The sequence below is a fragment of the Henckelia pumila genome, chromosome 4 (genome assembly GCF_033568475.1).
Source record: "Henckelia pumila isolate YLH828 chromosome 4, ASM3356847v2, whole genome shotgun sequence".
Taxonomy (NCBI): domain Eukaryota; kingdom Viridiplantae; phylum Streptophyta; class Magnoliopsida; order Lamiales; family Gesneriaceae; genus Henckelia; species Henckelia pumila.
The window spans coordinates 27,052,397-27,123,100 of record NC_133123.1 but is presented as its reverse complement, the minus strand read 5'-3'; the positions used below and the strand labels follow the sequence as shown (position 1 = coordinate 27,123,100).

Here is a 70,704-nt window from a genome sequence, read left to right as displayed (position 1 = left end):
TAGCTATTCGATGCCATCTTCTAGTGTTAAGTTGTTCATTTTTGGTTTACAAAGGCTAGGCTTGCACTTGCAAAAGAAAAATATGGACGAGACATCCGTGTGTTTGAAACATCAACAGCTTCTGAGACCCCTGCAAATGCTTCCAACATTGGTAGGGCCCATAACAACATATCCAAATTCTCTTAATTTGGTTTGGTGGCTATTTGATGGTTTGCTGCTTTCTTCAGAGGCAGAGGACTTTTATGAGTTTACACCTGAGGACTACTACCGGATTTTGGCAACAAAGAAGGAAGGTAGTATGCAAGATAATCATCTATTACTTGCTTGATTAATCCCTAAATTAACAGATATTCTGAATAGTGTACTGAACATTCTAGTTATTTTTGTTGTGGAAACTTGAATCTGTTGCAGATAAATATTTGAAGACGAAAAAATTACGCGATGCAGAAGAGGCTGCGCGTAGGTCAAGGATAACAAAGGTGGAGTAGTTTCTTTTATGGCAATGCCGATCTTTTGGATTTAAGATTATTCGCATTTTACGTATATCTTTTTTGATACATAAGTACTTGTCCAGCGTCCCAACTACTTGTTTATTTTCTGCAGGCAGTAATGAGGATACGGTTTCCTGATAATCATACGTTAGAGGTCACATTTCATCCATCTGAGATGATTCAAAACTTAATCGATCTTCTTAGAAAAGTCCTTGTGGATCCCGAATTGCCATTTTATCTATGTATGAATAAATTACTTCATATATTATATCCCTTTGGTTTATCTCCTCTTTTTATGAAGAAGCATTCACACCTGGTAATCTGAAGAAACTAATTGTAAGATGTGGTTTTATCTACAGATACAACACCTCCGAAAAAGCAAATAACAGACATGTCCCAGGATTTTTATTCTGCTGGTTTTGTACCTGGTGCAATTGTGTATTTTGCGTGTGATGCATTAGAAGGTGTGTTTTCTGTTAGTGTACCCTTGTCACTGCCACAATCCGAAATAGTCTCTTTTGTTGTTACACTGACAACAATGATTAATCAACATCATGGGAGCATATATTTGGCCAACTTGGAACAAATAATTCAATGAGGATATTGTAAAAGAAACCCAATATCTCTACGATATTGTAAAAGAACCCGATGTCTCTTCGCCAAATGCTAAAACGGTTTGCTGGTTACCCGGGGTAACCAGACTTTTGGTGTTTAATCTAAAAACGACATACATAATTGTATTGCACTTGAGCTCTATATTTTCTCAATTTCAAATCTCGTATGCCCCTAATTGTCATTGCCTTGAGCTAATAGTTACAAGCAGTATCTTCCTTTATGCCACATTCGATCACGCACCAGAACTTCGTTTTCATTCTTATTTTCTCGCAGGTGATGATGTTTCAGCGCCCGGAGCCTTCCTTCAAGAGGACGTCATGTCCCTGCTAGGTTTGGAATCGATCTTGGAGCAAGCAGAATCTACCCAGCCTACACCCGAACCTGTTGTCTCCACGAGCCTCTCAGTTGTTTTGGAGCCAAAACCGGTTGACAAAAAGAAGATCAAGCCAAAGTGGTTGAAAATGTGAAATCTGTTATTTCTTGTTTTACCAGATTTGTTTATAATATCCTTTGCTATGTGCTGTTCGTGGATAAACTTCTTGTTTCATTTATTGTAATATCTTTGCTACTGCCAGTTCTTGGCCTTTATACTTGCAAATGACTGACTGCTGCAATCTCATATATGTAAATTATGAAAAGTATGATAATATTGCTGTTATCATCCATTAACTTCGCGATGTTTCAAGTATGGTAAGTGAATAATCGAAAGAAGTTTTAAATAATATAAGTAAAAAAATTATATAGTGTGGTTCTTTTATAGATTACAAGTACAATGTTACATCAACACAATTATAACAATGTAATGAAAGTGTCTGCAAAATCGACGATACTTGAATATGGATTCGAGACTTGTTTATTTCGAGTATAAGAACTACTAAATATATTTCAATAAATTAAAAAACCTACCCACATTCAACGTGAATCGAATATTAGATCAATTGATCTCAGGGTTTCACCCTTATCATTGGGCTAAAGCTCATTGGCAATTATATAGTTTTATTTAAAGGAGAGGAGAGCAACAATTTGAGGAAAAGAATGGGTACAAGAGATTGCTTTTATTTAATAATCATAATAGTTAACACTGGCTAATAACATGTGGGATTAAAGAATGATTACCAGCCTAATCCAGATCTGGCCTTTTTCCAACTACTCGGGACAGATACATGTTATCCCTCGTGTAAGAAAAATATAATATATGGGATTTTTTCGTGTAACAACTTAGTTAAAATATTATCGAAAAATCCTAATATTGGATTTATTAAATTATAAGTTTCGTTTTTTGGGTAGCCCACAATTTCTCGTGCCTAAACCTGTTGTAATAAAATCTCTCTTATTTCAAAAATAAAAAATAAAATCTCTCTCTTTAATAAATGAAATGAAATAAATAAAATTGTATTTAAAAGAAGAAACAGTCACGTTGACAGTGGAAGTTCACAGTTCACACACAGCCACCGTTCTTGAGTCAAATTTCGGTAGCAACGGACAACGTTGTACAGTTTGGTTCATACTGAGAATCCCTCTCACTTAATATCTACGAATTTGGTCACCTACCCACATTCGATCTCCTCATTTCTGCCAAAAGATCGTATCAAGAAAGGTGCTTTTTGCTGTCTCTTTTACTTCTCAGTATGGCCCTTCGTCGTAGAATCAAATTGTTGCTTTTAATTTGCACTTCCTTGTTTCATTTTCTGTCACCTAATTATTTGTTGTAAAAAGAAAAAAGGTATCCTAATTGCTGTTTATTTTGTTTGGTGTACTTTCCTTTTTCTCGATTTCGTTGATCATCTTTTTCTTTCCTTTTCGGTTTTGTTTCTGTAATTTTTGCTTTGATCTGTTGTTCCTATTGGATGTAAATAATGGTCGAATTTTTGGATTTGACTACTTGTGATCATGATCTGAACTTCCTTTGTTAATGGATTTGAGGCTTATAATTGCTTGAGTATACCATTGTTTTTGGTGGGTTTTTTCTTTAAATCATGGACATCCATCAAGATGGTGTGATAGTGAAACTTATTTTTATTTTTATTTAATGTTTTTTAGGATAATGATCTGAACAGTTATCAGTTCCCAAAACTTGCAATCTTGATTCTCTTCTAGGGCAGTGAATTGTTATTTTGATCAATTGAATGATCAACTTTCTAAATGTGCCGGTGCAGGTTAAAAGCTCTAATTCAGCATCATTTTAGCTCGAGTAAATTGGGAAAATGGCCGGTGAGTGGCACTGTGAAAAAAGAACTCTTTCTAAATATGAATCTTTTCCAAGAGAGAATGAGAATGTGCCCGAGACTGGGTGCCTCTCAATCATTGTTCTGGGTGCTTCTGGTGATCTTGCTAAAAAGAAAACATTTCCTGCACTCTTTAACCTTTACCGGCAGGTAACTGGGATCTTGGTTATGCTTTTTCCTTGCATGGTTTGGTATTTGCTTTTTTGAACAGAAGTTTGCTTGAATGAGTGAGATATATATTTCTTTTATCTTCACTTCAGATAGTGAAATAAAAAATGAGCTGGTGCTTGGTTAAATTTTTTTTCCCACTCAAGGTGATTTTGGACTTTAACTGGAATATACAGGGATTTTTGCAATCGAATGAAGTTCACATTTTTGGCTATGCAAGGACTAAGATCTCTGATGAAGAATTAAGAGATCGTATTCAAGGGTATGATGTCTGCATTAATTACTGAAGGAGATACTTTCTCTTGGAACGTTTGGTTGCTCCGTTTTGTTGGCATGCATGCTTGGCAAGTCTGAAGCTGAAGATTGAAAATCTTGCAATTTTTCGGCTGATTGAAGTTATTGATAATTCTACTATAAACATTTATTTGTCTTGTTCCTATTTGTAAAAATACGCCTTTTTCTAGGTATCTTCCTGGAGGAAAAGAAAGAACAGAAGATGTTTCGAACTTTCTGCAGCTGGTAAGTGGTTTCTGATTGCTACATATTTGTGTGCATATCCTTGAAGTGTGTATTCTTAGCACATCCGAATCTTTGTTTGACATTGTAGATTAAATACGTGAGTGGCTCTTATGATGCTCCAGAAGGCTTTCAAGCATTAGATAAAGCTATATCTGAGCACGAAATATCAAAAAACAGTACGGATGGATCATCTAGGAGGCTTTTCTATTTTGCACTTCCTCCATCTGTATACCCACCAGTCTGTAAAATGATCAAGAACTATGCCATGAATAAGTGTAAGCATTTTTTTTGGGTAAAGTAGTTTGATTTGGAGTGTTGCTATGAATGACGTGGCTACCTATGTGATTTGTGCTAACATCAGTGCAAGTTTAGGCGACTTCTTAATATTTTGATTCATTTACAATATCAAATACAAATTCGTGTGACTCCTCGATATATATTTATTTTCAGCTGATCTTGGCGGATGGACTCGTATAGTTGTTGAGAAGCCATTTGGAAAGGATTTGGCGTCAGCCGAGGAACTGAGCTCCCAGATTGGAGAATTATTTGAGGAACCACAAATTTATCGTATTGATCACTATTTGGGAAAGGAACTGGTGCAAAATTTGGTAATATATTACCTAAAGTATCTGATGTTATTATCACCCAGTTATTCAGTGGACATAGTACTGTACGACACCAAAAAGGAAAGATTTACATCCACCTATCTTCTATATCTTTGCAGCTGGTGCTTCGTTTCGCGAATCGTTTATTTTTACCACTTTGGAATCGCGATAACATTGCTAATGTTCAGGTTGTTGTTTTGACAAGATATTTGGAAGTTTTTGTACTCATTCCTGATTTACGCAGATCACAATTTTACTTTTTTTTTATTTTTTTTTATTTTCTGCAGATAGTGTTTAGGGAAGATTTCGGAACTGAGGGTCGTGGTGGATATTTTGATCAGTACGGGTATGCTTTGCGATTCGGAGTGCTTTAATTGTGAAATTAAATCTTGATAACTGTATCTTTTGTTATTAGTTTGCAATATGGTTGTATATTTTTAATTTTATGCATTATTCTTTCAGTTTGTGCCCGCATCCAAAAAATGACTAACTTGTGTTTGTTACTTCTTTTGCTCATTTGAACTTGGCAGCATTATCCGTGATATTATTCAGAACCACCTATTGCAGGTGAGCCTTGTCAATACAGATCGACTCCTTCTTAGTGCTAATTCTTTGTAACATTCCGATTTTCTTTTCTAAATTGTCGATCTCAAATGTGCCATTATGATTTTCTCATGTAATAACGTCTGCCATTTTATGAAATCTCACTTGATTTTATTTACAATCATAAGATGGGAAGATTTTGCTGGTGTGGCTGATTTCTAATTATTTTTAAGGTTCTTTGCCTTGTTGCCATGGAGAAACCTGTTTCTATTAAGCCCGAGCATATCCGAGATGAGAAAGTGAAGGTATGTATGATTGTTTGCTCATGCAAGATGCCTTGTATTCGATTATTATTTTGCTTGACTCCCTTAAACTTTCTACACAAAGAAGAATCCTCAAGACACTAAATAGTTTTTTGTTCTTGAACCTGAAATTGGTGAGTCCTTTCAGTATCACTTATGTTATAGTTGGAATTCAGGTTCTTCAATCTGTTCTTCCGATCAAAGATGAAGAGGTGGTGCTTGGACAATATCAAGGCTATAAGGATGATCCAACGGTTCCGGACAACTCAAATACTCCTACTTTTGCTTCAGTCATTCTACATATTCACAATGAAAGATGGGAAGGTGAGACAGAGAGTTATTGTTTGACATCATTTCACATCTATGATTAGAAATTTGCAACAGTTAATTGGATCTGTTGTGAAATGACTCGCTGTAGGCGTTCCCTTCATTCTAAAGGCTGGGAAAGCTTTAAATTCAAGAAAAGCAGAGATACGCGTTCAATTCAAGGACGTTCCAGGGGACATATTTAAGTGTAAGTACTTGAACTCATATTCCCAACCAAACACCATCTTCTGCTTGCATAAGCCTGATGGAAAACTTTAATTGTTATAGGTCAAAAGCAAGGAAGGAATGAATTTGTAATTCGCCTACAACCTTCTGAAGCCATATACATGAAACTAACAGTAAGTGTAACTTGTAATTCGCCTACAACCTTCTGAGGCCATATACATGAAACTAACAGTAAGTGTAACTTGATATTGAGTTTCATGGAACCCTCGCTGAATCTTGCTTTTTTGTTTTTTCTTGTCTAGGTGAAGCAGCCAGGGTTGGAAATGTCTACTGCTCAGAGCGAATTAGACTTGTCCTATAACCAGCGGTACCAAGGGGTTGTCATTCCTGAAGCTTATGAACGTCTGATACTTGACACGTACGGTTAAATAAGAATGAACACTATGAACATCTGAGAGAAATTGACCACCTTGGGTTTGGTTTTTTTATTATTATTATTTTAATTTGGTTAAATGATAACGAGGCATATGTTCTATGTTTTACAGAATCAAAGGTGATCAACAGCATTTTGTCCGCAGAGATGAGCTAAAGGTAACGATAAACTAGAACTCCTAACTTTAAGCACACCCATATTGAGAATTCTTGTCCGTCTTCAGGCTGCTTGGGAGATTTTTACGCCCCTTCTGCATCGAGTAGATGATGGAAAGATCAAGTCCCTTCCATATAAGCCCGGGAGCAGAGGCCCTGCAGAAGCAGACGAGCTGCTAGAAAAGGCAGGCTACGTGCAAACACATGGTTATATATGGATTCCGCCAACCTTGTAACCAAGTTTCCAAGCACAACCGGTGAGCATCACCTTTTGGGGTCCCTATCGTTTCACCGTGGAATGTACTGTAATGTATTGTTACGTGTGATTTTGGCACTTTTTACTGGTTGAATGGAGTAACATACAAAGCTCGGCGTATCTGTACTCAAATGTAATAAAGGTTTTCCTGAAATGCAATATAATGTATGCGAATTTTGAATTTTGCATGAGTTTCACATTCATTCCTTGTCAGGGATATGACTCGTTCATGTCAAAACTCGGAATGAGGTTGATAAACTTGAAAGTTGTGTAACGTAGTATCTGCAAATATCTCTCTCCTTCCGTGGGCATATTTTTAACCATTTTTGGGGAATGATCCACGTTGTTGATTCATCATCTTCGATATTTATATATACGGAAACTGGCAAAGCTAGACTGGTTGTTCCACCACGGAGAGTGAATAATAAATGATAAACTGTTGATATATTCGTAATAATCGTGCCCACAAGCAACTCTCATCTGTCCGAGAAATGCCAAGCAAAGTCCGTCGGTTGGAGGAAATCCCTTGTATGTAACATCTAATATAATTCAAAAAATTGTGAAATAATGGGCTTCGATACGATGTTATTAGTATCCTTCAAATAGTGAATTGATAAGTGATAGATAAGAGACTAATTTTCGCATTTAATTGTTATTTTTTATTTAAAAAAACTTCAACAAATGTACATGTACTTATGAACTAGTGTATAAATTACTCCCACACATCCCAGATGCTACAAATATTGACGCAAAAGTTGGAATCAAATAGTATGAAAAAAACCCTGTTTCCGTGCCCAAGATATCTCTGAAGCACCAACTTCAGGCACATATGTCATCTATCAGCTTTCTTCATCATCAATCCAACCAACGGCCAATGATTCCAACACTTTAACATCTTCATCGGCAACGGATTCGAAATAGCTCTGACTTTATTATACACTTTGCTTCTCTTGCTTCATAAGATGTATGAATTCACCAAATACTGAACAAGAATAAGTTAATTAGGAAAAGATACACGCAAAAGTAAAAATTCACGGAAAAGCATTGCTACAGCGGAATGTATATGGCTATCAACAAATGATCAAAAGATTTGATTCAAACAATACATTGTCATTGATCGATATTTTAACTCATTCAAGCATCCAGGTCCAAGAAAAGGGGGTGACGACAGAGCTAATGCGATTTGTGTGGTCATGTATAACATTATGGAAAATGTAACAAATAGTGTTCGTAAAGCTTAGAAAGGATGTAAAATCTGCAGTCAGGTGTGGGATGGGGTATATCAGCGTGGCATATCCATTACAAAACAATTGACAAATGATTGCTTGTAGAATTTACACAGCCATCAAAGCAAGCATGCATAATTTAGAATTAGTTTAAATGATGTAATGAAATACCAAGATCTGAATCATGGGGCCCAGGAGAAGCTTCGGGGTGGTATTGAAGTGACATGAGCTTTTGCTGAGAAAATGCAAGCCCAGCACAGCTTCCATCGTTGAGATTGACATGAGTTACCTCCACGCCCTCAGGAAGTGACTCAGGGTCCACAGCATAGTTGTGATTCTACAGAACACAAATACAAGTGAGATATACGAAGCATAAATTGGTCATGGATGTGTTTGAGTCCCCCAAAAGGAAAGAGAAGAATGAGGAAGAAAAGGAGTTCAAGGTCCAATATCACTCATAATATTTTAGTAAAGAGAACATTGATTTGGAAAAGTATCTCATAAGTGAACTAACCTGGGCACTAATCTCAACACGGCCATTTCGAAGATTCCGGACAGGATGATTTCCTCCATGGTGACCAAACTTCATCTTGAAGGTTTTGCCCCCCAATGCTTGACCAAGTAACTGGTGACCCATGCAAATGCCAAAAACAGGAACTTTTCCAATTATTTCCTTGACGATTTCAACAGCATACGGAACTGCAGATGGGTCGCCTGGACCGTTACTAAAAAGGACACCATCTGGTTTCATCTTCAGGGTTTCAGATGCAGGCCATGCTGAAGGAACCACGGTGATTTGACAGCCATAGGACGCCAGGCGCCTAAGTATATTATGCTTGATGCCAAAATCATATGCAACCACCTTCATTAAAAATGAACATAATTGGTGAATGTCATTAGCACACTTTTCATTTAAACAAATATGCAGTCAAAATGGAGTACTAACTCGAAAAATTTCTTGATTTCTTTGGTTGAAATCCCACTCTAGATCTGTTTTATCAACCCATTCATAAGGCTCCTTACAGGAGACACCGCTAATCAAATCCACACCTGTATATTGTATAATAAACCTCAACATAATATATAATGTCATAATTATTTAAAATAATCCAATAATTCGCAAGTCAACTAAATTACCAACTATATCCCAAGTTCGAGACATTTCTAGGAGTTTTTCGTCTGTATGAGACTTTTCTGTACTCAATACACCAATAAGGCTGCCATCTTGCCTCAATCTACGGGTAATTGCACGAGTGTCAACATCATCTGCAGAACAAAACAATAAAATCATAATAAAAAATGATGCCATGCATGGCCTATCACCAGCAACTCAACTTTGCGAAAATATTAACTAACATATTCCCATAATGTTCCTGGATGCCAAATAATCTCCAAGTGCTTCAGTGCATCTCCAGTTTGAGGTGCTGAAGTTTGTTATGCATCAAATACAACAGAACAAAAAATGCCAGGTTAGAGGAGCAATGAAGTAAAAACCCAAAGTATGATAAATGCGCATTGAAGATCAAAGTTTAGTATACAAAAAATGTCATGCATTCATGCTTAATCAAAAGAAGTATTAACTGTGCCAATGAGATCTTGGCCTAGTAGTCAAGATTGAGGCCCTTAGACCAAGAGGTCTCATGTTCGATTCCCGCTTATTGCGGGTTTGTTTCCTAATTTATTTAGGTTGATTTAGTTACTTTCTCTGCTCGAGACAAGCACGTCTCGAGTCCATGCTCAAGTCCCGTCGGTTGTACTGGTAATTTCATTTTTTAGTGTTACAATTTGATGTAATTTGATATCCGATGTACTTGTACTAAAAAAAAAATATTAATTGTACAAGGAACAACCTGATACTCAAACTTCTGATAATCAGTCCTCCTAGAAAGCATTGTTTTGATTCTTCATCATCTGCAATAAAGGCCCAACTATTCAGAACAAAGTATTTCAAAGCATAGTTTGTCAAGTTTTAAAACAAGACATCCACCAACCAAAATTGACACCGGTGTTGCCAATATGTGGATTAGTCATCAGAACAAATTGACCAGCATAACTGGGATCCGTAAGGATTTCTTGATACCTGCAATGTGTGAAAAGTTATATTGCTGCAAAAATATATCACAAATGATCATTATTAATCTGTTCAAACAAAATCTCATGTCAGTTACAGAATGGAAAAAGGACGAGAAGAGGGCCAGAGCTGACAAATTTCCGAAGCAAGAACAACTATACATAGAAACAGCGGGGGAAAAAGAACACTCCAAGCCAGACAGGTTAAGTCAACTTTACACGATAATGGCAGCGAATAAGAGAACCGAACTACTGAAATTTCTAAGATCCTACAACTACCCAAAAGTAAAGGAAGGAACAGCACTAACCAGATAAGATTTTAGTTACAAAATATTAGAACTGATAATAGAAACAAATATCAGTATAAAACAAATCCAGAAATGATAATCGCCGGATACGAGGCCTGTCGTCGACCCTCCACGTGGTAAATAAAAACTCAAATAATAATGTATAGCAACAGCAGCAGCAACACTTATAGCACCGATATATTTACCCCGTTAATGATGTATTGAAGACAACTTCACCAACTTGGGTTCCAGAAGCACCAAATGACTTCGCCCGCCATATCGAACCATCCTGCAGCACCAGCCTTGCATCTGCCACCTTCCACGGCCTTTCTGCAGAGCCTAAATACAATTCAATGATAAATCATACTCGCATAGTCAATATGCAGGATATTTACAAGCCATCCATAGCAAAGAAGATAATTTCACCACTCAGAAAACTTTCAAACGACAATTATATGGATTTCGCCCGAAACACACACGCACGCACGCATAAAAAATTCACATACCGGTAGGTGAAATGTCGGGGTTAGATAAGTTAACGGAATGGTAACTGACGGTAAAGGTTCGAACTTTTGGCGACTGCAGGAGATGAGGTTTATAGCACAACATAAACTGAGCCGCCGCCATTTCCCGTACAAAATGCCCCTGTCAAAAAAGCAAAAATGGCGAGTTTGATACATACATATACACTTGGATCACGCAATAGAAGCATAATTCACACTAGAACTTCCACTATCAAAACCAAAAGATCAAATAACAATCAGAAGATTACCACGTGAGAGCGGTGTTCGACGACGCAGAGGACTCCGGCGGCGAGAAGGCTGAGCTACAGGTCGGTGGAAGACAAAACCTACGAGCAGGGAAACTAGAAATCTAAATGGGCTGGACTCTCACTCCACCCTTGGATTCAAGTTTATTTTGAACAATTATATGATCCAAGAATAATTGTATCCAACACATAATATTACATTACATAAATTAATATTTATATTTAGGTACTGTTTGGTTTGAGTGATGATGTAAGTAATATAAAGATAAATAATATAGTATAATAAAAAATAAATAAAAAATAATAGTTAAAATAGTATTTACTTTATGGTGATTTAAATTCAATAATTTGATTGATGTATTATGAATAAATAATATGATGAGAAGAACGTGAGATGATATGAGATGAGTTATACATATATTAGTAATATGACAAAACATTGTTTTAATAAAGGATTAATATTATTCAAATTTCATTAATTTAAAAAAAAACAAAATTGTAATATATTATCTTATTTAAAATTTATTCAATCAAATCAAATAAACTGTTATTTATCAATTAACCAAATAATAATTAACAATCATTATTTTACAATGTTATATTATTTATATCTATATTATTTTTATTTTTGAATTCAAATGGTACCTTGATGTATAATTAAATTTTATATAAAATTATGAATAATTATATCTAAAATATTTGTGATTGTTTTTTTAATACTTTGTAATCATTATATAAAAAGCTTATCGTTGTATTTGACATATTTGTAGAATTGTAGTTTGTACATATAATAAGATGATTTTTAGTATTCTGAAAAGTAGATGCAATATAATTGTTTGTTAAATTATATATTTATTGACCATAAACTATATTTTTTTTATCCAACCAACCTCAACTCTTTCGAACTCTTTCTTGGCGGTTCTAAAAGTTGATCGACGATCAGATAATCTTGCTCCGATGAAAACGATGGCTATGAAATCCGATCGTTACTTGCATCCACCAAGTTTATTTCCATAAAACATACGTGTCGATCACGGAATTCTTAGTTCGTCACTATCTTTTGAATGACTTAATGGTTGCATATCATCTTGGTTTTATGATGTTGTAAAGCTTGACCCGTTATATTAGTATCTATTGGAAGTTATTTTATTTTTCTTTTTTAAAAAAAATAGGGTACATGAATTTATATGATAACTCATAAGAATTTAGTCTTTTGAGGTTTTTTTTTTTTTTAGGGAAAGATAGCTTATGAGTTAATCAATATTAAAATTGGCAAATTTTAACTGAAGGAAGTCAAACTTAATAAATGAATGGGGAATTATACTAAAATAATAATAATAGTAAATGGGGAATTAAAAATTAAATTCGCCCTCGTTGTTATTTTCTAGAGCAATTACTTGAAATAAGATAGATCACAATCATTATCGATTAATGTCAGTAGACATTAGAAGATCAAAATATTATATTTTTTAAAAATAAAAAAAAAACAATATTTGTTAAATTACTACTCTGTTATGATTTATAACCTTTTATTGCAAGAAAAATGGGGGAAAAAAGGGTTTCCACTATTGATCTTAACTTTCCTTGGAAGGGTCATTATTCCTTATTAAGCACGAGAAGTTACCCTACATGCTACTCTATTTTCAGTTTCTTAGCCATCTCCAATCCATTACGCTAAGTGTAACACTAACTTCAAAAAGTGTAATTCCTACACCAAATACAACACTCATCTCCAACCCATTAACTCTAAACTCTACACTAAAAGAAATATTATCGGAATATTTTTTATTATTTGATTCACAACAATTAATTTATTTCACAAAATATTTTTAAACACAATAATTAAAATATCAGTATTATCTAAAATAATAATTTATATATAAAAATATTAATGAATTAAAATTTTTAATTACATATATTTTAAGAATTATGTTAAAAATTTTAAGATATTTTATTTTATTTATTAAAATATTTAAAATTATTATTTAATTTACGAATTTAATTTTATTTATTTAAATACTTAAAAAATTAATTACAAAACATTAAAAAAAAATAGCGTAGAGAAATATGGTGCAACACTGTTCCCTCTACTCCAACCTAACTCTGAAAATAGCGCTGTGTTGGAGTAGATATTGCAACACCAATTTGGTGTAATGGTGTTGCATCGGAGATGACCTCACCATGCACAACATTAATGGCAAGAAAATCTTTTGATACATGTTAAAGGAACAAAAATAACATTTTGTTTGAAATTATGTAAGAAATATGAACCGATATTACATTCAATGAAATGTGTATTTGATTGCCCATTTTATTACCATCTTTAACTATACACGAAGCTATAAAATGGTTTTGGTTCACTTTTAATTTTTATAATTAAGAATGCTTTTGTCAAAAATGGGGATTGAAGCTCAACTAGTGGTCAAAATATGGATAGTAAATTGAAATCAGTCACTTCATTGAATAAATTACAGTCCAAAATTCAATCAAATCTCAAGAGAGTGGAGTAGAAGCAAATCTCCTTTCAAAAACTTCATGCAGGATAAAAAGAATGACATTATAAATAATTTTATATATCGAGCAAAATATTTATCGAAAATACTCTTAAAAAACCTGATAAATAAAATATGAACAAAAAAAGAAGCAAAATGACGTGAGAATCACCCATCAAATTAAAATCTTGACTCATTTTCCTAGGGATCATAATAATGTAGATTAAGTTTTGTTTTGTTTTGTTTTTTTGGGTCCCTTTACTCTTGAATTCACTCACGTGTGATTTAAACAAATTATTATTATTTTGTCCGAAGTTTCATAATTTTAGAGCAATTTTATTTTAAAAAATCTCTGATATATTTAACGAAAATAAAAAATTTAATTATTGTACTCATTTAACATCGAAGTCCTAAGTTTAATGCTAACTATTGATTTGAATATCTAATTAATATAAAAATATAAAAAAAATAAAAGTTTAATTGTCCTACTTCCACAAGCTATTTACCCGTTTGATGACTTTTAGTGATTGGTATAATAATGTAACTCTAATATTAATCACTTCCACGAGAACTCAAAATTTAGTAAAAGATAATAATTAATAGATCTTTATATGATAATGATCTGATTGTTTATTTCAAATTATCAAGAGTAATCTTTTTTTTCTAATAAATAAATCTGTTTTTTTTTAAAAAAATCTATATTTTAAAAATAAATTTTATACGAAAAACGAGAGCTCGAAGAATTAGGATATTGATGAGGTTGTAGTTTATTAATTATTAGGAGCGAAAAAAGATAAAATATATTTCACTAAAAAAATATCCCCTCTTATTTCTCCCACCAAGCGTCTCTCTCTCTCTGGAAATCTTGGAGTTTTACTTGATCCCGTTCCTATATTTGGTTTGGTCTCTCTGTTACAATCCCGATATATGCAGGACACTTGATGCTTATACACACGTTTCTGAATAATAATTCTTCAAATTATTTCCTCAAACCTGCGTTTTTTCCGTGATCTGGAGGAGCCATTCGTTTGCTGTTATTGTAGGGATTAGGCGCAGGTTCCAATCATTGTCGCCGCCTCTATATCCGATTTAGATTTCCTTTTTAAATCGCCTTTTCTTTATCAAGGCTCGGCGCTGTTCTTTTCTCCGTGAGCTGTGTTTTCTATCCGCATAAGCTCTGCTTTGGGCGCATGTTTGTTATTCATCGAACCCTTGTTTTATTTGCTTGAATTTTTTCAATCCTTGCGCACATATGTTTATATTGTTAGCATAGGGAAGCTGGGTTATTGAAAGTTTTGATTTTTCTGAAGGTGGGTGAATTCTTGGTTTGGGGGGAAACTGCAGACCTCGTGCTTTTGGGGATCTTGGTGTTTTTGTTTGTGAGGATCTCGTGCTTCTTTTGGATATTTTGTCGTTGAAGCAACAATGTTGTTGAATCAAGAAGATAATACGGTTCCTGGTGTGAAGTTTGATATGGGGTGTTCTAAGGAGGAATGTTCAGTGATGATTGGACAAAATTCTAAATCTGAGAGAGGTTCTGAAGATATTGTTCATGTGTTGCCTAATGATCCCTTTGGTATGGAATTTGGCAAAGGCTTAACTGGTGATGCCATCAGCATGGATTTTAATTTTAGTTTGCCTATCGATCCCTTTGGTATGAATTTTGGCATAGAAACCAGAGTTTCCACTATTAATGATTGGATAGAGGATTTTGGTTTAAAAGCTTGTGCTCTTGAGATCCATGAAGAGGGTAAAAATGATGATGATGAAAAATTGATTGGGGAGCTTAATTTGTTGTGGGCAAGCTCTATGCAGTTTGAACTAGAGAAGGGAGAGAATGAGAATGTCGATGGGAATGAAGCTGATTTGGTGATCCACGCCATGGATGAGTCGACATTTGACGAATGCCATCTGATGGTTGGCAATGCAGAGGAATTGATGTGTTTTGGTTTTGAAAAGTATCAGAAAGAGCATGTGATAGATTCTTGTAGTGAAGCTGAGGCAGGTGCTCCATCAGATGCTTTGTTTTTTGCCCTTGGTTATCTTGGTATTTGGGACCTTCTCTCTGTGGAAAGGGTTTGCAAATCTTTGCGGGATGCAGTCCAGAATGACCCTCTTCTTTGGAGGGAAATTCAAATAGATTATCCATTGAGTTTTAATATCGTCGATGATGTTCTTCTTCGTTTAACAAATAGAGCACAAGGTTCTCTTCACAGCTTGAGCCTTATCAATTGCAAAAAGATCACCAATAGAGGTCTTAAGCATGCACTTGAAAGCAATTTGAGATTGACAAAGGTCAGTTTTATTGCACCTTACATCACGAAGTACTTGACAGCCATGATATGCTTTGTTTGAAATATTATTGGTACAAACCATGTGACCTATTGTTGAGAAGACAGTGAGTCGGCTATTTATATTGATTATTTAGCCCATTTTTCTTTCAAACTATTATTGGGGATCACAATAAGTTCCATCCTCGCTTTTTAACAAAACGAGTTTTAATAATATCACGACGGCACATGTATATTTTTGGCTAATAATTGGTGTCTTGATACTCATTGTGTCTTGAATTTATTATAGTTTTCTTCCCAAAATATCCTGTATCACTGGGAGCTTGTACAATATGTTACTGCCACCAATCACTTTTCTGATCTGAGAGTAGTAGCCAGTTGGAGTTTTTCTGTGACATCTTGTTTCATTTTATCGTCCTTGTTTTATTGTCAGTGTGATCTGAGAGTAATAGCCATTTGGAGTTTTTCTGTGACATCTTGTTTCATTTTATGGTCCTTGTTTTATTGTCAGTGTAATAAGGTTACCTCACACATCTTTTCTTGGTGCTTTTGCAGTTAAGTGTGCGAGGATGCAGCAATCTCAATGTTGACTTGATGTTGCAAGATTTAAGGATCTTCAATTCTCATGGCATGCCGGGTATTAAGCATCTCAGAATCAGTGACAATACTGGAATAATGAATCATCACTTAAATGAATTCAAGCTTTTGTTAGGGATGGAAAATGAAAAAATGGCCGGAAGCTATAAACCAAGATTTTACCGTGAAGGACAGAGATATCTCTCATTAGATGATGAACGTGCAATTGACATAGAATTGTGCCCAAGATGCCATCGAGTGAAACAAGTCTATGATTGCCCATTAAAGAGTTGCCAAGTTAAGCCCAACTTCATGCAAGCTTGCAAAGCTTGCATAGCATGTGTTGATCGTTGTATTAAATGTGGATGCTGCTTGGATAATACGGATTATGAAGAGACGTTCTGCCTTGAATTAATTTGTTTGAACTGTTTGACCCAACTTTTTGATTGCCCGAGTAGAATGAGGCTCTTGACGAAACACAGTTACTTCGATCGTAAGAAAGGTTACCACATTGTCTTCTGTGGCTGAATAAACTCTCTCAGGGTTATTGTCGCAGCTTGTTGAGTTCTAATTCAGCCCAGGCTATGCATCCACTGATGATACAGTCACTCAATGAATCAATAAAACTTTGTGTAATCAATTTGCCTTGTGTTCCAACACTTGCATGGAAGTTTTCACATTGAATTGGAATCATAGGTTTGTTGAGATAGGATGGCTTACATGCCACATTAAGGTGGTGTTGGATTGGGTATTTGGACAACTTCAGCTTAAGCGCATGCTTTCTGCATGGTTACTTTGAGTCTCTTGAACTGAAAAGTGAGTGGCCAAGGATGGCGGGAATGGAATGGCTATTGTTTTGAGGATGTGTGGATGTCTGTTTGAAGGCGTTTGGGCTTTTGCTTATGCTGCAAAGAAGTTACTGGTACCGGAAGTGTACCACCCGTTCTATGTTGTGTACTTGATGCAGTAACACAATCTTGTCATGTGGTAGTGGCTCTCAACTAGTTTGAGATAAAAAGACTTGGATGGCGTCGACAAGTGTCGCCGTCAAGGTGATCAGACAGAGCAAATAAGGCAGCAGCACGCCGAAACGGGGACCTACATTGTTGCTTACCACTGGCAATAAATAAGAAGGCTATGTTTCTGAAAATGCATCTTATTTATTCAGAAGTCCGAAGTAATCCATCTGCCATGAAAGCATATTATTGCTGTGTTTCTGCATTTGTTGGGGATGGATTGCAGGTTTTCTTGGTCCTGAAATGACCAATGCCATTCTATTAGTATGTACGCTTTCTCTTTTGGGAACGTGTTTGAAATCAGAATTTTTAAAGTTTTTAGTACTTGTTGAACTGTGATCATTATTCTTTTTGGTTTTGTTAGAGTTGATGATACAGATGAACAAATTTCAACATGAATGAATAAAAGCCGATTAGAAAGAGTTATTTAATTGCAAAAGTTAACTATCAAAGCATACAAATGTATAACTAAAGACGAAATCATTGGATTGAAGCTTAATGCATGTCAACCAATTTCGACAAAATAGTTTTCAGCACTGGGGACGGTTAATGAGATTTTATCATATGAGTAATATCCAAATCATTGATCTGATGGTTTATATCTCAACACATATGTATAATTAATATTATAAGGTTGATGTGACAAATCATGGGTTGTTAGATCTATTACTACTCTTAAGGTAGGTTGAACTAAACTCAATTACACTAGATAAATACTCGATTTACGGCATATCTTCAGCTTGATCTTCAGCTTGTTTGTTGTATTGAATTTCGAATTTTGAGACATTATTCTAAACTTGGGACATTGGTATTATTAATATGAGGTATAAGCCAACTGAATTTAAATTTGTATTTCAGGTTTTGTTTTCCTTGGCATTTTATTAAATTGATTGATTTTGAATAAGAAAGTCAGGTTCGTGAAGTTTTTGAATAAATTAGCTAAAATTGGTTTGCATATATTACATTTTAGTTTTATTAGGACTTTGTGGTTTTCTTTTTCTTTTTCCTATCATTTTATATATTTTTTAAGTATGTATGTTTTGGTAAAATAATTTTTCTTTTTTGATTTAAAATTTAAAATGATGATGAGATTGGTAAAATAATATCTTTTGAAGCGGAACTTAAAAGGTTGGGCCTATTATTATTTGGGCATTGGAACTGAGGGGCTTATTTAAGGCCCAGTCCAATAAGAGCAAACACCGACTTTGCAATGTCAAATATTGCGACCGGTTGTTTTCCCTGATTCTTCCAGTTTTGCTGCTGCTCCCACGCTATTTCTTTCTAGGGTTTAAAGGGCTTGATTTTTCAAAGTAGTCTTGGGAGGAAGCTCGGAGAAGAGTTCGAGAGATGGAAAACGGAGGCGGCGAAATACCTGAAAACGCGAATGAACGTATGTGAATCTTCTTAACTGTTTTCACATAATCTTTTCCCTAATTGATTCGAGTTTAATTTGAGATTTTGGCTGTGTTTTTTTTTAGATTGCTTATTTTTAATTCATTTTCTGGTGAAATTTCAGATTGCCCGGGGCCACAATCTGAATCGGCTGGAAAGTCTGATTCTTGTGAAGGATGCCCCAACCAGGAGGCTTGCGCTACTGCTCCGAAAGGACCCGACCCAGGTCTTTTTTTTTTAAAGGATTCTAAACAATTGCTTCGAGTTTCTGTCTTTCTGTATAAGTTATAATATCTAATTTGTTCTATAGGATTGTTGGTACTAGTTCTCTTTTAATAGTGGGTGCCATCAAAATCAATGTCTGAATTCTATCCGTAATCGTAGTGATACTAAAATATGAAAAAGTCAATGCTTTTTGTATTGGTTCTTACCGGTAAGTTATATATGCCTGGAGTTATCGACCCTGTGCTTGTAATTTACCCTTGACATTTATCTGCAGACTTGGTTTCAATAGCTGAAAGAATGGCAACAGTAAAGCACAAAATTTTGGTGTTGTCCGGCAAGGGTGGAGTTGGGAAGAGTACATTCTCAGCTCAACTTTCTTTTGCCTTAGCAGCTAAGGATTATCAGGTAGGTCTTCTTGATATTGATATTTGCGGTCCAAGCACCCCGAAGATGCTTGGTCTTGAAGGGCAACAGATTCATCAGAGTAACCTTGGTTGGTCTCCTGTTTATGTTGAGTCTAACCTTGGGGTCATGTCTATCGGTTTCATGCTCAATGATCCCGATGAGGCTGTAGTATGGAGAGGGCCACGAAAGAATGGACTCATAAAAAATTTCCTGAAGGATGTGTACTGGGGTGAGCTTGATTTTCTTGTGGTGGATGCGCCACCTGGGACCTCAGATGAGCATATTTCTGTTGTCCAATTCCTTAAGGCAACTGGAATAGATGGTGCTATTATAGTGACCACTCCACAACAGGTATCTCTTATAGATGTGAGGAAAGAAATCAGCTTCTGCAGAAAAGTCGAGTTACCAATTCTTGGAGTTGTGGAGAATATGAGCGGGTTGTGTCAACCATTGGCGGATTTCAGATTCTTGAGCTTGACAGATGCTGGCGAGCAAAGAGACATGACTGAGTGGGCTATTACGTACTTGAGGGAGAAGGCACCAGAAATGCTGAACTTGTTCGCATTTTGTGAAGTTTTTGACAGCAGTGGCGGTGGTGGTGCAAAAATGTGTCGAGATATGGGGGTTCCCTTTCTTGGAAAGGTTCCTTTGGACCCTCAGCTGTGTAAAGCTGCAGAGGAAGGAAGATCTTGCTTCGAAGATGGTAAATGTCAAGTAAGTGCTCCCGCCCTGAATGCGATTGTGGAGAAGGTGTTGTCGGAATTGGAGGTACCGAGAATGGAGGATGTGGCGTAGATGTGTGTTGTGCGATGATGTATATTAATAAATTTATTATTTTTTCCATATTTAATAATATTCAGTAAAGGTCCTGTTCAAGAATTATGTTTCATTTGCGTCCCTTAGTTGACAAATTACATAGAAATGATCTAGTACTATGAAATGACTTTTTTGGACAATGGTTGATGGAATAAACACATGGAAATATGTTATTTTTAGTGAAGAGCTGCCTCCACGGTGCCAACTCCCATCTATAACTTTGATTGAGCCTGAAGGTGTGCTTGCCGGAGGCTTGCCAAATGCCATGTACAATTTTTCTATGCCTCGTACATTGCCATGTACCTTTTTCCATGCCTCGTACATTGCATGGAACGGACATTTCGAAATGACAAACTGTTGATTTTGTTTCATGGTTTTACATTAGTGAAGTCTGTTTGTTTGTTTTTTTGTTGTGGGTTTTGAAAAATTATTTAGTGAAGATTTAGCTATGAAATGAAATTTAACATGACAAGTTGGTCATCTCGTGAGCATATAACTGGGATTAATGGAGCACAAAAAATATTTATTTGAACTGTATGTAGAAAGTGTTTATAAATGCTAACTGGAGAGTACTTGTGTTTGATCTTAAATCTGAATGAATGAAAAAAATCTGAATCGAGAGACTAAGAGGATGCTCTTACTTTTAGCTGATTGTGTGGTACATAGTTTTTAAGAGGATACCACATTTTAGTTTGTATGCATCATTTATTTAGTTTCATTTCATCCCTACAAAGTAAAAACTATAAAAGCTGTTTTTTCACGTGCCCTTATGCTTCAGTATCGCAGCTAAAATGACAGAATCATATGCGACAAACTTTACAGGAGGTAACTTGTGAATTCTGAGACTTAAATATTATTAGCTTTGCAATATTGTCTTCAAACTTAAAATCCAAGCTGAACACTGTGAACATACCTTTCTCTTCAACCAATGGGCGTGCATTTTTTTATGCATGCAAAACATACATCTCTGTTTTTTTACTTGGCATCACAAAATTCTGTGGCTATCAAAACAGTGGAGCACCATTTCAAGTATCGAATATATATGTATATATATGTGAGTGTGTGTGTGTGTTTTTTTTTAAAAATAAATTAGATAATAACACTTAACAGGAATTCGTGGTGGTTGAAGGAGTCGACAAAATTAGTAATTAATTATTTAATTGGAAGATGAATATTAGGTGAGGCGGTTAGCTATTGAGACTGGTCACCGCCCTATTCTTTGCAACATACCCCTTTTACCATAATTTATTGGTGATTAACTAATAGGTCTAAAGCATCTTATTCATTGTCTTGTCTTCAACCATACCCATTTTTTATATACTAGTAATATGCACGTGCAATAGTGAGAACATATATAAATTAAAATAAATTAGAATGATAAATTAAATAAAATTAATTATAATAAGATTCTTGAATTTAATTTAAACATTTGAACATCACATCGTAAGAAACAACGTAAGAATTTTATTTTTTCACTGTAACGTCTTTCACATTCGATTCATTCTTTTGTTTAATCAAACGTCTTCTTCTTTGAGTAAACACGAACAATTTCTCATCATCAGCAATGTCGATGTTTTCAGTCTTTGCTTCGACTTTTGGTGGTTGCACATTTTTTGTCTGGTTTGTAGATTTGGGTGAGTCCTTTTTTTCTTCCTCTTTGGTGTCCTTTGTTGTGGCGGTATTCCAGCTTCGGAGTTTTTTTGCAATGGTTTTTGGAACGCTTCCACCACAATAGAAAGAGGCTTGTTCTTCTTAAGAAGTTCTTTATCCATCTTAAAAATAAATGTTTGTTCTTCATTGATCGTTTTGTCAAGATTAGTTGTGATTTTGGTTCCCCTTCATCCTATTATCATATATTAAAAAATGTGTTTTATAGCATGTAATTCGTAAACATGGAAAATCGAAAATTGTAATTTGCAATCATGTACACTTTTCTGAGCAACTCAATATATTTGTTCATTGAGCAACCTATATACTCTGAAGCCGCGCCGCATCTTCAAATAATGTAATCTTTGTCGTTGTGTCGTTGTTTTTCACCGTCATCGTTAAACGAAATCTATAGAGTTTCAATTGACATCAAAGTGTAAGTAGAATTTTTAATATAAATATAATAATTGAAAAATACGTCAAAATAAAAATTTCTCATCAATTCCACAACCGAGAAAATGATTACCTTTGCATGATTTGAGCATCATGCATTTTGCAATTGATACAGTTGACGACATTCGTTGTTTTTACGATCGCTTTGAATTTCAGTTGTGTCATGTAGAGTTCGATCAACTGCTTCAGTTGTTGTTCTTTTTGCCATTGGAGCTTCATCCCATACAATTAGAATGGTTTTAATTAATTAATGACTAATATATATTTACTGATATATCCCTATGTTATAGATGAAGTGTGTATACATATTTACTTTTATATCCTTGTACATATGTTGTTGGAGAATATATAAGAGTGAATAAAAGGGCAAAGTTGTAAATTCACAATAGTAAAACTTTGCCTTTTATTCACTCTTTTATATAGGTAATAGATTTTATTCACTCTTTTATATAGGTAATAGATATATAATATAATCTTTGGTTGATCTAATTTATTGAGGTAATGTTTGAGATTACTTGAAAAAAAAAAATTTATGAACTTTTCGTTCGAATTTTGTGAAAAAAAACTCAATTTTTTTAGCATTAAATATCATATCCGAGTCTCACGTGTAAACGCGACTAAACAAAACAGTTTAATGACAATCATCTCGTATATTCATTCGTTTTAGGAAAATTGTAAATTTAAGTTTATATAGAATATACATAGTATTATAAACTATTAAAATCTTGTTTTAACCCGTGAGAAGACGTTACATTTTGACCGTAAAATCCAAATCAATAATCTAGTAGGTAATCCTATAGAAGACATTATTATTATTAATTAATCATACCAAGAAGCATACGCGAGTCTGCAATGAAGATATTGCGCATGGACCATACCATCATTGAAAATTTTTCCACTATATAAAAACCTTTATTAATTAAAAAAAATCGAGTCCATCAAGGAATCTTTCTCCTTATACACTGCATACTCGTATTATTTTGCCCTTTGTTTCTTTTTGAACTATTATTTTGCAGTTTGCTGCTTCAAGATTCTGTGACTCACTCCATTCCACTCGTTTTCTTTGAACAATTCACTTTTCAATTTTAATTTTAATTTTTCACCTTTGGCGAAATGTTCTTATGTGGGACAGGCTTCAATAATCACAACAAAATTAATTAATGTTTCAGTCTTTATTGTCTCCCAGCTCCAAAGTAAATCACCCAGATGATTATTGCTTACACCTCGCATTACTAACAATGTAGCATGTGCTTATCTATCCTCTAATTCCATTCCTACGCACCTTTTCTACATTTGTAACAATTTCAACAGCTGGTAGTTTAACTATATGTAATCATGCTTTAAAATGGTTGTTCGCGGGTCGAACTCGAAATGAACCCATTTGTTTTAAAAATCGTCCGAGTCTAGGTCCAATTTTTGTCGAACAAATCTTGAATCGACCAAACTCGTATCTATCAATTGCCATCGACATATGCAGTCATACGATTACAAACTAAAAAGCAGTCATTTCTTTTTAATGTTAAATTAAAATGTAGTTTTTTCTTTCTTTCTTGCAACTTTTTCTCCTTACCCCTGTTCTTGTCATGAACCCAAGTTTTATCATCTCGATATAAAGTTGGTAGCAACTCGTGACGTCCATTCTGTGGTTCCTCTCAGTTTTCTCATCCAAAGTCACTTCAAAAATATAAAAGAATCTGGTTTTCATTACTCTTGGGGTCGAGTTCTAAATTCTAATATTTAATGCCAATAATTGAAAAAAAAAGGAAGAAAAGAAAAAAGCTGAATTCTCCGATTTGACCGAGGAATCTTGGCATATCCTAGGTGTTGAATTCTGCAAAGGGTGGGGAGGGTCTTGCATTATATATTGTTCTTTGTTGTTGAAAACTTGAATTTTCATTTTCATTTGTTTCCCTCTAAAATGCCTCCTCCTTCTTACTTCCCTCTACGGTGGGAAAGCACCGGAGATCACTGGTGGTACGCCTCTCCAATTGATTGGGCCGCCGCCAATGGACACTACGACTTGGTCAGCGAACTTCTCCGCCTCGACGGCAACCACCTCATCAAACTCACCTCCCTTCGTAGGATCCGCCGCCTTGAGACGGTGTGGGACGATGAAGAGCAGTTTCACGATGTGGCAAAGTGCCGGTCCGAGGTTGCAAGAAAGCTTCTTTCCGAGTGTGAAATCAAGAAAGGGAAAAACTCTCTGATAGGAGCTGGTTATGGCGGGTGGCTTTTGTACACCGCCGCCTCCGCGGGAGACTTGGTGTTTGTTCAAGAATTGCTTCAAAGGGACCCCCTTTTGGTGTTCGGAGAGGGCGAATATGGCGTCACGGATATCTTATACGCTGCTGCAAGAAGCAAGGATTCTGAAGTTTTTCAGGTGGTTTATGATTTTGCTGCGTGCCCGAGGTTTTCCGGCGCGGCGGAGGAACAAACTGGGGAGATCCCTTCTGCTTATAAGATGGAAATCATGAACAGAGCTCTTCATGCTGCAGCCAGAGGAGGGAATTTGAAGCTGATGCAGGAGATTCTTTGCAATTCCTCGGATGACCCATTGGCTTTTCGAGATATTCATGGAGCCACTATCTTACATGCTGCCGCAGCCAGAGGTCAAGTTGAGGTAAGAAATTCGATTTTCATCCACTCCTTTCTTTCAGTTTTTGTGATTTGGGTACATTTTTTCTTGAATGCTTGGAGTCAAGTTCCTGTCTTGTGCTATAAAACCGACTCTAAACATGAATTCAGGTGGTTAAGAATCTTACATCCTCGTACCCGGATGTCACCAACTCCACAGACAACCAAGGCAACACAGCGTTGCACATGGCGGCACACACAGGTCATTTAGCTGTGGTCGAAGCTCTAATTCTTGCATCACCCTCACTAATCGAAGCCAGAAACAATGCCGGGGAAACATTTCTTCACTCGGTTGTCACGGGTTTTCAAACTCCCGGTTTTCGGAGATTAGATCGCCAGATTGAACTCATGAAACACTTGTTAAGTGGGAAAATTTTCAAGATCGAACAGATAATCAACGCCATTAGTAATGATGGTAGTACCTCTCTTCATCTGGCCATTGCAGGGAACATTGATTCTGATCTCGTGGAGGTGTTGATGAATGTGAGCTGCATTGATGTAAATATTCGTGATACAAATGACATGACTCCGCTTGATATTCTGAGGCAACGGCCTTATTCTCCGTCTTCTGAACTGATAACCAGGCAATTGGTATCAGTTGGTGGGATTTTTAGTTCTCAAGATTACTCTGCAAGAAAAGCAATTGCATCCCACATAAAAAGGCAAAGTATTGGCAACAGTCCAGGCACTTCCTTCACCATTAGCGACACTGAAATATTCTTGTACACGGGCATGGACAGTGCAACATCAGATGGTGGTAGCCGCAGCATACGTCGGAGCACGAATTCGTCTGAAGTTAGTCAAGTAAGCTCAAAAGCTGTGAACCACGCAGCTGAAAAGGTCAAGTGTTTCCTCTATTGGCCCAAGATTATGAAAAGAAAGAAAACATCAGACAGGCTTAAGAAATTGGTGGATGCTACCCACACAAGTGCTTCAGAAGGAGTTCCAACCCCGTTGAGGCAAAGATTTTCTAAGCCATCATCACTTCCTAACAACAAAAGAGCACTTTCTGTGAGGAGCGGCGCACCGAGCCCAACGGTGAAGAAGAAACTAGCTTCAGGGATGGTGCACGGTGAAATGCAGGCTGTTCCTCGCAGATCACGTTCGAGTTCGTTCTCTAAATTATCGTTATCTTCACAAAGTTCGGTTGATGAAGCAAAAGAAGGCCAGATTGATATTGATATCGCAAGACCGTCCGTCTCGAATCAAGAAAATGACACCGCAGGAGGGAAAAAATCGATCCACAAACATGATACGGTCAACAAGAGGTTGATGAATCAGTACTTGTGCTTCGGTGCTCCAAGACGTTCCTTAGAACCTCGTGTGACCGTCTCACAAAGGCCATATGAAGTTTATGAAAGAACAGTCACTACAGCATCTTGATCAAGGATATGCAAAGCTGCCAAATTTTAACAAACATATGTACAGAATTTGGAGATGAAAATGGGAATTGTGAGCTTGTTGATGATTAGATGTGTTGTATGTTTGATGAAGTTAACCAGTTTTTGCGACCTTTATGGTGAGTAAATTGCGCCTTTTGAAATTTGAATGGTACATTCAGACTTCAGCCTCTTTATCCTATAAAATAAAATGATACTATTATTTTCTTTTTTTGACATCAAAATAAAATACTATAATTTATTACTATTTCAAAAATTACGGTAAGTGGTGAAATGGAATGCCACTTTAGGTGACAGTAATGGGCTGAGGATGTGAGATATTTTAAGTGGGCCGAATATCGGGCGGCTCTCTTTTATAAAGTATGGGCTTTCGATCCGGGCCAACTGTTTTCTCAAAACGTTTCTCTGGCCCATTTTTGAAAAGGGTTTAAAACGTATCAATCAATAATAAGGAAAATGATTTTTTTAGTCTGTCACACAGGGTTTGCTTACTATAGTTTATTTGGCTAACATAGTTTGCAGGCTATTGTGTTAATTCGAGGGTTTATCCAGTGCGCATCAAAGGTAACGGCTGCAGATTTACACGTCACGAAAAAAAAAAAAAATTTCTCCAAAAATAAAAATAAAAATAAATAATAGATATAACTTTCTTTATAGTATATATATAGGAATACGAATTGACTATTTATTTGAGATTTCCAAGATATACGCTCAAATAGATTATTAGATTATCATAATTAATTTATGGTAGCATCATATTTACATTGTCGCGGCATCACCTTTTTGACTCGGCAAATTATTTTAATTTTTTAAAAACCATTTTCATACAAATGATGTCATAATTGAGACAACGATGCCGTACCATAAAGTAAGTAGGAATTTCCAAAATAATCGTCACCCTTATTCTTTTTTGAATAAGTTCAACTAAATTCCAATCTCAGCAATCAATTCCATCTTTATATAAACATCACCTGGTAAAGTCCAACCACACTTTATTCCATTTGGTGTGAATTTGGTTTCGATTATATTGACCAAGGTTGATACTAATTGCTACTCTTGGTTCGACATATTTTTTTCCCCATAAATTTTTACACCATATCAATTTAGTATCATAATTCATATTCGTTGCATTTGGATTGGTTGATTTGATTGGGGAGAAAAAAATTGATATGGAAGGATTTGAGGAATTGGGTGTCTCTGCAATCTGCCGCAAATTACTTTTGAAAATATTCAACTTGATCATACCTAGTAGATTTAAAAGTCACTTGCATTTTGTTCATATAAACATGCCAAATAAATTGAATGTGTTATAATATGGATTCAGCCTATTTTCAAGTATGCAATTTCGATGTACAAATCTTGGTTAACATATACATCCATTTAATCTGGAGATCAAATATCAAAGCTAAGTTTTATGTTAAAAATTACAAATAGCTTGGAGTTTTAGAAAAGATTTTATGTAAATTCAGAATGCTTTGAATAAGTATATGACAGATGTACAACCATTAATATTTTTACAAGTTTCCATTAGGATGCAACACCTGAAAATAAAAAAATCAACCACGAACTCAACCCAATATTAAATCATTTGCAGCTTGATGATAACTATTATCTATTCGGCAAGATTTGATCATATAAAATAATTATTTGCTTGCAAAATGCATCAACCAGTTGACTCCTAAATGTCAAGTCTTTGCCTGCAATTATATGTATTAGTAATTCCCGTAGGCGAGAAACCCGCGTGATAAATCTAAAAATAAAGTTCCTTAAAAAAAATCTAAAAATAAAGTAATATTTTTATATTTTAAAATTGAAAAAATATAATTGAAATATGATATTATAAGTAGTAAATTTGAATTTATTGAGATATAAAAGAAGAGCATTTCTTATTAAAGTGGTCATTCTAATAGATTTTGTATTATTAGGTACCGCTTGGTAGACCTTATGGGATGAAGGAGGATGTGTAATATGAATGATAAAAAAATGATATACAAATGTGTAGTATTTGGTATGATTTTAACAAGATGGATTAAATTTGTATATTATAATATAATGTCCAAATTACCCTTACCATATATACTTAATTACATTTGCTTTTTAATATCTAAACCAAGTTAATGTTCAAATTTTTTGGTAACTTAAATTGTCATTTTTTAAAAGCTAAAATTGTTATTTTAAATATCTAGACGCACGTAAATTATATTGATCGGTTGGTTTAATGGAATAAAAAAATGATAAAATAATTTTTTTTTAAAAAATGAAGTAACGAAGAAAATAAGTATGCATTCAAAAACTACACTTTACCTCACACTTCGATTACTTCAGAATTGAAGAGAATTTCATTCTCCCATCTCTGAGGCAAATACCAGGGCAACAATGTAATTTTTCATTGGATTGCTGTGGTTTTAAAATTATCACACTGAGAATGAGGGATATTTTGTACACAGATTATAATAATTATAACGAGCTTATGATATGAGCCTGATTTAGTTGTAAATGAACCAAACATGAGATATTGCTGGTTTATTAATTCATATTGAGCCTAATCCTATGCATCAAGCCGTACCTTACATTATTATAATTATACAAATTGTATCTATCTATATATAGTTGACTAACTTAAATTCCCGTGAAACAACGCCAACTATGAGTATAACTCCCACTATACAATTGAAGCCGAATCACGAGTTGATCCGATAGCCGATAACTTGGAACAATCGACCCATTCTAATTATTAAATCTATATATATGCGATACATGTGTATTATATATATGTAAATTGAATTTACCCTCTATAATATTTTCCCCGTTTCTTGTTGTTTTTGGTCAAATTTGTTTAGTACGGTACTACGATCATATTAAAGAGGTGATTCGTACTCGTATATCGTCTAAGGCACAAAATCGTGGAAGATTCAGTCTAAACCCAAATTTTACGTGTAATATAATCCTTCAAATAATCAAATAGCGGACATGTTTGGGGTTTAATATATTGGGGTTATTTAAAAAATATAATATATATCTTTATTATTTTATAAAAGAAGAGCATGTTAAAATAACTCTGGAGAACACCAAAATTTCTTTCCTGAATTGTCCTCCAAAGCTTTGGACGGATAGAATTTAATATGAACAAAATAGTAATTTATGTTTCTCTCACTTTTTTCTCTTAAACTACTCCACACGTTTAATTGTTCTATTTCCACATATTTCAAAAACTAAACCCCTCGACTTCTTACAATCTTATCAACTGTTCACATGACCCTTTTTATCCTCTCTCTTCTTGTCAGTTTCTTTCCCGTCAATTTCTTTTACAAACGTAACGCATGTACCATGTTTGATAGTATATATATATATATATATATATATATATATATATAAAATTTAATCCGATAATCAAATGATTTTTTTTAAAAAAAGAGGACAAGTTCAAATTAGTAGAAGAGGTGGAGTGCAGATCCTAAGGAAGACTTTGCAAATGATCGAGTCAACCTTGTCATACTCAACTTGTGATATGGAGAGATATATTAACATTAATTAAATTTTAGCAAATCACATGTCCACGCCAAATTAAATAAATTCCAACCTAAATCTTAAGTTATGGTAATTGCAGACTATTTTAATGTAGAGCTAGCTCAAATATGGATGACACATATGGGTGGATATACATACATGTATTCTTTAGCTAATTAGTAGTAATTAATACACTCCATAAACGGTTAAATATAACAAGACACTCTCTCTTAATTTGGTGTCATTTAGGAAAAAAAATTTCATTCATTATAATTTTAAATTTTGTAATAAAACATACACTTTAAACATTATTAGTTATTAGAAATTTGGGAGAATGATATTGGTCCAAATTCATTTTTAAAAATAAAATTCTCCTATTTTTTTTTTAACTTCGGTGATCATCCGTTGTCTGCATGTATAATTTTATAACCTTGAGGAATTTATTCGATCATTGTGAAGAAATTTAATTTGAGGGGACATCCCAGAGAAATCCAATTATCAGTAGCAAAACCATGCAAAGAATTAAACCCCAAAAGAGTTAAAATATGAGATGAATTATTAATCGGTGTACCATGGATTTAAATTCCTGGTACTGGTAGACCATATGTCCCTACCCATACAATATCACAGTAATAGAGAAACAAAAATCTTTCTCATCACGCGGTATTAGCGATAACAAGAGAGTGTTCGAAAAAAAGGTATGTTTTTAAAAAATAATTATAGATCACGAAGAAATGAAAAAAAAAATCAAAAGTGAGTAATATTTGATATTTAAAAAAAAATGAAAAACTGATCAATAAGAGGTCATTTCCTAAATGTGTAACAAACCACCCACGAGTTTTTGTTCTTGGACCTCACATGTGTAGAAACCTAAATCCAATAATTAGGGTATGGGCGGAGTCAACCAAATAATAATAATAATAATAATAATAATAATAATAATCTATACTTACTGTATATATATAAAACGTGAGAGACACCTATAATCAATTTGATTCGTCAAGATGATACCAAAATTAAATTACATATTCATCTTTAAAAAATACTCAGTCAAATTAAATTACATATTCATCTTTAAAAAATACTCAGTCATTTTTATTAACTAGAAAATTACACGTGCAACGTACGTGACACGTTATAATAATTTTATTAGTTGATTGCTTAAATTTTTTAATTAAGTGTTATATATTTTACTATCAATTTCAAACTTTGGTTATAATGATTTGATCTCTAATTATTATTAAAATGAGAACATTATGTCTTTAATTTTTTCTCTTTACGATCGATTTGTGGTATCTAATCGATGCTTTTATGTTTTATACCTTGGATTTAATTTATTTTTTTAATTAATGACTTTAAAACAATAACATATGTTACATATTTGCCGAGAAATGTAAAAAAATACATTGATTTTTTATAAATCGTAAGACTGAGCGTTTGAATTTTATTAAAAGCTATATATAGTTGATATATAATTGTGCAATTCAAATATTTTAATATGCGTAACAGTTCAAACACTACATTTTGATTGTTTTACATAGAAAAGAGATAATTATTGTACCCAATAATCTCCTCCCAATAATTATGCTTGCAATCAATGTGAATCGAAGTCATGACCTTCACTTTGATACATATTGTATGACCGAATGCTTATTGCATTTTCAATAATTATAGTCATTGGTAACAATACTAATCCAATATTTTAAACTATGTTGTATCTCAAACATCATGTTTCGATTGTTCTTCTCAGTATGAATAGTTATTGCACTTCAACAAAAGTAATATCTGTTAAAAAATAATTTTACTTCTATTGATTTGTAAGTTAAAACAGTAATTTATTTGAAAGTTAAAACAATAATTTATTTGAAAGAAAATAATTTTTTTAGTTCCATTAATACATCACATTTTGATTTTTAGTTAATTGATTTGTCAAATTTAAGTTTTAATACACTAACTTTTAATTTTGACTGTTTTTAATCCAATTGTTGACGTGACATCTAATAAGTCAAAAAATTTTTAAGTTGCATCATTATTATAATGCCCATGTCAGTATTTTTCGATGCAAAATAAAGCATTTTCAAGTGTCACCACAACAATTAGGTATAAATAGATTAAAATAAAATTTAGTATACAAAAAACAAATTTTGAAAACTTAGTGACCAAAACCTAAAATTTAAATAGTTAGTGAAAAATAATAATAATTTTTTAATTTAAAAGTTTTAGTTGTAGATAAAATTTGATCTTCAATGAATAAAGTGCATCTAAATCATATATATTTTTTACGTTTGATAAAACATGATGTCTATATGACTTGCTTTGATTTTCAAGTTTTTTGCTCATGCATAATACATTTGCAATTTTGTGTATATTTTTTAGCGTATTGAATAACTTTGTTTCGTTAGCTTTGAAAATCAAATTTAATATACATTGAATAATATTTAGCATATAAAATAATTAATGTCCTAACAAAAATACAATACAAAATAAATTTTTCTAACATAAACTCTTATGTTAAAGTATTAACAAATTTATGCCAAAAAAATAATTTAGTCATACAATTATTTATTTAATTAATGATAAACATAATTGTTTCATAATTTTGTCATAATCTTATTTTAAAATAAAAAAATATTAATATGTAAATATCTCTTTTTTTTCTTTTTTTTGAAAAATCATATACATATAATATGCAATAATCAAGGAAAACTTTTTTTATTTCTTCAAATCTTGTAATATTTTTTTTCAGTAAACTATCATAGTTAGATTACATAGTCATCACCATTAGTTTTATAATATTATTCCTACAATCTAGAATACCAAAAATTTTAGTTAGATTACTAAATTAAAAAAAAATAAACAAATTAAAACGTATTGATTGGATAAAATATGAGAATATCTTTCATTTATATGTGAAATATAGTCTCAATTATTTATGATCTGATTTACTTGTCTTGAACCAGATAACTAAATTAATGATTCAATTTATTTTTTTTCGCGAAACTATAATGACCGAAATATTATGTTAAAAATTTTAGAAGACTAAAACATAGGGATGGTGATAAAGATTGAAAGTAAGTTGTAAAATTAATATATAATTTTTAGATTAAAATAAATTTCAATTAATAAAACTTTAACTTTAGAACATGAATTAAATATTTATAATTAATTCACATAAATAAATAAATAGACATAAAATTAAATAATCATTGAAAAAGCTACAAAATGACATAAAATAACCTTGAAAATGACAAAAAGTTAGTCATTGAATGAAATAAAATAAATACAAAACTGTAAATTCATAACTAAATAATCACTTTTATATAAGTAAATATTATATTATAATGTAGTTCAAACATCAACATGAAAGTTGGTTATAATTATATATTTTTTAATTTGGACAAAAAAATATCAGTGTTGATTACACTTTTAGTTCAACACTAAAATATTTTTAATCCCAATTATTTTTTAAAGGATTACATAGTTAGTTATCACCATTATTTTTGTAGTCCCCCCTCTTAAAAAATGGAATTCCAAATATTTTTGTTAGCTTACCAAATGCAAAAAATAAACTAATTGATTGAATAAAAAAAGATAATACATTTCTAATACAAGTGAAATAAAATCTCGATTTATGATATGATTTTATTTATTTTGAACAAGTCGATAAAAGTTAATAACTTGATTGAAATTTTTTGTTTTCTAAAAGTTTAATACTAAATTATGTTAAAAATTTAAAAAACTAAAAACATAGCGATGAAGATAAAACTTGAAAGTAAGGTAAAAAAAAGTAATAATTTTTTTAGATTTATAGACAAATAAAAAATATAGCTTTCAATTGATAAAACTTTCGTTTCAAACATGAATTAAATATTAGCAGCGGGCAGGTTTGAAGATGTCTTTCCTGGTCTATCTCCAGACTTGGCCAGAGAGTAAAATATGCGTTTTCGCACTTTTATTTCTGCTAAATCTTCAAGAGAAAATTTCTTTGCCTCAGCTTCACATATGGCTTTACCATCCTCTTCTAGTCTTGTGTTGCTGGCTCGAACAGCTAATTGCGTAGTTTATAGTGAGAACAAGCCTTTCGGATGACAGCTTTGGTAAGAGGGGGCACGTGCTTTGAGATAGCTAATCCCTCTGAAGCGTGAGCTTGCAAAATGCTAACACTTCGATTGCGTGATTAGGTTTGTGTGAAGTCATGAAAGTGACTCAAAAAGAATCGAAATTTAGAAGATTGGATCTTTCCGTCAAGAACTGCTTGCTGTTCAGGTTTAGGAAGAAGAATGTATGTCTCTATTTCATTTGAGTTAGCCGATATTGCAAGCAACCTCTACCGGGCTGCTGATCTTCTGGAGTAGCCTGACCTGGGAAAGAGACTGTAATCGCCGCTTAATTTTATCTACAATAAATACATAGATATATACAAATTAAATACTCGTTGAACAAAACTATACAATGAATAAAAAACTTCAAAAACCTTAAAAATGACAAAATTAATTATTAAATTCATAAATAAAGTGCTACTTTTATATAGATATAGATATATAGATATAAATATAGATATAGATAAATTTTCAGTTATATATATATATATATATATATATATAATAAGTATTATACTATAGTTCAAACATCAACATGAATATTTGTTTACCTTCGATTCGATAAAAAACATAAATGTTGTTGATTACACTTTTAGTTTATCACTGAAATATTTTTGGTCCCTAAAGTTTTCTAAGATATTACTTAGTTAGGAATCATTGTTAATTTTATAGTTATTCTTCGTAAAAATAGGAATACAAGAAATTTTAGTTAAATTACCAAATTTCAAAAAATAAACGAATTGATTGAATAAAGTATGAGATACGTTTCCTATATAAGTAGAATACAATATCGATTTATGATTATGATATGATTCTACTTGTTTTGAATCATATGATTAAAATTAATGATTTGATTTAATTTGTTATTTGTTTAAAAGTTTAATAATCAAAATATTATGTTAGAAGAATGAAGACTAAAAGCATAGCGTTGAAGATAAATGTTGAAAATAATTTCACAAAATTAATAAATTTCTTTGATGTAGAGAATTTTTTTTTAAATATAGCTTTCAATTAATAAAACTTTAATTTTAGGACATAGGTTAAATATTAGCAATTATGTTTACTTATAATAAATAAATAGATACATATTAAATACTCACTAAATAAAACTACAAAATGACATAAAAAAATTCAAAAAGTATTTGGAATGACAAAAAAATTAACCATTAAATGAAATAAATTAAGAATAAAATAAAACTTTAATTTTAGGACATGAATTAGAATAAATGAATAGTGACATGCAAATTAAATACGCATTGAATAAATTTATAGAATGACTTCAAAAACCTCAAAAAGTCTTGGAAATGACAAAAAATTAACTATGAAATGAATTAAAATGATGATAAAAATGTAAATTAACAACTAAACTTTAATTTTAGGGCATGAATTAAATATTAACAATTAATTTTACCTAGAATAAATAAATAGTGACAAATTAAATATGCATTGAATAAATCTATAGAATGACATAAAAAACCTCAAAAAACGACCCACGTCCTTCCATCGCAACTCTCCCCAGCCCGTAGCATGGGCTCGTATCGCATTATTCGACGGACATCGCACTCATGACCTCCCCACTCCTGGCAGTGGGTTTTTGCCCTCCCCAGGAATAGAACCTTGCACCTCCACGTTTAAGGACTTAAATCAATATGACATTAACGTATAAGTAACAAACGAGCAGACGGTATTTATAATACAAATAATAATTACAAAAAAAAAAGAAAAAAAGAGATAAACAATAGATAAAAGAAAATAAAAATAATAATGTTAAATTTTTGTTTAGGTAAATGATAGCAGTTATTATTATAATAAAAATATGTCTATGAATCTAATTTGTAAAATAGTGAAAGCAAACTTTAAAAACAAAATTTGAAATTAATCATCGCAAAAGAAAATGGGGAACAAATAGAAGAAAGATAAGTGACTAAGAATTAATTAATTTATAAAAGCATAAAATACAATACTAAAATAAAGGAAAGTTCAATATGTACATGTAAATAATAATAGTTTATTAAAAAAACACAAACCAAAAATAAAGTAACAATCTACTAATAATAATAATAATTATAATAAAAAAAACACAAACCAAAAATACAGTGACAATCTATGAATAATAATAATAATAAATTATAATAATAGTTATCATGGGGATAATGTGTTAATTTGTAAATTTAAGAATTCAATCTACTCAAAGAAAAATGTTAATTTAAATCTTTTTTTAAACAAGTAAAAGCAAAAAAAAAAATTTAAAAAAAATAAAAAGATAAGATATATGGGTAAGCGATAGTGTGTGTTTATCTATCAAAATCTTAATTCAAAATCAATGTAGAAAAAACAAAATACAAAACTGAAATAACTAAAAAAAATTGAAATTCATGAACCATAATCAGTGAAGCAGACCTTGTGACAAAAAGCTGATACTACAGTGGGTCGCCTGTCGTGGATTGTTGAAAGTTTAATGAAAGACGTATGACCAACTAATATAGGAAAATTATATAACCAAATCAATAAAAAATAATAATTAATGAAACGGATTTAAATGTATTGGAATTCCAAAAATGCAGAATAAGCTGCATTAATTGGGCAGACATAGTATGACAGCTAAAGGGAATTATGCAATTACATGTATAACCTCAAAAACCAAAAAAAATATGTGCAAATTATTATATAAAATGGTGAAAATGTAAATTCACAATGGTATGTGAGACTTTTATATATATATATATATAGATATAGATATAGATAAATGACAAAATAGTCGATATAAAAAATACACGATCTATATTATCTGATAGTATACAATTTAGTCGATATCTTTTTTTTAGCCTTTTTTAATTTTTTTTATTATATTACACACGCACCGCGTTGTAGCTTGCAATAATAAAGTTTTCTTTTAGAGAGCGAGACAGGTAATTATTATTTAAAAAATGGTTTAGTTAGTTTAACAAGATCGATTGACGAGTTTGCTGGATTTTCGCCGATGGAATCTGAAATTTGAAAGTTTTTCTCAGCAAGTGCTGTTAAATTAAAATAATAAAAAAATTACGATCATATAATATTCGATCTCTACTATATGAAGTTGAAAGATAATTTTATTAAAAAAAAATAGCAGATAAAAGGGCCATATTTATTTAATGAATGTACATATATATATATATGTACACATTGCCGTCTGAAGCCGTTTGAGTGTGTATGATATATATATATATGTACATAAGGTTCCAGGAAGTTTCATAGAAAAAACAGCCCTGAGGCTTGGCACTTACCCAAAGTCAACAACAAAACGTTGTTTTCAATCAATTAATTTCCTATATAAATCTATATATATGTAACACTTCGATAATTTCGATAGTTGAAAAGAAAGAATTAATAAGTCATCCATCATCAGTGTACGCAACGCAGGAATAATTATAATATGGGAACTCAAGTTTCTAACGATGATCTGAAAAATGCCTACTCCAAACCACCTGTAAGTCTCCCATTAATGTCTTCTAATTCGTTTCCATATATATTATTGATTTATATGTTCGAACATGCATCCCCTTATGATTCTTGTTTTCTTCATACGCAATTCCGGCCGATGAGATTTGAACTCAATACCATCGACTAGGCTCTATTCATCTTTCTTTTCTTAATTAGGACATGGCCTGGGTTCTATATATTTGCGGTTTCAATTCTTGCTTCATAATCGAATTTTAGTATAGCTTATATATGTACGTACGTACACATAATTTTTCAGTTCAGAGATTTGAAAATCCAAACACAAGCTAATTTTGTTTGAGTTTTCGGAAAAATAAATACGATCGAGCAGCTTCACATTAATGCAATTTGGTCCGTCCCCACCTGCTCCATCTCGTGAAAAATTTCTATGGTAACAAAGTTTTACCATCAAATTCTTTTATCTTAATTTTTTTTTTCAAATTATCATATATGTCATATTTTCCTTCACAGAAAAAGAATTTACTTCAGAATAAAAATGTTACACTAGATCATGTGTCATGATAGTTTTGATATAATTTAATGGTAAAAAGTGACACAAATTAGTGCAATTAATACTGTAAAAATCTATATTATGAATAGATTAAAATTTATAAAGGAAAAAAAATACATAATAATATTTTTTTGTTTTTTTAAGTATTTGCAAATATTATCTAAGTTATTATTATTTTTTTAAAATTTAATATCCATCAAAGTACAGCTAGCTGTCGCAATTGAATGTTTATTTAAGATGGACCATCTTCTTAATTAACCATTTTTTTTTTCAAACCGGCTAGCATGTTCGTGGGCGACGATTCCTCGAAAACCGACACCCGGTTCATTGACTTTGAATTTTGTATTTGAGTTTTCTTATCGTTTATTTGTCTTATCTTATGACTGTTTGAGTTTGATCATGTCATTAATTTTTATACATGAGAACGCGCTTTCACATTCACGCAATTAAATGCTGCATTTAATTTATTATTATAGTGGGTGGCCAAACACGATCATTCTCACTCCTTCCCTCTAAAATAATTTAGTTAATTGTGGTAAATTAATAAGAAACAAGCAAAAAAAATGCTACTAAATATGAAAAAGCAAAGGACGAAATAAAATAAATTTATATAAATGAAACGGAGGTATTATTTTATTAAAAATAATGCTAAAGGTATAACCAATATATCGTACAACAATATATACAACAATTATGTCGTGATATTTTTCTATTATCTCGTGAGATTTTGATATGATATTGTGAGATTTTGCATTCAATGTATCTTGAGATTTGATAAATTAAATTTTGTATTGATTTTTTTGTGGTGTAAAAATTGTTGTACAAATTTGGTTATACATGTAGCATTGCTCTTTTATTAATATATGGATTCTAGTTCTAGAGATGACCATGTAAAATCATGTTTCCACAACTTTTGGAGATACGTACTACTCGCTCCTTCTCGTGGCCATTCAAAGATTCCAGTCAGATTGATCCCAAAAAAGAAGCTCCATCAATAAACTTTATTGCCCACTTCGCCCTCTAATTTTTTGCCTTTTAACATTTTCACCAAATTTATTATACATACTGGTGGAGCCTTTTTGTCATTTGGTAGCAGTTTTTGGCTGGACATAAAAAACAGAAAAAAAAGAAAGAAAAATCAAAATTCATATTTGTAACAAGCGATGCGAGTAATCGACTACAAATAAATATACGAGTCAGGAACTATTGTCACAAATTAAGGATATAATAAGAGATAGAATACATTGATAAAGATTCGTGTGGTGTTATCTATTCTATTATATTTTGTAAAGGCTGGGTGATTTATAGTAACTGTTTTTTGGTATGTCATGACACATTAAAAATCACCTTTCAATTCTAACTTTTTTTTTTTACCAACCCACTTTATTGCTTTGGTTATGTAGAATTTTTCACAGGTACGTGTCCACCATTTCCTCAATTACTTTTTTCCACTAACATCTTCCATCTTTTCTTCAACCAAATTTAATCACCACTATCTCATTACCCTAATGAAAGAAAAAAATTATAAATAAATTTAAATTTATAAAAATATATTTTGTGCACGTGCAATGTACTAGTTGTTTTTAAAGTTTGATGGATTTGTAAATATTTTTCATGGACTACACGATTCCTCCGGGTGGAAAGAATACGCTCCTCCCTCTCCAATTGCTCATATTTTGGTGGAGTGATAGCACTAAAATGGCATACAAATATAACATTAAATCAACAAGTATTGATTTTTTCCCCCCCCAATATGAATTGAATTGATAATATGGAAGTTAGTAACATGTAAATTATGTAAAAGGTTGATAACCGGACAGAAGAAGAGAAGGCAATCGATGCCTGGCTGCCAATCACTTCTTCAAGAAATGCAAAATGGTGGTATTCGGCTTTCCACAACGTTACAGCCATGGTTGGAGCTGGAGTCCTCAGTCTCCCTTATGCCATGTCTCAGCTGGGATGGTATATTTTAATCGATTCAAGTCGATGTTCTTGGTTGAAATTCAAGAAAATAATATATGGATCTTTTCTTGGAATTTTCAGGGGCCCTGGAGTCGCAGTTATGGTCATATCTTGGATCATCACTCTCTACACACTGTGGCAGATGGTCGAAATGCACGAAATGGTGCCTGGAAAACGTTTTGACAGATATCACGAGCTTGGGCAGCATGCTTTCGGCGAGAAGCTTGGCCTGTGGATTGTGGTGCCTCAGCAGTTGGTTGTCGAAATTGGAGTTGACATAGTATATATGGTTACTGGAGGCAGATCTCTCAAGAAATTCCACGATTTAGTAGCATGCCAAGATAAATGCAAACAGATTAAACTCACCTATTTTATCATGATCTTTGCTTCTGTACACTTTGTACTCTCCCATCTCCCCAACTTCAATTCCATCTCTGGCGTATCCCTTGCAGCAGCAGTCATGTCCTTGAGGTACATGCAAACAACCGAACAAACCACACACGCGCGCACACACACATATACGTGTATATGATTCTTGTTCACCATGTTTCAAGAAAATCTTATAATGGTTATTTTCGTAGTTATTCTACAATAGCATGGGGAGCCTCCGTGGACAAGGGAGTAACACCTGATGTGCAATATGGATATAGATCTACAACTACAGCTGGGAAGGTTTTTGGGTTCTTTGGTGCATTGGGGGACGTGGCTTTTGCTTATGCTGGTCATAATGTAGTATTGGAAATTCAAGCCACCATTCCTTCTACACCAGAAAAGCCCTCAAAGATTCCTATGTGGAGGGGAGTTATTGTTGCCTATATTGTGGTTGCCCTTTGTTACTTCCCAGTCGCTTTTATTGGATTTTGGATGTTCGGTAACACAGTAGACGACAATATTCTGATCACCTTAAATAAACCTATTTGGCTTATTGCCATGGCTAACATGTTTGTTGTCATTCATGTTATTGGGAGCTATCAGGTGAGGACTAATTTAGATCCTTTGTGTTTGGTTTCATTAAGCCATACAATGAAACAACTATTGATCATGATTGTGTTTGATTTGCACGAATGCAGATCTATGCCATGCCAGTTTTTGACATGATGGAAACTGTGCTTGTGAAGAAACTAAGGTTCAAGCCTACTTGGTATCTGCGGTTTTTTACAAGAAATGTTTATGTCGGTATGTAAACACTGCTTTATGCTTCTTCTTCCAGATACAAGGTTGGAAGCTTTAATAAATGTTTCATTTGATTTCAGCATTTACTATGTTTGTTGGCATGACGTTCCCTTTCTTTGGTGGGCTGCTTGGGTTTTTTGGAGGATTCGCTTTCGCACCAACCACATACTTTGTAAGGGGATTCTGGCTGTTGCATAAAATAGATTTTCATCTGTATCTTTTCAAAGAAAAACAGATAACACTAATAATTAATATATCTTTTGTTCAGCTTCCCTGCATCATGTGGCTTGCCATTTACAAACCAAGAAAATTCAGCTTATCTTGGTTCACTAATTGGGTAAGAGTGATAATAATTTTGTGTCATATTTATTATTTATTGTTGGAGCTACTTAGCAAGCTAAATGTTTCTCTTGTCTAATTTCAGATTTGCATCATTCTTGGTGTTCTTTTGATGATTATAGCACCCATTGGAGGGCTAAGACAGATTATAATGAACGCGAAAACCTACAAATTCTACTCATAAGCATCTCTCCCTGCAGATATGAAAAAATCGTCCTAGTTTTCTTGTAAGGAGACGAAGGAACGGTGTATGAGGTTTTCGATTATGGTCGGTTAGCGAGCATATATCGACTAATCATTGAAGGGATTCTTAGCAGTTGGTTTACAGGAAGGGAGTCCAGGCCGAGAAAGCCAGACAAGGAACCCTTTTGCCTACAATTCACTGTTTTTCAATATTTGTGCTTGCAGTTGATAATCTGTGTGTATACATGTTTACTACTACGTTGTATTGTATTTGTGTGTTGCACTCCCATCTCTTCATTAATAAGAAAGCAAAAAAAAAAATAAAACAATCTCAATTCGCACATCAAAATCAAATTATAATTACTAAAAGATAGAGCACAAAAAAAAAAAAATATCAATGTTTTATTTTTTTGCAATGAATATATTGGTGGATCATGGAATGAAGCCAATGAACCACATAATCCCAAAACAGAAGATACGAAGCAGATCAATTTAACAAAGTGAACACACAATCAAGAAACCAATTAATGAAACCAATGAGTATGGTGGTTCGGACATTTCGACCCAAAGATCTTCTCACTATAACCATTTTTACATGAAGAAAAAGGCTTTCGCAGCACTATACATCCAGAAAAATCTGTCATTTAAATTACTCTTCTCCTTGTTTCATCCATCTTTTTATATGAACAATAGATAAACCAGCATTGACGGGTAGAAGACGTCCTGTTTCAGTTATTGCGGTTAGCTTAGGCCTCTTGAGTGTTGTTTCTCTGCAGCAGACTTCTTGATTCTTGAATGTGATCGGCTTACTTAATTATCCAATACGGATTGGCGGTGACCCAACTTCTCCCATCTTTTAGTCTTGTTTCTTTTTTCCTCCTTCATCTGTGTGTACCCGAGAAGCAATGGCAACTCAGGCATAACTTAAGCCCCAGTATGCGGAAGCCATTACATCCGATCTCTCTGTCTCACACACCAAACCTCAACCATGACCCGAAGCTCAGTCAGAGTTAAAAGGGGGGTTAACATGGATTGTCAAAATGTTAACACAACAATCATTTTAGTTTTGACAGTACAAATTTATTTTCTTTCAGCTCAAAGTGCTTCCGCGTGCAATACACGTGTATTTTACTAGTAACAATAGATATATCAAATGCTTAGTTTTACATACAAGTAAAACTCTAATCTTCTCTTCAAAAAAATAAACATTAGTAATAATCCTCTAATCTTTAGAAACACGCATGGACTTCCTAAGGAGGAGAAAAAAGTTCCCAAGGAACAGATGCCTTCTTCAGTTTCATGCTTATTGGTAGAACTTGTAAGTTTTCGCATTTATTATGATTTGCCTGAGCCCTCCCACGGGTGCGACAAGTGTCAAAATAGCTCCAAAAATTATGCAAAACTGAGATTTCAACACCACCAACGAAGCCAAAGAGGAATTAGATTGTATGATTCTGAGAAAGGAAAAATAACAAGATTCTTGAAACTTCACTTACCCAATTCGCGAACCAAGAAAGGCTAAATCGTTTCGGTTTTTTTTACCACAAGCCATATGATGCAGGGAAGCTGCAGAGTTCACAAATTTTATATGTTGCAAATATTTTAAGCACTGCATAATGATTACAGACTCAGTAATAATTGCTTACATAGTAAGTAGTTGGCCCCAGAACAAATCTGTTGAAGTATGCTTCTATCAGATTGAATGGGAATAGAGAAGAAATCGGATCGGATAGTACAAATCAGATGAGCTCGGTGATCAGATGAGTTCATGGCCAGATCGTATACTGGGATCAGATCGATGTGATGTCAGACGAGTCTTCGGATGAGTTCATGCAGATAGATTGCTCGAGTATTGTGACTTGGTTAGAAGTCAGATGAAGTGTCCAAGAAGCTATACGCTTGCAGGCAGATCGAAATACAAGGGCAGATCAAACTGATGAATGAAGACTTATCGGGCTGGACCATGTTGACTTTATAATTGGGTCATAAGTTACTGTTGACCTAAAGCCCAAGATGAAAGTCAGTCTAATTCTCTATATAAGCAGATGGAAGCTGGCCGCAACGAGAAGAACAGAAAATCAAAATTCTTCAGAATATATTGAGAGAGAAGAAAGAGAGATTTCGGAGGAGAGAAACAAGCGAAGATTGTGACGGGAAGAATTCAAGTATCAAAAGCTTGAATTGAGTCTGTATCTAGCTTGAGAGTTTTTCGTTGTCCATCTCTGTAATAAGCTCTGTTCTTGAGCTTGGGTTGTTCTGTTGGATGATTAATAAAAGTATTGTGTTGCTCTCCCGTGGACGTAGACAAATCTTTGCCGAACCACGTAAATACTTGCGTCGTTTAATCGCTTTCGCGTGAGTTGGTTGATTGATCTGTGTGCGTTGGTTTTATCTGCTTTCTGGGATTATTGTTCTTATCTGTGTGTTTTGTTTGCTTGGTGAATTTTCGATCTTCAAATTTCGGATTGATTCCTAACAAGTGGCGCCGTCTATGGGAAACCAAGCAAAGATGGTGGGATCAATGAAGTTTGATATTGAGAAGTTTACGGGCAAGAACGATTTCTCACTCTGGAGGATTAAGATGCGTGCAATCCTGATACAACAAGGATTGGTGGAGGCTCTTAAGAAGAAGGAGGAGATGTCCGATGAGATAAAGAACAAGGATGAATTGCTCGAGAAAGCACACAGTGCAATTATTCTCTATCTGGGAGATAGACCTCTTCGGGAGGTGGCCAGAGAAGAATCTACAGCGGCGGTGTGGCTCAAACTCGAAAATTTATACATGACAAAATCCCTGGCTAATCGTCTGTACATGAAATAGAGATTGTATTCCTTTGTGATTAAGGATGAGAAGAACCTTGAAGACCAGATCGAAGAATTCATCAAGATATTGGATGACTTGAAGAATATTGAAGTAAAGCTTGAGGATGAAGATCGAGCTTTGATACTTCTGAATGCTCTTCCTAAAGCATATGAAAATTTCAGGGATGCTTTGCTATATGGAAGAGAACAGACGATAACATTGGAAGAAGTTATGTCTGCTATTCAATCCAAGGAACTTCAGAGAAAATCGAACACAAACAATGAATCACATGGAGAAGGTCTTACAGCGAGGGGCAGAAGTGATAAGAGGACATCCAGTGGGAAATACAGGCCAAAGTCCAGATGGAAGAGTCAAGGAAGATACCAGAATAGAAACTTGGGTAATATGAAGTGCTATGCCTGTCAGAAGGTTGGACATCTGCGAAGAGATTGTCCTGAAAGGAAAGGGAAGCAATAGGAAAAATCCAAGGATGATGGTACTCTGGCCATAGCTACAGATGGATATGACTCAGCAGAAGTATTGGTGGTTTCTAAAGGTGATCAAAACCACGAGTGGATACTGGATTCAGGATGCTCCTTTCACATGTGTCCTATAAGATCTTGGTTTGAAAAATTGGAGGAATCAGATCAGGGCATGGTACTGTTGGGGAATAATCAATCATGCAGGATAAAGGGCTCTGGAAATATCAGAATAAGGATGCATGATGGGATCGACAGAGTACTCACCAAGGTGAGGTATGTGCCCGAGTTGAAGAGAAACTTGATATCATTGGAAACGCTTGATGCTCAGGGATATTCATTCAAATCAGGAGCAGACAGTATCTCAGTGTCAAAAGGATCTCTTGTTGTGATGAAGGCTGTCAAAAGGAACCTCCTGTATGTACTACAAGGTGATACGATTATTGGAAGTACAACAAGTATTCAGGAACAGTAAGACAGAACCAAGCTATGACATCTGAGGCTTGGACATGTAAGTGAGAAGGGATTACATGAGCTGTCTAAACAGGGTCTGTTAGGTGGAGATAAGATCGAATCACTTGAGCTGTGTGATAGTTGTGCTCTTGGGAAATCTAAAAGAGTATCGTTTGGTCAAGGAAGTCACACAACTGAGCAACCATTGGCCTACATTCATTCAGATCTATGGGGTCCTTCTCGGACAGAAAATGATGGTGGAGGTAGATACTTCATGTCTTTGATAGATGATTACTCAAGGAGAGTATGGATATTCATCTTAAAGACTAAGGATGAAGCTTATGACAAGTTCAGAGAATGGCTGCTGGCAGTTGAGAACAAGAGTGATCGAAGAGTGAAACACCTGAGAACAGATAATGGGCTGGAATACTTATCAGATAAGTTTGTCAAGCTATGCAAGGAGAAAGACATTACCAGACACAGAACAGTGGCAGGAACGCCACAACAAAATGGCCTGGCAGAGAGAATGAACAGAACTCTTCTGGAAAGGGTCAGATGTATGTTGATCAATGCTTCTCTACCTAAGTCCTTCTGGGGAGAAGCGTTATCTATTGCGTGCTACTTGGTCAATAGATGTCCATCCAGTGCGATTGGTTTCAAGACACCAATGGAAAAGTGGAGTGGAACACCAGCAGACTACTCAAACTTAAGGGTATTCGGATGTCTAGCATATGCTCATCTGAAATAGGACAAGTTGGAAGCAAGGGCAGTCAGATATATATTCATTGGGTATCCGGATGGTGTGAAGGGTTATAAGGTTTGGAACCTGGAGTCAAGAGGTCCAAAGTGCTTCAACACCAGGGATGTGAAGTTTGATGAATCCAAACTGGGATATAAAATGAATACAGATGGAAAGGACAGTCAGATCAGTGTGAATGATAAACTACCGATTGAAGTGGAGTCTTCTGTGCCAGATGAAGAGGCAGATGAGATGCAAGATGATGATATGACAGCGAGTGATCCAAAAGAGGACTTAAGAACTTATAATCTTGCAAGGGACAGAACCAGAAGGGAGATCAGAGCTCTTAAGAGGTTTGGTGAAGCTGATCTGGCTTGGTATGCACTTACAATAGCTGAGGAGGTGGAGTATTCAGAGCCAAATACTTATGATGAAGCTATGGCGAGTAAACAGAAAAAAAAGTGGATTGAAGCTATGAATGAAGAGATGAACTTACTGGAGAAGAATCAAACCTGGAAGCTAGTAGACAAACCGAAGCATCAAAAGACATTGGGATGCAAGTGGATCTATAAACAGAAGGAAGGAACTCCTGGTACAGATCAGATCAAGTATAAAACAAGATTGGTTGCAAAGGGTTTTGGTCAAGTAGAAGGGATAGATTTTAATGAGGTCTATTCTCCAGTGGTCAAACATTGTTCCATTCGGATTATGTTAGCACTGGTGAACCAGCTCAACTTGGAGCTTGAGCAGATGGATGTGAAAACTACGTTTCTACACGGTGACCTGGAAGAAACCATTTATATGGAACAACCAAAGGGCTTCATACATCAGAAAACCCAGAACAAAGTCTGTTTACTGAGAAAATCATTGTATGGGCTAAAGCAGAGTCCTAGGAAGTGGAACAAGAGGTTTGATGAGTTCATGATTGATATTGGTTTTATGAGAAGCCAATATGACAGATGTGTCTATCTGAAGAAGGATGATGGGCAAGTTATCTTGTACCTACTGATTTACGTTGATGATATCTTGATCGCAAGTAAAACTAGGACAGGGATATCATCCTTGAAACAACAGCTCAACACAGAGTTTGAGATGAAAGATCTGGGTGAAGCGAAGAGAATTCTGGGCATGGACATAGTGAGAAACAGGAAAAGACAGGAGATTCATCTGAGTCAGAAGAACTATTTGAAGAAGGTTGTTCTGCAGTATAATATGAATCATGCAAAATCTGTCTTGACCCCTCTGGGACAGCATTTGAAGCTATCTGCGAATCAGTCACCTGAATGTGAGGAAGACAAGCTGAAGATGACTGATATTCCATATGCTAGTGGAGTGGGGAGTCTCATTTATGGAATGGTGTGTAGTAGGCCTGATCTGGCATACGCAATCAGTGTAGTGTCAAGATTTATGGCTAATCCGGGAACATATCATTGGGAAGCTTTGAAGCGGATTCTCCGATATCTCATAAACACAACTGGGCTGGGATTGAAGTTTGAGAAACAGCAAGATGGGATTGATCCGGTAGTTGGATATGTGGATTCAGATTTTGCTGGGAACTTAGACACGAGAAAGTCATTGACTGGTTATGTGTTTACCTTTTATGGCACAACGATCACCTGGAAGTCTAATTTACAGTCAGTGGTTGCTCTTTCTACCACTGAGGCAGAATTCATAGCTGTGACTGAGGCCATAAAGGAAGAATTGTGGTTAAAAGGGATGATAGCGGAGTTGAGTGTAAAACAAGATCAAGTTGTAGTACACTATGACAATCAAAGTGCAATACACTTGACGAAACACCAAGTCTATCATGAACGATCGAAACACATAGACGTGAAAATGCATTTCGTGAGAGATGTAATTGAAATAGGAGATGTGATCCTTGTGAAGATAGCATCAGAAGAAAACCCTGCAGATGCTATGACTAAGTCACTGCCGTATGCTAAGTTCAAGAAATGTTTGGACTTAGTTAATGCGGTGATTGGAAATTAGCCAAGGCGGCTAGGATGAAGAGCAACATTCCTTCTGAAAGAATCAAGGTGGAGATTGTTGAAGTATGCTTCTATCAGATTGAATGAGAATAGAGAAGAGATCGGATCGGATAGTACAGATCAGATGAGCTCGGTGATCAGATGAGTTCATGGCCAGATCGTATACTGGGATCAGATCGATGTGATGGTCAGACGAGTCTTCGGATGAGTTCATGCAGATAGATTGCTCGAGTATTGTGACTTGGTTAGAAGTCAGATTAAGTGTCCGAGAAGCTATACGCTTGCAGGCAGATCGATGCAGATCGAAATACAAGGGCAGATCAAACTGATGAATGAAGACTTATCGGGCTAGACCATGTTGACTTTATAATTGGGTCATAAGTTACTGTTGACCTAAAGCCCAAGATGAAAGTCGGTCTAATTCTCTATATAAGCAGATGGAAGCTGGCCGCAACAAGAAGAACATAAAATCAAAATTCTTCAGAATATATTGAGAGAGAAGAAAGAGAGATTTCGGAGGAGAGAAACAAGCGAAGATTGTGACGGGAAGAATTCAAGTATCAAAAGCTTGAATTGAGTCTGTATCTAGCTTGAGAGTTTTTCATTGTCCATCTCTGTAATAAGCTCTGTTCTTGAGCTTGGGTTGTTCTGTTGAGTGATTAATAAAAGTGTTGTGTTGCTCTCCCGTGGACGTAGACAAATCTTTGCCGAACCACGTAAATACTTGCGTCGTTTAATCGCTTTCGCGTGAGTTGGTTGATTGATCTGTGTGCGTTGGTTTTATCTGCTTTCTGGGATTATTGTTCTTATCTGTGTGTTTCGTTTGCCTGGTGAATTCTCGATCTTCAAATTTCGGATTGATTCCTAACAAAATCCTCCAAAAAATCCAAGAAGGCCGTTAAAGAAAGGGAAGTTTATCGCCATAAACATTGTAAAAGCTGGAAAACAACGACTTATATTTAGGTACTACGAATTGCACCGGAAGTAACTAGAAAATGCAGCTACTTACCCACGTAAGTGTTCCTTGATACAAAACGCAGATACCAACTTCGCCTGAAACTCAGTTTCCTTACTAGCCCAGTTTCAATAAAGTCATATACTGGCATAGCATATACCTACATATAAATTTGATGTGTATGATATACATCAATGGGTAAAAGAAATCGAGTATAGATGTGAAAGATCTGACGAGACTTTCTATTATCACCTGATATGACCCGATAAGATGAACTACAACAAACATGTTAGCCATGGCGATAAGCCATTTAGGTCTCTGCAGCGTAATCAGAATATTTTCACCCATGGTATTGCCGAATATCCAGTATCCAATGATTCCGACCGGAATGTAGCACATGGCAACGGCTATATAAGTAACGATTACGCCTTTCATCATAGGTACCTTCGAAGGATTATCTTTGGTAGAAGGTCTAGAAGCTTGAATCTCCATCACTACATTGTGACCACTATATGCAAAAGCCACGGTTCCTAAAGAACTAAAGAAATTGAAAACTGTACTGACAGTTGTATTGGACCTGTAGCCATATTGAACATCAGGTTGCACGCCCTTATGGATTGAAGCTCCCCAAGCTATTGTAGAATAACTTCACAAAGCAAGACATTTGTTAACAAGACAACACTTTTAAGCTAACTGCAAAAAGAGATTGAGTTAAATTCTTAATAGATCAAGTTACAATTCCTTCAAATTTATCATTGGTTTATAGACTTGTAGCGAAATTTCTTCAGATTACTTGGCAAGAAACAAGACGCATACCTAATCGACATGACGGCTGCTGCCAAAGAGACACCAGAGATTGAGTTGAAACTGGGGAAGTTGGGAGAGTGCGAAGTGAGCAGAGGCAAAGATCATGATAAAATAAGAAAGCTTGATACTCTTGCAAGGTTCGTGGCAGAGTAATTCGTGAACTTTCTTGAGGGATTGACCTCCTGTAACCATATATACTATGTCTACTGCAACCTGGACAACTAATTGCATGGGAATGACTATCCAAAGGCCAAGCTTTTCACCAAAAGCGTGCTATCCAAGCTCATGATACCTGTCGAATCGTTTCCCACAATCCGTTTCATGCATTTCAACCATTTTCCATAAAGAATAGAGAGTGACAATCCAAGATAAGACCAGTACTGTAACTCCAGGACCCCTGGAAAAAAATTGGCAACATAGTAAACAGATATGAAAAAATGTTTTCACTTTTTTCAGTAAAGGATGGATTGGATTAGAAGATTCATTAGTTTACATATGTAATTTGAAGGGAATTTTACATACCATCCTAGTTCGGACATGGCATAAGGAAGGCCAAGAACTCCAGCTCCAATTATAGCTGTGATATTGTGGAAAGCTGAGTACCACCATTTTGCTGTCCTTGCGGAAGGGATTGGAAGCCAATCGTCGATAGCCTTCTGTTCCGCATCTCTATCATTCTCCTACGTTACATAAAAGATCTCAAATACATGAAAGGTGAATTCTTCAAGCACAGATAGGAAAAAAATAACCAAGTAAAAAGAAAAAGATTAACTCAACATGCAGCACACACCAACAAATAAACAAATGCAGGATTCGTGCAAAATGAAGAGAAATTTGTAATTCGGAACAAAGAAACTTTAAAGGGTCTTCGGGAAACCAATAAAGACTGCTGAGTGCGAGAAATCTTTGATTTGGTGAAACAAGTTTCATGTCCCAAACATGTATAGACAAACAAAAGAGACTCACATCTTTAAAATAAGAGTCATCATCATTAACGGGAACCACAGAATCCATTTGATTTTTGTGCTTCTGCAATTAACTTGAGCCTGCAGAATGAAGAAGGCCAAAAATAAAAGAAAAACTGAACTTGGAGTTCAGTTTAAAAACACAAGAATGACTCTTTCCACCAAAGAATCAATGAGACGAATCAAGATTGGAAAATAAAGGGATGAAATGGGATCAGTCTATATATGCTCCATGTGGTAATTATCATTTTTCTTTTAGTGAAAATTGACGTCAAGTGTTACACTTAAATTTCACCATTCATTTAAATTTCCTCATATTTTAACAAAAAATGATGTATTAAAATTTCACGCCACCATAGTTGAAGAAAATTTCACGTGTAGCATAATAAAAAAATGTGAGAGAGATGATAGGGTGGTCAAAAGTCAGTTGGAACCAAAATATTTTAACTCGGCAATGCTAATTATCAAATGAAGGAGTTGACTTCATAATACACAAGTTGCCTGGGTTCTTAACAGCTAGCGTAGCTCCATGTAATTTTCCAAGAAAATTCGTGGGACATTACTTTTTAAGCAATCGTTGAAGAAGATAATGAACTTGTATTTTAATAATCTAACTCAAAAAAAATAAATTATATTTTAATAAGAGAGAGTAATCATTTTACAAATTTTTACATATATATCTATTTATTACATACATATATAATTATGTGAATTTATTTGTGAATTTACGTGGCTGCCCTTCTTCATTAATACTACATGCTTAATGTGTTTTGCCATTATTTATTTTATTACATATTACTTATTAATTACTTACATCTATTACATATATAAATATGTGAGTTCAATTGTGAATTTACATGGTTACCTTTTTCATTATTATATAATCAATGTGTTCTTTTAATTATTTATTCATTTGACTCTTCAATTAACTCATTTATTTCAAATTATATCATTCACTTTTTCAAATAATCTATATATTATATATTACATATATAAATATGTGTGTCAATTGTGAATTACATGGTTAAATTTTCCATCATTATATAATTATATAATCAATGTGTTTTTTTTAATTATTTATTCATTTGACTATTCAATTAACTCGTTTATTTCAAAATTATACTATTCATTTTTTCAAATAAAAAAGTAAAAATACTATTACTATTTTTAACATATTTTTTACCATGCGTTCTAATTTATGTTATCCGATTATATAATATTTCACCTATGAACAAGTACGTGGAATACTAATAATAATAATAATTAAAAAATTTTCTTATCTTACAAGTAGTATATGGATACTATAAATACAAAATTTCATATCGTACTTTACTTTTTTTATAATTAATTTATATATTATCTATTCTATTATTACCATTATTATATAATTATATAATCAATGTGTTTTTTTTTTAAATTTTTTTTATTAATTTGACTCTTTCAATTAACATATTTATTTCAAAATTATACCACTCACTTTATCAAATTAAAAAGTAAAAATACTATTACTATTTTTAACATATTTTTCTAGCATGCGTTCTAATTTATTTTATCCGATTATATAATATTTCACCTATGAACAAGTACGTGGAGTACTAATAATAATAATAATAATTTTTCTTATCTTACAAGATAGTATATGGATACTATATATACAAAATTTCATATCGTACTTTATTTTTTTCAATTAATTTATCTATTATCTATTGTATTATCTATTATTATTATAAATATATGAGAAAAAATTGTGAATTAACTCAAATATTTTTTGTTTTTTACACACTATTTTTCTGTGGTGTCTTTTCATATTTTGTGCATCTAATATTTTTTATTTATTTCTTCTCTTATTTGAGTTTTTCCTAAAAAATATTTTTAACTTATTTAATACACACTATTTTTCTATTAATCTTATAAGATATAGTATATGGTTACTTAAAATACAAAAGTTGCATAATGTACTTTATTTTTGTTATTATCTATCTATTATCTATTTTATTACTAATATAAATGTATGTGTGACAATTGTGAATTAACTTAAATATCTTTTTTTTTTTTACAAATTATTTTTTTTGTTAATCTATTATTTATTATTAATATTATAAATATGAGTTATAATTAGAATTAATTTATATATCATTGTAGTTTACACACTATTTGAGTTCTAATTATGAATTTACTTAAACATTCTTGTTTTGTATACATTATTTTTTCATAAATTTTTCAAAAACATGATAAAATATCATTTTTTATGTTTTTTTTAGATTTTATAATTTTTTTGAATTTATAATTATTTTATTTGTTGCGTTGACTAAAACTGTAATGTGTTTAAAATTTAAAAAAAATTTAATGCAACCAACATTTTTTTGGTTACCTTTATACATTACTTAAATAAAATAATTATATATTTAAATAAATTAAATATATGTCACGTGACTTGGTTTCCAATATCTAATTTGTTTTTATTTTTATTTTTATGGTTTTTATTTAAAAACTACTTAAATAAAATTTGATAAAAAAAAAAATTGATGTGTTATACTTTTTATGTCTAAATTTTCCAGTTTTTAAATCCCTTTAGTTGTTATTCTACCCTGATACACTACTAATCACTTGATACGTAAGCAAGTGTCCAACGTCCGTAAAATAGCCTGTGAAAACTTGTCCCAAAATAAACGACATTAAAGCAGAGCTTGTCACGTGTCTTTGTCTTTTTCCCAAAAAAAGGTGCAGTGGCTCAGAGGCTATTTGGACTATAGTAAATACGGAAATCGACGGCTCTTTTAATCCTTTGTCTTTAATGAGAATATTTTTGAGCAATCCTTGAGTGCATCAAATCGAATGTCAGATGGAATATGGATCAGTTCAAAATGGTTTTCTTGTGTAGCAAAACTTTGTAAAAATTTGAGTTTTGAAATGCTAAAAGTAAAACTCTCACGTACTTCGCCCATTTAAAATATTTCATCTGGTTTTCAACCTTTTGGAGAGCCAGGTTGATTGTAGTTTGGGTGGAAGGATCCATAGTTGTCATTTCATTTCCTTTGATTTTGAACTGCTCCAATCCAGAATCCGTTTTGATCATATCTTTCCCCGTTATCACAATTCCCAGATCATATCGTGGAGATTGGAATAGATGGAATATCGGCAAGCTAAATTGGTGGAGTGATCACATGCTTGACCAGCTTGGATATCTTTTTCTTTGGGTGACGGGTTATCTTAGGAGGTTTGGTATGCTTCTTCTAAGCTGGTTCCTTGGTTGGACTTGATTTTGTCTTGATAACCAAGCCATCCGTTGGTGATATATAGATTCTTGGTCCAGTAAGCTACATTAGATATCTCATTCAAAATCTTGTGCACATGAAAAGTTGAAGTAGCACATAGCTGAATGCCAAAAATTTTCAAAATACAACTGATTTGGACCATGAACCCATTGAGATTGGATATTAGGGATGGTGATCATAGAAGTGAGATTTTTGAACAAAATTTCAGACAAGTTGATCTGGATCCCAGCAGTGATAGCAGCCATCACATGCAGCTAGCTTTTCCACGGTGATGGTATAGCTGCTTTTCCACTGTGATGGTATTAAATGAACACATGTTAGCACGAAGAGACTTTGCTACAATATCAACAAGAAGTCTGTACTCCATCTTTATGTCTTTCTTCGTGCATGATGACTTGATAAGAACATTTTTTATGGAGTATCTTGACTTTATTTCTTCTCGAAGTTGCCCAAAAATTAGGGAGAAGTCAGTGAGTTCAGGTGAGGGCAGATCAAACCCCTCAGTGAATATTGAATCCTTAGTGATGGAGATTGAATCCCATCAATAGAGTTTTATACTTATATCATTTGTGACGTTCACGGCCTGAAAAAATTTGGGCAATGCCTACTTATAGATCTGGTTGCCACAACTCAGAAATTTTCACAGTCTAGATGCTTATAGAGATCGGAATATATATATATATATATATATATATATATATATATATATATATATATATATAAATTATAAGTGAGTTGACATCGGTCGGCATGAAGTGAAAAACAGTCGATACGAGTTGGAATTTCTTCAAAATAAGTCAAACTCAGTGTACTTGGTTCATATCAGTAGATATATATAAACTAAAAATCAGTCAAAACCAATCAAAAATTAGTCTATGTGAACTAAAAATCAGTCAAATATCAGTCCATATGAATTGGAAATCATTCCATATGACTCCTCATGTGTACTTGAAATAACTTGGTCAAATGTGTGTGTGAGTGTATACACACACTAGAAAGGTAGGTCATAAAAAGTATGAAAGTCAACTTGGAGAATGTTTTGGGAGATTGGAGACATGGTTGCAACATAAATTTGTGAAATGAAGAACATGAAAGACTTAAATCAGATAGAAAATTTGTAAGCACAAAAATTCTAAATGCGGTGAAGAACAACAAGAAGAAGAGATTGAGTTACAAAATATTTAGTATATATACAGTCGCTTAGGTAAATTCGTCGGTCCACATGACAATATGTTTAAAATTTTAAAAGTTAAAGGCGGTTTAAAAAAATTAGTAAAAAATAAAGCGTAAATAAAAATAAGTAAAATTTAAAAAGAGTAACTAATTTTGATAGTTTCATAGTACATTAATATTTTCAAAGTGATTGTTAACTAATTCAGAACTATTGGATAAGATTAGACTAAGTTTTGAAAAATTGAGATGTACCAGCTTGATTTCAAAATTGAATTGTATCAGCTTGAGTTCAAAATCGAGTTGTACAAGCTTGAGTTTAAGAGTGAGTTATACTAGATGGATTTTCAAAATTAGGCTAACAATTGTCTTATCAGTTCAATTTTTCATTTCTCCCGAGTCAATGCGTAATCAATTTAAATCAACTAAACCAATAAGTATGAAAACTTAGCTCGAGTAGTGGCTTAGTGAAGATGTTTGCCACTTGTTGATCAGTTAAATATATTCAAGCTAAAATTCATTCTTCATAACACGATCTCGAATGAAGTGATGTCTGATGTCAATATGCTTTGTTCTGAAAATCTTTGAGGCGAATCAACCTTGCTCGGATTTTCAAATAAAAATAATACTTTTGACATAAAAATAATAATTTTTCACGGTGTCTCAAACAAGAATTTCGTCTCACAAAATTGACTCGTAAAATCGTCTCATAGGAGTTTTTGTGTTAATTTTGTTTCGTTTTTTAATTACTCCTGTAAGTAAATAATGGTTGCACATAAACAGTTTGAGGTGTTGTCACAAGGTGTTGACAACACCTACTGTAACACCTTGAGTAATTTGCAGCGAAAAATAATTTTAAGCGTGTATAAAAAAATAAGCAACCAAATAAATAGACTCAAATAAATTAAGCAAGAGTATAAAATACTCTTGTAGCGCCTCAGGGCAAAACTTCACTAAAAAACTTTCAAAGAGTTTTACAAACCCTAAAACTAGTGATTATTGTAAAATTCAATTTCTCAAAACAAGTGAGAAATAAAGAATAAAAGTTCTCCTAAAAATTCTATATGGAATAGAATAACTAAAAACATAGTAAGGAGAAAAATTCTTGAAGCCAAAACACGTGAGATGTAAACACTCTTCGATCAATAATCTTTGAGTGTTCTTCACGGCTTTAAACAACCACGATCGTGACAAGCTTCAGAAGTTCTTCAGTTCTCACGTACGTATGTGAAGCTCTATCTCTGTATCTCCCTCTCTTCCTTGTGCACGCATATCAACAATAAAAAGACCAAGAATCCTTCTTTAGAATGTTTTCTTGTAGGCGTAGGACTCTAGATCTTGATCAAGATAAATCTACACAATAAGAAATTAAATCAATAGATATACGATAATACCATAATCTGATAAACGTAATCATATTTCAAATCAAGTTAATCAATGAAATAAATAACTTCATATCCAAGAAAGGCAAAAGATAATAAATCAAATCTTTTTCAAAATAAGATGATTTTAAGGAATAAATATTCCTTTCAATCTCCCCCTTTTTGTCTTTCTGGACAAAACACAACGAAACTCCCCCTTAATCAAAACTCCCCCTGAATAGATTCTCCCCCTAAGTATAAGCAGAGGTGTTGTCATAAGATGTTGACAACATCTAGCTATGACACCTCAAATCAGAAGACATAAGTGCAGGGAGAAATAATCATACGAAACAACAGAGCAAACACCAAAACAGTTTTGATTAGGGTCAGAGCAAATCAGAGCAAAAACAGAGCAAAAACAACAGAACTTTTAACCTACAATAAAAACAAATAAACTTAGTAAAACCAAAAACTACGACTAAAATTGATTGCTCTCTGAGTCAACTTCTTCACTTCCTTCTCCCCCTTTTTGTTCAGAAGGGCCAGCTCCACTTAAAAGAGACTCATAGTGAGCCTTTAACCCTTCGTAGTAGGCAAGGTCAACCTTTGATTGTGCAATCTTCTGCTCAGCATGAACAAATTGAGCGTGAATGAACTTCGAATCAACAGCTTGACCAGCAGAAGGGGGTACAAAAGCAGCAGCAGCAGAGGAGGTGTTGGCAGCACCTGCCATAACACCTGCATAATCAGCAGTCTCAGACCAAGGAAGGTCTATCTTCCTATTTCCTTTGAGCAATGCCGGTGCAATCTTTAGCAACTCCCCAGGCACAATAAGTACTTCATCATCATCCTTCTCAATTTCTTGAGACAGCAACATAGAGTAAATGAGTGATGGATAAGGCAACTTCAAAGTAGGTTGAGCACCGTCTGCAAATGCCATGACTGTGTCAAACACGAGTCGACCATAATTGAAAGAAATTCCAGTACCAATAGCATACAAGACAGGGGCTTGATGCTTGGTAATCACACTGGAATTTCCAGATGGAGTCTAGGTGTAACACCCAGTATTTTTAGTACGTAAATTCAAATGCATAATTAGGGATTTTATTTATTTAAAATTTTATATTTTGGGTTAAATAATTATGTGAAACTATTTGTGCATGTTTTAAGTTATTTTGAAGCATTTAACCCATAATTAGAGATTTTTTTCATGATTTATGAAAATTTAGTTATTTTATCGCGTAGACGGGACCGTGGACGAACGAGATGACAACTTTCTACCCAAATTATTTTATGAGTCTTTTTAGAGCCCAAAAATATTATTTTGTGTTTTATTTCCTCAAAATTTTCAGTATTTGATTTTATATAATTTTAGGAGTCCCTTTTTATCCAAATTTAGCCAAAATATTGACTTTTAATTACCTTTAAAATTCCCTAAAATTTATATTTCGGGATTTTAAATTTGTTATAAGATTCTTACTTATTATTTAGAGTTTTTAAGTTATATATATTTTATATTTAAAACCCTTATTAATATTTTAAATATCCAAAACCTTATTTTATTGAAATTACACCCTAAATCTACCCAAACACACGCCTTCAAGCTTTCAGCCGCCACCCCCTCCCTTGTTCTTCACCTCCTTCATCGTGCCAGCCCAGAAAACCCCATAGGAGATGGATTTTAAGCTTCCAAGGTGGTTGATCATCGTCCCGTCGTCCCGGAATCGTCATCTACGCCTACTTCTCTTCAACCTTCGGTGCTAGGCATGTTTCTTTTCGTTTTTCTTTATGCCATATCAGTGTTTATGCGTGTGTGTGTGTAAGCATTAGTTTTATTCAATAATTTTCAGAGAAATCAAGATTGGTTTGGATGTATGCGCCTTGTTCATATATTTGTTGAATCATGCTCACGTTTTATTTGCCATGGGTGCGTCCAGCTGCTGGCCAAGGGTTCCTAGGCTGTGTGAGGGTGGTCTGGACTCAAGTGGCTCGATTGGTTCGAGCCAAACGAGCCCAGGTAAGGGCTGGTGCAAGATCGGGTCCCTTTTGTACGCAGTTTAGGGTTCAGAGGAAGGGGTGATCGGCTAGGTGGCTAGGGCTGCATGGGGCTGGGGTTGTGGTCAGGTTAGGACTGCCCAGACGTGGGCTACGTCTGGGCGGCGGAGCTTCGGCCAGGGGCGGCCGGAGCAGGCCGGCAGCAGCCATGGAGTGGCTGCTGCTCGCGGCCGAGGGCTGCACAAGAGAGGGGGTATCGGGTTTTAGGGTTAGAATGGATTCGGGTCGGGTTTTTGGGTCCGGGTCGGGTCTGGAAAGTCATGGGTTATGTTAGTTGGGTTCGGGTCCGGGTTAAGTGAGTCGGGCTCGGGTATTTTTATTTTTAAGTTTTAAGTTTAATTAAGTGTTAAATGGGCCTAACTAAATCCCAAAAATTTAATTGGGTTCCATTTAATTATTTGGGTTGAATTTAATTGTTATTGGGCTTAATTAAATTAAATTAAGTTAGCCCAATAATTTTATGGGCTTGGGAGTCCATGGAAATTATTGGGCCAGTCTTTGGGTTTTTGGGCCCATTGGGCCAGATTAAGTTGTTATTGGGCCAAGTGTGTGCTAATGGGCTTTAATTGATTTATTGGGCTTAGAAATGTGTTAATGGGCTTAAGTATGCTAATGGGCCAGTCTCAGTGTTAATGAGCCAAAATTTAAGAAAATGGGCTTGAGTGTTAGGGCCAGCAGTTCAGTACAAACCATGAGAAATTGCATGTATCCTAATTATATATTTAATTATTTTATGCATGAAAGTTATTTTAGTATTTATATGTTAGTATAAAAATTAAATTAAATATATATGAAGGACACACATTTTATTTAAGTACACGCATTCATGAAATAATTTTATTGCATGATTTCATGTTTAAGGTTGAGCAAGAAAATAATTTTATGTTGGAAGTTGAAGTAGTGTGACAATTTAAGGGGGGCAAGTCCCCACATGTTAAGGGCAGTTTACTGTCAATTTAAGGGTAGTTTACTACCAGCAAGAGGTGATTCGTCACTGCCGCGTACGTTGGTTTTAAGAGACTGATCAATCGAACCATTTAAGTTTAAGGTTACACTATGGATATGACCATGCGATGTTAGAAAAATGTTATGCTCAACAATGTGTAAGTATGTATTATATGATTATATTTAAGATCAAGTTTAAGCAAGATTTTAAGTTATGATTTTTTTTAAGCATGTCCATTCATGTATATGTTATGTATTAGTATTTCAGTGATTTAAATTATTTTAAATCTTTGTTATGTTAGCATGTTGGGCCTCTAGGCTCACTACACTTATATAGTGCAGGTGAGTACGTATAGGAAGATGTAGTACCTACCGGCGGCGAGGACATATGAGCAGATAGGCAGTGATCCCCCGCGGCCGTCGTCTGAGTCATTATGAATATTTTTAAGAATTTTAAACTCTGTTATTTATTTATTTCTTTTAAGTCTTTTCAGTGGCGAATTTTAATACTATTTTTATTAAGTAATTTTATTGCATGCAAACTTTTAAGTTAATTGTTTTGACAGTATTTTATTTAAGTTTGACTCAGATATTTAAGTATGAAATGTTGCATTTTATTTAAGGTATTTTTAAATCTGTTTATTATTGTGCATATATGTATGGGCATGTATGTACATTTATTTACTTAGTATTTAAAAAAAAAAAAAAATTCCGCATATGTTATTTTAGAAAATTTGGTCGTTTCACCAGGTCTTCACGGCAGTTTTATGAAGAACAGAGTAAAAAAACGTAAGCTTGGCTGCTGACAATTTTTTAGGATGTGTTGGGTACGCAGTGGCATGCCCCCCAGTGATGACAGATATCATCTCATCCATGGTTGGTAGAGCAGCATCATCAGAGGCAGGAGTCTGAAGGAATCCATTTATAATGGCATGGCTGAAAGAGAAGATCTGCCCTCGCACATAAACTTGCCCATACTTCATGTATCTTGGATCCCTCACAGCTTCAGTGAGATTGCAGTAAAACTCACGCACAATCTCTCTGCAATACGAACCAGCAGTAGTAACAGTAGACAGAAGGTTCCTTACCTCAAAAATTTCACCATATTTTGAGCTCCATAGCTCTCCATATCAATGTTATGCTCTTTCAAAAACTCTCTATCAGCATAATTCTCCCAGCGATCAGCAACATCCTTGGAATAAAAAACAGATGAATAGGACGAATTTACCCGATACTCTTCTCCTAAGGTGTTGTCCAAGGTGTCAGCAACACCTTCCTCAGCACCTTCCTCTTCTTCTTCAGAGTCATCAGAATCTGACTCTTCTTCCAACTCATTCTCAGCATCTGAATCTTCACTCGAATCAGAGCTGGAACTATCAGAAGGTTGAGGACGATTGTCAGCATATTCCTGAAGCATCTCTTCATCAGGTTCATCCTCGGATTCTGGAGCAGAAGCAGTAGCAGTGAATATAGGCTTCTTGCCTTTTGACTTCTTCATTTTAGCCATAAACTGTGCTATAGACATTTTTTCATCGTCGGACGGAGCAGGATGAGCAGTAAATGTCTTCTCAAAATTAGCAGTAGATGCGAATGCATCTTTTTCATCAGTAGCAACAGGGGATTCTGACTCTGAAGAGTCACTATCAGATGATGAACTCCCCTCTGTCTTTTCTTCAGATCCAAAAGGAACGGGAATGATTGGAACAGAGGGTTCCATTGCACTTTCTTTTCCCCTCTTTCGATGTACCAACTTAAAATCTTCATCGGAGCTCGCATCACCAGATGAAAATTCGGTATCAACCAAAGAAGGTCTTGATGGTTGACCCTTCCCACGAAAACGCTTTGATGCAGTGTAATCAGGATTGTAGCCTGCTTGTCTCTTTGATCTACGGGTTAAGGGTTTCGTATGAAACACCTTATTCAGCACAGACATATCAGGCAAATTTTCTACATCGATTTCATTGTCTGGCTTTCCTGGAGCGATGGATTCCAAAGGCACTGGTTCTTCGGCAACAGGGATCAACGCTTGTTCAACCACAGGGTGTGGTGATGTAGGTGCTGTAACACCTTCCGTAGCATCTTCTGAATATCCCATCTCAGAACGAATATCTTGGGGATCAAAACTCTTTCCTGCCATGAAAATGCGTGAGGATAAAATATTGAGAATGGAATAGGACAATATTAATTAGAGAGTATTGAGAATAAGGGAATTCGGGATGAAAATAAGGAAATAAAATATTTCCAAAAAAAGATAAAAACACAGATATATAATCCCTCAAACCTTTTCCTATTCTAACTTGGATTCTGTAGGCCCCCAACGGTAACAAAATCTCAACGGTAACTATGAGGAAAACGGTAACACATCTGACTTAATTAGGCAATAAATCCCTTTGATTTCCTCCGATAATCTTGGCCCAAATATTTCACCAAAATTTTCCAATTTTAACTCCTCATCTGAATATAACACCACTGAAACAAAATCCAATCACATTCAAATTCAAAAATTCAGAGGATAGGGCAAAAATCACAAATTTTGTTCGATCGGAATTCATAACCTTTTGGCCAAAGATATTCACAAATCAAAATATGCATGTCCTAATTATGTCTAAAACAGAATGCGACATAAACTTAAAATACAATTATGTGCACAAATAATATGTTGACAAGCGAGGTGTTATCCACGATGTTGGCAACATCTTCCAGCAACACTTCAGGATTAAAAAAACTTTATTTCCAGATAGCCATTAAATTCATTATTACAGAAGTGGTAGCATGCACACTAAAGGAATGATCTTCAATGGACCCCTTTAGGTAGCTTTTTTCATTTGCTTCTGTTTTTCAATCAAATTTGATGATTGAGATGATCTTATTTAACCATTTTGTTATTTTGAGTTTCTGAATTTATGAAATCACTTTTCACTTGGGACGAAATCATGGAATACACGAACATCCCTCCGCTACTTCGTGATTTAGTCAGAACTCTTCTTCAATTAAATCTCATTAAACTGTAAAACAATTTTGCACAGAATCCTGAGTGAAAACCAGTCAATGGTTACAAAGTATCCAACACATCACTAAACAGAATGAATGCATGTATGCAAAAATCCCGAAGATCCTAAGAGTGCTCATGCATGAAACGGTGTTGTCACAGGGTGTTGGCAATACTCCTGACAACATCTAAGTTCTGTCTATAATGCACACATACTGAGAGACTTTCTTAGACTGAAAAATCTCTCGAAATCCAACGCTTTTGTGAATATATCAGCTAACTGGTTATTAGTTCCAACAAACTCAATTAAGATTATGCTTTTCTCGACCAAATCTCGAATGAAGTGATGTCTAATGTCAATGTGTTTGGTTCGAGAGTGTTGTACTAGATTTTTGGATATATCAATGGAACTAGAATTATCACAGTACACAATAGGAGTATCACTCTTAATTCCATAATCATTCAACATTTGATTCATCCATAGGAGTTGAGAGCAACAACTACCAACAGCAACATACTCAGACTCGGCAGTAGAGAGTGAAACACAGTTTTGTTTCTTACTGTACCATGACACTAAGTTATTCCCCAAATAGAAACATCCTCCCGAAGTACTTTTCCTCTCATCTAAATCCCCAGCCCAATCAGCATCACTAAACCCTACAAAATTCGAATTGGTTTCTTTAGTGTACCACAAACCCAAATTCAAAGTTCCAGCCACATACTTCAGTATACGTTTTACGGCCTTTAGGTGAGTGATTTTTGGGTTAGACTGGTATCTAGCACACAAACAAACACTATACATGATATCTGGTCTAGTAGCACTCAAATACAAAATACTACCAATCATGCTTCTATAGAGGGTGTTGTCAACACCTTCGGCAACATCCTCCCTAGACAGCTTTTCATTAGACCCCATAGGTGTGCGCATGTGCTTAGTGTTATCATTCAGAAACTTCTTCACGAGATTTTTAGCATAATTGCTTTGACACAGAAATATACCATCATGCATTTGTTTTACTTGCAAGCCCAAGAAGTAAGTTAACTCTCCAACCATGCTCATCTCAAATGTAGAAGACATGCACTTCACAAAATCATCAACTAGTTTATCATTTGAAGCACAAAATATTATATCATCTACATAAATTTGGCAAATTAAGATATTACCTTGAGACTTTTGCACAAACAAGGTCTTATCAACTTCACCTCTTTTGAAACCAATATTGAGCAAGTACTCAATAAGTCTCCCATACCATGCACGTGGTGCTTGCTTCAATCCATGCAATGCCTTTTTTTAACTTATATACATAGTCAAGATGATTTGGATCCTCAAAACCCTTAGTTTGTTTCACATAGACTTCTTCATTTAGGATCCCATTTAAAAAGACACTTTTTACATCCATTTGAAAAAGTTTCATTCCCATGTAACATGAAACAGCAAGCAAAAGTTGGACAGACTCAATGTGGGCTACAGGAGCAAAGGTTTCATCAAAATCCACCCCTTCAACCTGTGTATACCCTTGAGCTACCAACCTAGCTTTATTTTTAATGATGTTTCCCGACTCATCAGTTTTATTTTTGAAAATCCATTTAGTTCCTATGACATTTCCATGAGCAGGACACGATACCAGGTACCAAACATCATTTCTCACAAATTGTTCCAACTCTTCGTGCATAGCATTGACCCAAAATTCATCTTTTAATGCTTCTTCAACCTTTTTGGGTTCAATGCTTGACACGAAACAGGAAAAATGTACCTGAGAATACGTAGAACTTATGCATAACAAACCTGCCATCTTTCGATAATCCACTTTCTCTTTCCTTCGAGTTTGCAATTCTCCATGCACATCTCCAATAACCTGTGAGGTTGGGTGATTCTTCTGAATTCTGCTTGGAACATTCTTTCCAGTTTCATTTACCTCACTGTTTTCATCAATATTCTCATCAGTAGTCTTTTCAACTATTGATTCTGGATTTTCTGTAGGAGGTGTTGTCAGAGGTGTTGGCAACACTCATTTGACAACATCTATATTTCCAGAATTATCCAGCAGATCATCAACATCATCATCAGCTGTTTTTTTCTTTAGATCTGCAGAATCATCAAAAACAACATTAATTGACTCAAAAATAGTCCTTGTTTTCAAGTTATACATCCTATAAGCTCGGCTATTTGATGAATATCCTAAGAACATGCACTTATCACTCTTTGCATCAAATTTAGCAAGATGATCTCTATCATTCAAAACATGATATACACATCCAAAAACATGAAAATATTTAGGTTTGGCCTCTTTCCCATGAGAATTTCATAGGAGGTCATAGTAGTATCATTCCTCAAATAGACTCTATTTGAAATATGACATGCAGTATTCAAAGCTTCAGCCCAAAAACGTTTTGAAATATTTTTAGAACTTAGCATCACTCTTGCCATTTCTTGCAAAGTCCTATTTTTCCTTTCGACAATCCCATTTTATTGTGGAGTTTTAGGGGCAAAAAATTCATGAGAAATACCTTTCTTATCACACAAGCTAGCAAAAGAAGAGTTTTCGAACTCCTTACCATGATCAGTACGAATTCTGATTACCTTCAGATTGTATAGGTTCGAAATCTTAGTGAGCAGCTTCTTGAATGCATCATATGTGTCCGATTTTTCTCTCATAAAGTTTACCCAAGTATATCGTGAAAAATCATCCACACAAACAAAAGAGTATTTCTTACCACCGAAACTTTCAACATCCATTGGACCCATCAAGTCCATATGTAAAAGTTCAAGGCAGCGTGTTGTCACAGATGTTGGCAACACCTCGTGTGATACCCTAGTCTGCTTCCCTTTCTGACATGCTTCACACACAAATGGAATACCAGATTTTAAGTTAGGCATACCTCTCACAACATCTAACTTACTCAAGTTCTTTAAAGTCTTGAAATTTGCATGACCCAATTTTTGATGCCATAAATCAAACTCATTAACTTTGATGTGTCTACAAGCCATCTCTTCTCCGAGTTGATAGCAGTTGTCGGATGACCTAGTACCTGTCATGACACAGAGATTTGATTCATCAAAAACTTTGCATAATTTCTTATCAAATTGCACATGCAAATTATCATCACAAAGTTGGCTTATGCTTATTAGATTCACGGTTAATCCTTCAACATGAAGCACATTGCGAAGCTTGGGTAGACCAGCAACATTCAGAGTCCCTTTTCCGACAATGTTTCCCTTTGAACCTCCTCCATAGGTTACTTTTCCATTTTTCTGTTCAACATAATCAGAGAGAAACTTCTTAGAACCTGTCATGTGACGAGAGCTACCGCTATCAAAGTACCATGCACCTAAAACATTAGTTCTCAAAGCAGTATAAATCATATGACATTGAATATCAGCTTTTGGTACCCAAATCTTTCTTACATAAGATCTGTTTCTAGGGATGTTGTGGGGAGGTGTTGGCAACACCTTAGGCAACACCTTAGATGCAGATCTATACCTGTAGTCTTCCTGCAGCTTGAAACAGTATGGTTTAATGTGACCAGGTCTATGACAATAGTGACAAATGTACTTACGTTTCCTTCTAGACTTTGAAGGGGCAGTAGGTTGTGGCTTTGATTTTGGAGGATCAACTGGTAAGGCCTTTTTGCTTGAGCTTTCTATACTGCTACTTTCCTTGACAAACACAGGCCCTTTCGAACTTTCTCCAATCTCAAATATGCTGTTTTCAAAACCTAAACCAGCCGTACCATCTCTTCCCATCATGAGTAGAGAATCAAGCTTGGACGTGCTTGAGTTGAACTTAGCCAATGTAGCTTTTGCCTTTCCGAGTTCTTCCTTCATTTGGCTTAACTCAATGTCTTTCTTACTCAGCATGACTTCCAGCCTTGACACATCAGCCTTTAAATCAGAATTTTCCTTTGAAAGGATAGTATTCACTTTATTCCTTTCGATCCAATCAGTATGTAATTCTTCAAACATCATCCGAGCTTCTTCTATAGACATTGTCTCTTCACCTGTATAATTATCACACATATTATCAGTAATGGAGAAATTCAAACAAACTGACCTTTGGGAGATGTTGCGGCCAGGTGTGGCAACACCTAAAGGATTTACTTGAAATTTCTTCTTGCTATCCAATAAGACAGATAAGGCAGTGTGACTCTCTTCATCTTTATGTTTTTCTTCTTCTGACTCCTCATCACTTAAAGACATGTTCATCCCTTTCCTAAGCGTGTTGGCACACTCGTTTGCATAGTGTCCAAATCCTTGACATGCATGACATTGAACAGTGTCCAACTTCTTTGGAACAACCTTCTTTTTTCCTTCCGACGTAATTCGAGGCTTAGGAGTATCAGTAGGCTTCCTTGGTGACTGTTCGGGTCCATTAATCATTAGGGGCTTGTTGAAGAACATTGGAGCCTTGAGTTTTTTATCCGTCTTTCTTGACTCTTTCATCCTCTTCAAATAATCATTGAATTTCCTAGTCATGAGAGAGATCGAATCATCTTCTAAATCAGATTGATGAACTTCTTGATGGAATTGAATATATTCCTCATATGAAGGCTTTGAAGCTTGAAGAGCTATTGACTTTCCTTTATCCTTCTATTGCTCTTTATTGTTCATCTCAAAAACTTGAAGAATGCTTATCAGTTCAGTCATCTTCATCTTTGAAGTGTCTTTTACTTCTTCAAGCGCCCAAATCTTCCCATTGAATCTTTTAGGCAAGGAACGAAGAACCTTGTTCACCATGGCTTCACTAGAAATAGGTCCTCCAAGAGCATGCGCCTCTGTAGCTATCTCCCTAAGTTTTTTTTATCATAATCAGCAATAGTCTCATTCTCATCCATCCTGATATTTTCAAATCTTGTGTTTAACAGTCTCAATCTTGTTCTTCTCACGCTATCAGCTCCTTCACAGTGTTCTTGAAGAGCATCCCATGCATCCTTAGCAATAGTGCAGTCAGATATGATCCCATACATCCTCATATCTACAGTTGCAAAAATTGCATTGAGTGCTTTAGCATTGTAGCTTGAACTTTGTGTTTTCTCGGTATTCCAAGTTTCTTATTTCTTGATGATATAGTCTCCATCTTCATATTGCATCGTTGGAGGAGTCCAACCATTCAGAATACTTTGCCAAGCATGAACATCCATAGCCTTAATAGTATATCTCATCCTATTCTTCCATAGTGCATAATTCGTGCCATCAAGAACTGGAGGTTTCAAGAACGAGTTTGCAACAGACGATGAGTCCATCTTTTCCCTGTAATAAAATAAGCAAACCAAGATCAGTTCTTAGTGTATCAAGAAGATGGCTCTGATACCATTTGTAAGGAAATAATGGTTGCACATAAACAGTTTGAGGTGTTGGCACAAGGTGTTGACAATACCTACTGTAACACCTTGAGTAATTTGCAGCGGAAAATAATTTTAAGCATGTATAAAAAAATAAGCAACCAAATAAATAGACTCAAATAAATTAAGCAAGAGTATAAAATACTCTTGCAGCGCCTCAGGGCAAAACTTCACTAGAAAACTTTCAAAGAGTTTTACAAACCCTAAAACTAGTGATTATTGTAAAATTCAATTTTTCAAAACAAGTGAGAAATAAAGAATAAAAGTTCTCCTAAAAATTCTATATGGAATAGAATAACTAAAAACATAGTAAGGAGAAAAACTCTTGAAGCCAAAACACGTGAGATGTAAACACCCTTCGATCAATAATCTTTGAGTGTTCTTCACGGCTTCAAACAACCACGATCGTGACAAGCTTCAGAAGTTCTTCAGTTCTCACGTACGTATGTGAAGCTCTATCTCTGTATCTCCCTCTCTTCCTTGTGCACACATATCACCAATAAAAAGACCAAGAATCCTTCTTTAGAATGTTTTCTTGTAGGCATAGGACTCTAGATCTTGATCAAGATAAATCTACACAATAAGGAATTAAATCAATAGATATACGATAATACCATAATCTGATAAACGTAATCATATTTCAAATCAAGTTAATCAATGAAATAAATAACTTCATGTCCAAGAAAGGCAAAAGATAATAAATCAAATCTTTTTCAAAATAGGATGATTTTAAGAAATAAAATATTCCTTTCAACTCCAACACATGTTTTTCACGTTCAACGCACATGCCTGATTTCTAGTATATATTAATATGTGAGTTTATTTTTTATGGCATGTTGACAACAAACACAAATATATATCATTATTAAAATGCTAAACAACAATTTATGACTAAACAAACTGCAGCCAATGATATTGGTAACACCCACTTAATTTCCACTTGTAATAAAAAGAACAATTAGTACATCAAATGTGCTCAACCACTCGCTTGCTGTGAAATAAGAACCGATCAAAAAAAATGAAACATTTGAAACAAAAATTGGAGTTAAAAAGATAATCACAGGCACTGTAGTATGTTTTACTTAATTTACATACAAGTAGAACTCGAATCCAAGAAACTAGCATCGACTTCCTAATGAGGAGAAAAAAGTTCCCAAGGAACAGATGCCTTGTTTGCTTACTGGTAGAACTTGTAAGTTTTGGCCATTATTATGATTTGCCTGAGCCCTCCCACGGGTGCCACAATGGTCAAAATAGCTCCAAAAATTATGCAAAACTGAGATTTCAGCACCACCAAAGCCAAAGAGGAATTAGAATTTATGCTTATGAGGTAGGAAAAAGATCAAGATTCTTGAAACTGCACATACCCAATTCGCGAACCAAGAAAGGCTAAATCTCCGCGGTTTTTTCACCACAAGCCATATGATGCAGGGAAGCTGCATAGTTCACCAATTTTATAAGTTGCAAGTATTTTTTAAATGCCGCAGAATGAATACAGATGAAAGAAACTCAGTAATAATTACTTACATAGTATGTAGTTGGCGCAAGAGCAAATCCTCCAAAAAATCCGAGAAGGCCGTTAAAGAAAGGGAAGGTTATCGCCATAAACATTGTAAAAGCAGGAAAAACAGTGGCATATATTTCATGAATACGAATTAATTAAACCTGATACACAAGTGCTCACAACTGAAGTAACTAGAAGACATAGTTACTTACCCACATACAAATTCCTTGAAACAAAACGTAGATACCAACTTTTCCTGAACCTCAGTTTCTTTACTAGTCCAGTCTCAATAAAATCGTATACTGGCAGAGCATAGACCTGAATATAAATACTGTACTTATGATACTCTTCAATGGGGGTCGAGAAATTGAGTGTAGACGTGAAAAGATATGACGAAATTTGCTATAATCACCTGATATGACCCCAAAAGATGAACTACAACAAACAAGTTAGCCATGGCAATAAGCCATTTAGGTTTCTGTAGTGTAATGAGAATATTCTCTTCCACTTTATTGCCGAATGCCCAATATCCAATCATTCCAACCGGGATGTAGCAAATGGCAACGGCTATATAAGCAACGATTACACCCCTCAACATAGGTACCTTTGAAGGCTTATCTCGGGTGGAAGGCATAGAAGCTTGAATCTCCATCACTACATTGTGACCGCTATACGCAAAAGCCACTGTTCCTAAAGAACTAAAAAAGTTAAAAACACTACCAACGGTTGTATGAGATCTGTATCCATATTGCACATCAGGTTGCATGCCCTTGTGGACCGAGGCTCCCCAAGCTATTGTAGAATAACTTCACAAGGCAAGACATTTGGTATATATTAAATGCAAAAACAGATTGAATTAATTAAAATTCCTGAAAATATAACATTAAATTTCATCAAATTACTAAGCAAGAAATTATAAGAACGTACCTAACGGACATGACAGCTGCTGCCAAAGATATGCCAGAGATTGAGTTGAAACTGGGGAGTTGGGAGAGTAGGAAGTGAGCTGAGGCGAAGATCATGATAAAATAGGAAAGCTTGATATTCTTGCAAGGTTCGTGGCATAGTAATTCGTGGACTTTCTTGAGGTATTGACCTCCTGTAATCATATATACTAT

General features: G+C 34.3%; 7 protein-coding genes and 2 pseudogenes across 11 annotated transcripts in view; 6 read left to right on the top strand and 3 right to left on the bottom strand.

The window, feature by feature from the left end:
- LOC140866138 (plant UBX domain-containing protein 1) overlaps positions 1 to 1,696 on the top strand; it is a 2,450-nt gene extending 754 nt beyond the window's left edge. The window contains exons 2-7 of one of the 2 annotated variants that reach the window (XM_073271044.1): positions 55 to 151; positions 228 to 293; positions 412 to 479; positions 604 to 733; positions 851 to 955; positions 1,380 to 1,696. In XM_073271044.1, the coding sequence (XP_073127145.1) occupies positions 55 to 151; positions 228 to 293; positions 412 to 479; positions 604 to 733; positions 851 to 955; positions 1,380 to 1,573 (660 nt within the window). In that variant the 3' untranslated portion in view covers positions 1,574 to 1,696. The remainder of the gene's footprint in view (positions 1 to 54; positions 152 to 227; positions 294 to 411; positions 480 to 603; positions 734 to 850; positions 956 to 1,379) is intronic. The other variant, XM_073271045.1, reaches the window with a different exon arrangement.
- An 826-nt stretch (positions 1,697 to 2,522) lies between these two features.
- Positions 2,523 to 6,988, top strand: LOC140894672 (glucose-6-phosphate 1-dehydrogenase, cytoplasmic isoform). 3 transcript variants are annotated; one of them, XM_073303234.1, is made up of 16 exons: positions 2,523 to 2,703; positions 3,263 to 3,481; positions 3,676 to 3,761; positions 3,964 to 4,018; positions 4,107 to 4,293; positions 4,469 to 4,626; positions 4,743 to 4,811; positions 4,911 to 4,969; positions 5,154 to 5,190; positions 5,400 to 5,471; positions 5,645 to 5,792; positions 5,887 to 5,982; positions 6,063 to 6,133; positions 6,263 to 6,378; positions 6,506 to 6,551; positions 6,617 to 6,988. In XM_073303234.1, exons 2-16 carry the CDS (start codon positions 3,311 to 3,313, stop codon positions 6,782 to 6,784), a joined length of 1,539 nt encoding a protein of 512 aa, XP_073159335.1. In that variant the 5' UTR covers positions 2,523 to 2,703; positions 3,263 to 3,310; the 3' UTR covers positions 6,785 to 6,988. The 3 variants fall into 3 exon arrangements, with proteins under 3 accessions (XP_073159335.1, XP_073159338.1, XP_073159336.1); XM_073303237.1 differs by lacking the exon at positions 2,523 to 2,703 and adding an exon at positions 2,731 to 2,829; XM_073303235.1 differs by lacking the exon at positions 2,523 to 2,703 and adding an exon at positions 2,917 to 3,062.
- Positions 6,989 to 7,440: 452 nt separating this feature from the next.
- LOC140864466 (carbamoyl phosphate synthase small chain, chloroplastic) lies at positions 7,441 to 11,299 on the bottom strand. Its single transcript, XM_073268665.1, has 11 exons — positions 11,160 to 11,299; positions 10,894 to 11,032; positions 10,594 to 10,726; positions 10,022 to 10,110; positions 9,881 to 9,941; positions 9,387 to 9,454; positions 9,168 to 9,296; positions 8,977 to 9,080; positions 8,545 to 8,892; positions 8,202 to 8,367; positions 7,441 to 7,786 (listed from the first exon to the last, which is right to left on the bottom strand). The coding sequence occupies exons 2-11, from the start codon at positions 11,012 to 11,014 to the stop codon at positions 7,737 to 7,739; spliced, it is 1,269 nt and encodes a 422-aa protein (XP_073124766.1). The 5' UTR covers positions 11,015 to 11,032; positions 11,160 to 11,299; the 3' UTR covers positions 7,441 to 7,736.
- A 3,180-nt stretch (positions 11,300 to 14,479) lies between these two features.
- Positions 14,480 to 17,953, top strand: LOC140863858 (F-box protein SKIP14). The gene is made up of 2 exons (XM_073267608.1): positions 14,480 to 15,943; positions 16,495 to 17,953. The coding sequence occupies exons 1-2, from the start codon at positions 15,074 to 15,076 to the stop codon at positions 17,041 to 17,043; spliced, it is 1,419 nt and encodes a 472-aa protein (XP_073123709.1). The 5' UTR covers positions 14,480 to 15,073; the 3' UTR covers positions 17,044 to 17,953.
- Positions 17,954 to 18,771: 818 nt separating this feature from the next.
- Positions 18,772 to 20,435, top strand: LOC140864861 (cytosolic Fe-S cluster assembly factor NBP35). The gene is made up of 3 exons (XM_073269252.1): positions 18,772 to 18,921; positions 19,048 to 19,149; positions 19,423 to 20,435. Exons 1-3 carry the CDS (start codon positions 18,879 to 18,881, stop codon positions 20,346 to 20,348), a joined length of 1,071 nt encoding a protein of 356 aa, XP_073125353.1. The 5' UTR covers positions 18,772 to 18,878; the 3' UTR covers positions 20,349 to 20,435.
- Positions 20,436 to 23,886: 3,451 nt separating this feature from the next.
- On the top strand, positions 23,887 to 26,607 carry LOC140865584 (uncharacterized). The gene is made up of 2 exons (XM_073270266.1): positions 23,887 to 25,089; positions 25,215 to 26,607. The coding sequence occupies exons 1-2, from the start codon at positions 24,388 to 24,390 to the stop codon at positions 26,484 to 26,486; spliced, it is 1,974 nt and encodes a 657-aa protein (XP_073126367.1). The 5' UTR covers positions 23,887 to 24,387; the 3' UTR covers positions 26,487 to 26,607.
- Positions 26,608 to 37,374: 10,767 nt separating this feature from the next.
- LOC140864117 (lysine histidine transporter 1-like) lies at positions 37,375 to 42,045 on the top strand. Of its 2 annotated transcripts, XM_073268065.1 has the most exons (8): positions 37,381 to 37,579; positions 39,906 to 40,063; positions 40,145 to 40,534; positions 40,645 to 41,038; positions 41,134 to 41,239; positions 41,317 to 41,408; positions 41,505 to 41,573; positions 41,661 to 42,045. In XM_073268065.1, exons 1-8 carry the CDS (start codon positions 37,526 to 37,528, stop codon positions 41,757 to 41,759), a joined length of 1,362 nt encoding a protein of 453 aa, XP_073124166.1. In that variant the 5' UTR covers positions 37,381 to 37,525; the 3' UTR covers positions 41,760 to 42,045. The 2 variants fall into 2 exon arrangements, with proteins under 2 accessions (XP_073124165.1, XP_073124166.1); XM_073268064.1 differs by having other exon boundaries at positions 37,375 to 37,579; positions 41,317 to 41,573.
- Positions 42,046 to 48,940: 6,895 nt separating this feature from the next.
- LOC140864118 (lysine histidine transporter 1-like) lies at positions 48,941 to 51,205 on the bottom strand (annotated as a pseudogene).
- Positions 51,206 to 68,244: 17,039 nt separating this feature from the next.
- The window catches only part of LOC140864119 (lysine histidine transporter 2-like), a 3,487-nt pseudogene continuing 1,027 nt past the window's right edge, over positions 68,245 to 70,704 (bottom strand).

What these genes read in the sequence shown, in the direction of transcription:
- LOC140864466 (XM_073268665.1), bottom strand. Translation starts at nt 11,014, where the DNA reads ATGGCGGCGGCTCAGTTTATGTTGTGCTATAAACCTCATCTCCTGCAG. An exon ending in GAAATCAAGAAATTTTTCGA is followed by an intron (nt 8,893 to 8,976) that starts GTTAGTACTCCA and finishes TTTTTAATGAAG; the next exon opens with GTGGTTGCATATGATTTTGG. An exon ending in GCCCCATGATTCAGATCTTG is followed by an intron (nt 7,787 to 8,201) that starts GTATTTCATTAC and finishes ATTCTTGTTCAG; the next exon opens with TATTTGGTGAATTCATACAT.
- LOC140894672 (XM_073303234.1), top strand. Translation starts at nt 3,311, where the DNA reads ATGGCCGGTGAGTGGCACTGTGAAAAAAGAACTCTTTCTAAATATGAA. An exon ending in AGGAACTGGTGCAAAATTTG is followed by an intron (nt 4,627 to 4,742) that starts GTAATATATTAC and finishes ATATCTTTGCAG; the next exon opens with CTGGTGCTTCGTTTCGCGAA. An exon ending in TCCGAGATGAGAAAGTGAAG is followed by an intron (nt 5,472 to 5,644) that starts GTATGTATGATT and finishes GTTGGAATTCAG; the next exon opens with GTTCTTCAATCTGTTCTTCC.
- LOC140864117 (XM_073268064.1), top strand. Translation starts at nt 37,526, where the DNA reads ATGGGAACTCAAGTTTCTAACGATGATCTGAAAAATGCCTACTCCAAA. An exon ending in ATGCCTACTCCAAACCACCT is followed by an intron (nt 37,580 to 39,905) that starts GTAAGTCTCCCA and finishes ATTATGTAAAAG; the next exon opens with GTTGATAACCGGACAGAAGA. An exon ending in TATCTTGGTTCACTAATTGG is followed by an intron (nt 41,574 to 41,660) that starts GTAAGAGTGATA and finishes GTCTAATTTCAG; the next exon opens with ATTTGCATCATTCTTGGTGT.
- LOC140865584 (XM_073270266.1), top strand. Translation starts at nt 24,388, where the DNA reads ATGCCTCCTCCTTCTTACTTCCCTCTACGGTGGGAAAGCACCGGAGAT. An exon ending in CAGCCAGAGGTCAAGTTGAG is followed by an intron (nt 25,090 to 25,214) that starts GTAAGAAATTCG and finishes ACATGAATTCAG; the next exon opens with GTGGTTAAGAATCTTACATC.
- LOC140864861 (XM_073269252.1), top strand. Translation starts at nt 18,879, where the DNA reads ATGGAAAACGGAGGCGGCGAAATACCTGAAAACGCGAATGAAC. An exon ending in ACCTGAAAACGCGAATGAAC is followed by an intron (nt 18,922 to 19,047) that starts GTATGTGAATCT and finishes GTGAAATTTCAG; the next exon opens with ATTGCCCGGGGCCACAATCT. An exon ending in TCCGAAAGGACCCGACCCAG is followed by an intron (nt 19,150 to 19,422) that starts GTCTTTTTTTTT and finishes ATTTATCTGCAG; the next exon opens with ACTTGGTTTCAATAGCTGAA.
- LOC140863858 (XM_073267608.1), top strand. Translation starts at nt 15,074, where the DNA reads ATGTTGTTGAATCAAGAAGATAATACGGTTCCTGGTGTGAAGTTTGAT. An exon ending in GCAATTTGAGATTGACAAAG is followed by an intron (nt 15,944 to 16,494) that starts GTCAGTTTTATT and finishes GTGCTTTTGCAG; the next exon opens with TTAAGTGTGCGAGGATGCAG.